General features: G+C 49.5%; 6 protein-coding genes across 8 annotated transcripts; 3 read left to right on the forward strand and 3 right to left on the reverse strand.

Moving 5' to 3' along the window:
• The first annotated feature begins 8,978 nt into the window (after positions 1–8,978).
• Derl3 (derlin 3) lies at positions 8,979–11,626 on the forward strand. Of its 2 annotated transcripts, none has more exons than XM_038342952.1 (7): positions 8,979–9,094; positions 9,209–9,274; positions 9,360–9,433; positions 9,580–9,673; positions 10,051–10,246; positions 10,653–10,743; positions 10,846–11,626. In XM_038342952.1, exons 1-7 carry the CDS (start codon positions 9,002–9,004, stop codon positions 10,916–10,918), a joined length of 687 nt encoding a protein of 228 aa, XP_038198880.1. In that variant the 5' UTR covers positions 8,979–9,001; the 3' UTR covers positions 10,919–11,626. The 2 variants fall into 2 exon arrangements, with proteins under 2 accessions (XP_038198880.1, XP_038198881.1); XM_038342953.1 differs by having other exon boundaries at positions 9,212–9,274.
• An 867-nt stretch (positions 11,627–12,493) lies between these two features.
• Positions 12,494–38,039, reverse strand: Smarcb1 (SWI/SNF related, matrix associated, actin dependent regulator of chromatin, subfamily b, member 1). Of its 2 annotated transcripts, none has more exons than XM_038343026.1 (9): positions 37,743–38,039; positions 34,037–34,148; positions 32,270–32,399; positions 27,529–27,666; positions 25,614–25,741; positions 22,022–22,188; positions 20,512–20,702; positions 13,130–13,261; positions 12,494–12,810 (listed from the first exon to the last, which is right to left on the reverse strand). In XM_038343026.1, the coding sequence occupies exons 1-9, from the start codon at positions 37,833–37,835 to the stop codon at positions 12,771–12,773; spliced, it is 1,131 nt and encodes a 376-aa protein (XP_038198954.1). In that variant the 5' UTR covers positions 37,836–38,039; the 3' UTR covers positions 12,494–12,770. The 2 variants fall into 2 exon arrangements, with proteins under 2 accessions (XP_038198954.1, XP_038198953.1); XM_038343025.1 differs by having other exon boundaries at positions 34,010–34,148.
• A 1,758-nt stretch (positions 38,040–39,797) lies between these two features.
• Positions 39,798–48,051, reverse strand: Mmp11 (matrix metallopeptidase 11). Its single transcript, XM_038343093.1, has 8 exons — positions 47,929–48,051; positions 43,918–44,147; positions 42,852–42,995; positions 42,628–42,761; positions 42,264–42,505; positions 41,931–42,147; positions 40,921–41,178; positions 39,798–40,656 (listed from the first exon to the last, which is right to left on the reverse strand). The coding sequence occupies exons 1-8, from the start codon at positions 48,049–48,051 to the stop codon at positions 40,523–40,525; spliced, it is 1,482 nt and encodes a 493-aa protein (XP_038199021.1). The 3' UTR covers positions 39,798–40,522.
• Positions 48,052–51,672: 3,621 nt separating this feature from the next.
• Positions 51,673–53,473, forward strand: Chchd10 (coiled-coil-helix-coiled-coil-helix domain containing 10). The gene is made up of 4 exons (XM_038343071.1): positions 51,673–51,832; positions 52,035–52,242; positions 53,054–53,201; positions 53,298–53,473. Exons 1-4 carry the CDS (start codon positions 51,792–51,794, stop codon positions 53,315–53,317), a joined length of 417 nt encoding a protein of 138 aa, XP_038198999.1. The 5' UTR covers positions 51,673–51,791; the 3' UTR covers positions 53,318–53,473.
• Positions 53,474–54,422: 949 nt separating this feature from the next.
• C9H22orf15 (chromosome 9 C22orf15 homolog) lies at positions 54,423–55,385 on the reverse strand. Its single transcript, XM_038343839.2, has 4 exons — positions 55,310–55,385; positions 55,094–55,219; positions 54,818–54,892; positions 54,423–54,562 (listed from the first exon to the last, which is right to left on the reverse strand). Exons 1-4 carry the CDS (start codon positions 55,383–55,385, stop codon positions 54,423–54,425), a joined length of 417 nt encoding a protein of 138 aa, XP_038199767.2.
• A 3,239-nt stretch (positions 55,386–58,624) lies between these two features.
• On the forward strand, positions 58,625–61,153 carry Vpreb3 (V-set pre-B cell surrogate light chain 3). The gene is made up of 2 exons (XM_038343474.1): positions 58,625–59,986; positions 60,714–61,153. The coding sequence occupies exons 1-2, from the start codon at positions 59,935–59,937 to the stop codon at positions 61,022–61,024; spliced, it is 363 nt and encodes a 120-aa protein (XP_038199402.1). The 5' UTR covers positions 58,625–59,934; the 3' UTR covers positions 61,025–61,153.
• Positions 61,154–68,029: the final 6,876 nt, after the last annotated feature.

The following is a 68,029-nucleotide window of genomic DNA, read 5'->3' on the forward strand; positions in this document are numbered from 1 at the left end:
GCACAGACACTCTTGACAGACTACACATTCTGAGAAGCCGGACTTAAGTTTATTTGTGTGTGTGTGTGTGTGTGTGTGTGTGTGTGTGTGTGTGTGTGTGTGTGTGTGTGCGCGCGCGCGCGCGCGCGCGTGCGTGCCTGTGTGTATGTGCGTGCGTGTGCGTGTGCGTGTGCGCACCACAGTATGTTTGTGGAAGTCAGAACAACTTCTGGGAGTTGATTTCCCCTTCTGGCAGGTGGGTTATAGGGATTAAACTCAGGGCATCAGGCTTGGTAGCAAGTACTTTTACCTGCTGAGCCACCTCAGGTGCCCACATTAATTTTTTAAAAAGGATATGTCTTTGTTTTTTTATTAATTACTTTTAATTTTTTTCTTTCTTTTCTTTTTTTCTTTTTCTCTTTTGGTTTTTCGAGACAGGGTTTCTCTGTATAACAGCCCTAGCTGTCCTGTAACTTTCTCTGTAGACCAGGCTGGCCTCGAATTTACAGGGATTAAAGGCGTGTGCTACCACTACCCAGCTATAAATTTTTTACTTTCATTTTATGTGCATTGATGTTTTGCCATGGGTGTTGGGTCCCCTGGAACTGCAGTTACAGACAGTTGTGAGCTGCCATGTGGGTGTTAGGAATTGAACTGGGTCCCCTGGATGAGCAGTCAGTGCTCCTAACCACTGAGCCATCTCTTCAGCCTCTGTCTTTGTTCTTTTTTTTTAATTTATCTTGTCTTAAAATTCCTAGTCCAAGTTCAGAAAAAAAATTTAAAGATTATTTTTATTTCCTGCAAATAGTGTTTTTCCTGTGTCAGTGTGCACCACACTCATGCCTTCAGAGTCAAGAAGAGGGCAGAGGCTGTCCTGGAACTGGAGCTGCAGGTGGCTGTGAACTCCTCTGTGAGCCCTGGAATCAGGGGCCCTGTGTCCTGAGAGAACAGCAAGGGGTCCTGACCACTAAACCATCTCTCTAGCCATTCAGAAGCATTTTAAAACTTAATATGTAAAGTAACTTGTTCTTGCTCATTATACATCATAAGATTCCTGAAAAACATCCCTAGCCCAGCACCTAGAATCCAGCGAGGCCTCTTTGGGCTCTGGAATTTGGCCAGTTAAAAAACAAACAGTTAGTTGGTGGTGGTGCACACCTTTGGTCCCAGCACTTGGGAGGCAGAGGTAGAGGTGGGTGGATCTTCTGAATTTGTGGCCAGCCTGGTCTACAGTGAGAGTTCCAGAACAACCAGGGGTACACTGAGGAAACCCTGCCTTGAAAACAAGACAAAACAAACAACTAACCCTCCAAAGTATATTAAACACAAAACACACACACACACACACACACACACACACACACAAGATAATGACTACTAATGACTTAGTCATTGGAAACTGACTTGTTTTGAACAATTTGGATAAGAAAAGTCAGCCCAAACTGTTTGGGTTGCCTAACAGGAATTGCTGGAGTAGTTCCTTCAAGGCAGGCCCAAGTCTGAGTTTGCCATAGGGCTTCTCAGAGTCTTCCAAGCCCCATGGTAACACGTCCATCATCTGGAATTTGAGTCTGTCAAGGTACTCCTATAAATCAGAGTTTATATAATTGATTGCCGTGGTTAGGTGCTATATTGTGATGTATTCAGCCACATATCTAAGTATAGATGGTCATTAGGATAAACTATGCTGTGACAGAAAAATATGCTGTTATAATAAATTGGCCGCTATATCTATGAACTTGCCATATTTTGACATTGCTAATATTGATAGCAACATAGTAATACAGTTGGTTGGAGTCCCTTAATTCTTCCTTTTTCTTAGAAGGAAGTTCTGTTGCTCTCAGCCCCAGGCATCTGAATCTAAAATAGAAATACCCTGGGCTGAGCATGGTAGCCCACACCTGCACTCCCAGCACCTGGAAGACAAAAGGCAAGAAAACTGTCATAAGCTCAGGGTGGCCTGATCTACACAGTGAGCTATAGACAGGGATATATTGTGACACTAGAATACAACTGCTTCAAAGGGGGATGGGGCAGCGAGACAACTCAGTGGGTAAAGACACTTGGTGAGCAAGCCTGACAACCACCCAAAGTCAAGTCCCAGAACCCTGGCAAAAGTGAAAGGAAAGAACCAATTCCACAAAGTTATCCTTTGACCGCACCTACGAGCCATAGCAGGTGCATACACACATACAGACACAAACATACAGCACACATTAGTAATAACAATCAATTGATTAAATAGGTTGTTAAGATTACCCAGTGGGCTGTCATGCAAGCCTAATGACCTGGGTTCGGTCCCCAGAACCGCTACTGGGAGGACAGAACTGATTCTAGAGGGTTGTCCTCTGACATCTGCACCACGGCACAGGCACTCGCTGTGTGTGTGCTGGGATTCCAGGCAGGTGCCACCATGCCTGGGTTCTTAGACACTTTTAAATTTCAGCTTAAGTAGGCTCCCCACATCACCTCTTTAGTTCAGCTGAGTGTGTCTTGATGATCGTGTGTTCATAACATTTCTAAACAAAAAGAGGCAGAGGTGGCAGTGAGCAGGAGGGGACTTAGGTGATGGGTGAGCAGCAGATGAAAATCTCTGAATGCTAGCGAACAAATGTCCCAATCCAACTGCTCTGATGGGAACGCTCCAAGAGTCTTCACAAACTAGTGTCCTTAGAAAGGGATTTCTAGCAACCAGCTCCACACAGACCAATGGCCAGAGGCCAGACCAAACAGGAGATCCAGGCCCCAGAAAGTTTGCCAACCTGAGGAAGCAAAATGGTTAGCTGGGCACAAAGGCCTGTACTGGTACATGGCAATGATTTGGGTGGTTCCTCTAGTGAAAGCGGATGTTCTTAGGGTCCCACACTGAGCACCAAAGCTGCCAAAGCATACCTCTCACCCCAAGGGGAGCATGGGATTATTCTGTCAACTATAAATGAGCATGGTTTGGGGACATAGATTCAGTTTTCACTGAGTATGTTCTAACAAGAAACTGTTCCGGGACAGCCAGAACTCCAGAACTACACAGAGAAACCCTGTCTCGAAAAAACAAAAACCCACCAAATGAACAATCAAAAACAAAAAGAGGAGGAGGAAGAGAAGCAGCTGTTTCTTGAACACTTGTAGTGGCAAAACAGAGTCAAGATAGTCATTAAATGTATTTCTGGGGGAGGCGATAGGCGGTCATTCTCTAACGCTATACTCCAAGCATAGCAACCATTATCGTCACAGCAGCGAGGTTACTTGCAAAGACCCCAAGACTGAGCCTGTGAACATTTTGTCAAAGGAGAAGACGGAGAGGGTCACTAGACCCTCGGCTGAGACTCCAGCCACTTGTATGCCTCTTGTCCCAGCTGTATGTAATTTTGCCCCAGCGGCATGTGGTCTTGGGAGGTGCCATTGTACATAGAACATGGAAGGTTAGCTGAAGGGGAACCCCATCTCTGCAGCTGTGGAGAAGTGATCATTCACACTGAAGTGAGACTTCCCAGTAGTCTGGCTGCTTTGGGGTCACCATACACCAGGAAGTAGCCCTTCCCCCGTGCTCTGTAATGGGGACTCCTCTTATTTGGGCCTGCCATTGGTGCCTATCTGGGAGAAAGAGACATTTATCCACATGTCTCTGGAAAAGTTTGTGCAACATGATTGGGGTTCAGGGTTCTGAGGCTGTCCCCACTTCAGCCTTCTCTGTTTTCCCCCACTCCAGGCAATGCAAGGGACCACCTTTAAGCACAGCAGGCCAGCCACAGGGCTGACTGCGGCAATACCAATGGGGCTCCTGCAGCTCTTGTCCGTGCTGTCTCCATCCTGACCTTAGTTTCCTCACCTGGAAAAGAGGGACATTATGAACTGACTGGCCCCGGGCACAGATGATATAGATGCCTATGTGTGCCAGTACCAAGCCTTCCTTCTGTGAACACCATGTTCTTCTCGTGCTGCGTTCTTCTCAAGCCAGGGACCCATGGGTGTTAGACAGCTGCTAGTTAGTTCAGTCCAGGCTGGAGATAGGGGTGGCCAAGACCTGGGGCTGCTCCGAACCCAAAGTCAAACTTCCTCTCATCCCTGGAGTTGGCAAGTGTTCACTCAAGTTCTGGATCTTATTTTCAACTTAATGGCTTAAGACAAAAAAGAAAGAAAGAAAGAAAATAAACTCAACCCTATGACTGAGGGTCACCTCTTGGCTGTTCTTTGATATTTGAGGACTAAGCAATGGGGCTGATTGCAGAGGGGGAGATTTGAAACCAGAATAATTAGGAGGAGAAATGTGGCTGGGCTGTGGTGGCACATGTCTTTAATCCTAACACTTGGGAGGTAGAAGCAGGTGAATCTCTGCAAGTTCCAGGCCAACCTGAAACTACATAGTGAGTTCCAGATAGTCAGGAGTACACAGAGAGAGCCTCTCAAAATAAAAGAGAATAAAAAACCAAAACAAACAAACAAACAAACAAACAAAAAACAAAAGAAAGAAAAAAGAGAAAACTGTCTGAAGCGACACTAGCCCACTGGAGCACGTGACTCTGGCCGGCCTTGCCCTTCTCCCCCATTCCCTCTGCTTTACTAACAACCCTTAGTTACATTCCTCAAGCCAGCCCCCAAGGTCTATTCCCTTATTTGGCCACTTCCTCCTTCTGAGGTCCAGCTGACAAAAGTATTGAAGCCCAGCATCGAAAGCCCTTAATTCAATTTGGCTCACCTAATTAACACACCCAACTAAAATGAAGCACCTCATCCCTGCAACTTCATAAACTGCCATTCTCCTATGCCCGTGTCTGTCTCTCTATCCAGACGCAGTCCCTTGTCCTGTGGGACAAACGCCCCTGTCCCCTTTTCCTTGTTCCCTTCCCCTTCTCCCTGTTCTCTCTGTCTCTTGTCCTGTCTTTGTCTCTTATTCCCTGCTCTCTGTTCCTCTGGGGCAAATAAATCTCCTGTGTGCTGAGAACTTGGTCAATGTCCACTGTGGGCTGTTCTAAAACTGCGGCCAAGTTTACATTTGGAGGTGAGGTGGGTATAGTGTCGTGGGATGGCAGTTACACCAGTGTCTGAGGTCCTGAAGCCTGCAGTCTCTTAGCAGACTCTCCCAAAAAGAGGAGAGAAGGGAAATGGCCAATCCTCTGAGGCTGGGGGGCACCCCGTCTGTCACATGTGTGGGGTTGAGGCAGGATAGAAAGATAGAGAAAAATTAAAGGGACATTGAAAAAAGAAAGGAGCCCCTTGGGCTGGAATCTGACAAAAGCTTTTCACAGCTGACACTCAAGAATTATTGAATAAATAATGTTTACTATGAGAGTGGTCATGGACATAAGAGACAATATTTTTAGAAAAAAATTTATTCACTGGGCAGTGGTGGTGTATGCCTTTAGTCCCAACACACAGGAGGCAGAGGCAGGTAGATCTCTGAGTTCGAGGCCAGCCTGGTCTACAGAGCAAATTCCAGGACAGAGAAACCCTGTCTGAAAAAAAAATTTATTCATGTATTTATGTATCTGAGTGCTCTGTCTTCATGCACACCAGAAGAAGGAATCTGGTCCCCTTACAGATGGTTGTGGTTGCTGAGAACTGAACTCAGGACCTTTGGAATAGCAGTCAAATACTCTTAACCACTGAGCCATGTCTCCAGCCCCAATAATATTACTTTTTTTTTCAAATATTTATTTATTTATTATGTATACAATATTCTGTCTGTGTGTATGCCTGCAGGCCAGAAGAGGACACCAGACCCCATTATAGATGGTTGTGAGCCACCATGTGGTTGCTGAGAATTGAACTCAGGACCTTTGGAAGAGCAGGCAGTGCTCTTAACCTCTGAGCCATCTCTCCAGCCCCCCCAATAATATTACTTTTATATAGAGATTTTATGTTTCAAATAAGGATGTTAAAATCGCAGCAACTTCACGATTCACTGGTGTATAGGCCTTCCTCACCTCTCTTCCTGTGAACCCACAATTTTTTAAGCATCTCATTGGAAACCCCATCCACAGAAAAGACATGTCATAACCCCCTTGAGCAGTCCTTGTGACCCGTGGTGTTTTTGGTCTTTAGTCTCAAGTAACCCTGACTGGGCTCACAGTCACACACAGCTGAGGATGACCTTGACCTCCCGACCATGGGCCTCCACGTGACCCATCCATCCTATAATCTCAATTGGGAAAAGGAGGCAAGAGAGAGGAAGGAGTCTCCTAGCAACCGTTGGAAATGCAGCTTGAGAGCCGCTGAAATCTATATCCTATCCGACTACAGCTAAGACGCCGAAGCATGGCTCTCTTGCGAAGCCTGTGCCTAGGCTTGGGCATGCCTTCTCATCCTTCTCCTCAGCCCCTTTCTATCAGCTCCTGTACTGAAGCTGCACCCGTGTCTAAGAGTCTACCAGGCTGACTGATTAGCACAGCTATGGTTGTGTTGATCTGGGGTATTGCAGACCTGCAGCCAAGTTATCTTGGGCTATCTTTAGCCCATCTCTGCGTTTGACGTAACAATATTGTACGATAGACCATTTTTGTGGGGTAATAGCCTCAGGTTATGAGGGACTGAGTCAGGCAGTACCAGGCAATAGCCACTAGCCATAAAGAATAGTTTAGCACTGGCCGATGAATCTGCTCCACCCATGGAAACAATAATGCCTGGGTATAGAAAACAACACACCCTGCTTCCAGTCAAACTCCAAAAATTAGCTGTACTGCCTGGAAGCTGCCCACGTATGTATACACACCTGTCCCACAGCGCCTCTAAGTGTGTTCAGCCTTCATCCTGCGGAAGGACTAAGGCTCCTCAATGTTCCAATAAAGCAGTCTCAGCCTGTTGAGAACCAGGCGGATGCCTGCTTCTCTGCCTCATTTTTCTTATGTCTAGTATCAAGACCTGGGACCCTTTTAGGACCCTCTGGGCAGAGAGCCCTCCTTCTCCCTTCCTTGGGGTCATTCCTACAGCAGCATGCATCCCTACGTAAGGCTCACTATAGAAGCTCACTATATAGGCTAAACAGCCACCAGGTCACCTGACACCTTTGGTCTTTTGTGGCCTCTGCCTCCAGCAGTAGTGCCTTCACTTAATGCTTGCTGGCTTCCAGCCACACTGGTAGGAGAGAGCATATCCTAAAGAGAGATACTTATACCCGTTATAGGCATAGATCAGGGTCTGGAGGATACCTACTGCAATTTCCATGTCTTTTCCATGAGGGTGGTTGATTGACCACACAAACTTTTGTGTGACGTGTGACATGTCCTGATCCCATCTAGCCACGTGTGGGTGGGGTTAGTCAGGGCTGCGATGGAGGCTCACCTACAGGCAGGTCCTGTACACTCAAATCCTGAGAAAAGGTGGCCCTCTGATGGACAGGAGGGACCTCTGGGAGTGGGGACATTGCCATCACCTCCCTGGCTCTTCACAGGACCTCCAGGGTAAGTGGCCATGTGGGACATGTCTGTCATTTTAGCTACTTAGGAGTCAGGGATTGAGTTTGAATCTAGGAGTTTTGAGGGTAGCCCAGGCAAATAGTGCCCAGCACTGCTCATGTCTCTAGGTTCCTAGGACTTGGGGTTTCTAGAGCTTGTCCTCAACAGTGACCCTCCAGGTAGAGTTTACCGAATAGACCAGAGGTGTTCTCTTCAAGCAGACCAACAAGGCAGGCCTGGAACCCGCCTCTGCCTCCTGAGTGCTGGATTAAAGGCATGTGACACCATGCCTGGCAAAAGTATCTCTTTAAGTTCTTCTGGATGGACTTACTAAGGGAGATATAGTAATTCTGTGCTTTGTTTTATTTAAATAAAATGAAATAATTATTATTTTGGTTTTCTGAGGTAGGATTTTGTCATGTAGCTCCAGTGTCATGACCTAGAACTCACTAGTCTGACTCTAGTTTCTCAGTGCTGAGATTTTAGGCCCATTTGATAATTTTATATTCATCTATTTAGAGATAGGGTTTCACTATGCGACTCTGGCTTGCTTAGAACTCTCTATGTTGACAAGACTGGTCTTAACCACAGAGATCTGCCTGCCTCTGCCTTTGGGGTGCTGGGAATGAAGTGTCACATCTAGTGACAGGTTTACTTTAAATACTTTAGTACTAACTTCACTGTTTCCCACAGTGGCTATTGGAATATAAATCCCACAAAACCCACAGGAAGATCTTTTCATACCTTGACAGCCTTATTAATGTTTTGTTTGTTTGTTTGTGTAACCTTCTTCTGAGCACAAGGATCTTTTAGAAGTGACAATTAAATGTCACTTTCTTATCTAGGCTTCCTGGGTCATCTTATTTACCATGGAGGTCCATCTGGTGTTATTTTCCGAGGTACTGTTCTAGACAGCGCTAGGTTGCTATAGTACTGAGCCGGCTGGACCATGATGGACAGTGTCTTTGTTGCCTACAGGAGCTCCAGCGTTTATCAACATATCCAACACACAGTAGGTCCTCACTAAATGGTTGATTCATGACGTTTTTCTCTCCTACCAAAATTTCAAGTCGCTGTCCCTTCTGCTTTTTGACTCCAGCCTGGCTCAGAACCCTGGGCTATGTCCTCCTTACTGCACACTCAGGAAGATCACGACAGGAGTCCGCACACCTTAGCTGGGCTCGACTTGTTAGGGTCCTGTGGGTGAAATGGGCCTGGGTTCTCAGAAGCTAAAGGGGGCGTCACCAGCCAGATGGAGGTAGGCCTGCGGTGGCCCAGCATCTCCCGCAGCCCCTAGCAGGACTCTTTGAGCCTCTTTTCATAGACCCGCCCCCGTGGCGATCTCGTGGGTCCTTGCTATTGGTCCATCTTTAGATGCTGTCAAGCGACCATTTCTGATTGGCCGCAAAACCTCCCACGCTTCCACCGCAGCCACAACAACCGCCATGTGCTCTACCGTGGGACTTCCTCATTGGCCAGCAGCCTCGCTGCACCTGGCCTTCCCGCTTCCTTTTCCCATTGGCTGCCCAGGCCGAGGCTCGGCCCTGCCGACGCCGATTGGCCACCGGGGGGCAAGGCGGGGCTAGGGCGGGTTAAGAGTGCGGCGTCGCCGGCGCGCGCGCCTGGGATTTTCGATGGCCGGGCAGGGGCTGGCGGCGGGCTTCTTGCAGGTGCCCGCGGTGACGCGCGCCTACACCACGGCCTGCGTCCTGACCACCGCCGCAGTGGTGAGCGGGCCGACCGGGAGGGCGTGGCGGCGCCACGGTTACAGGCCCTGGCCGGCCCGAGGGGGTTAGGGAGGTCGCCGGTTTCCGGCGTCTTACACGCTCCCCGTCCCACAGCAGCTGGAACTCCTCAGCCCCTTCCAGCTCTACTTCAACCCGCACCTGGTGTTCCGGAAGTTCCAGGTGAGGTGGCTCCCGACCCTGGCACCTGTCAGCCAGGCCCTGGCCCTCCAGCTCTGCGCCTCACCGCCACCCCACCTCTTCGCAGGTCTGGAGGCTCATCACGACATTCCTATTCTTCGGGCCCCTGGGATTCGGCTTCTTCTTCAACATGCTCTTCGTGTATCCTGGGCCATGGGGGTGGGGTGGTGAGATCGGGTTTGGGGGGTAGGGGTGGGAGGGGACGACAACGACCAGACGGTGTGCTGGACTAGGAGAGGGGAAACTGAGGCCCAGTCAACGTGGCACTTCCTATACCAGTGTTGCAGGTTCCGCTACTGCCGCATGCTGGAGGAGGGTTCCTTCCGCGGTCGCAAGGCCGACTTCGTCTTCATGTTTCTCTTTGGTGGTGTTCTTATGACTGTATCCTTCCCGTAGTTTCAGTATTATTGGGCCTCTGTCTAGCCTGTCGTGTCCCTAGGGTCTGACATGAAGTGCTCAGGCCGGGAGGGACAAACATTCAGGACCTAGCAACCATGTAGCCTAGATGCCCCAGCTAGACCTTCAGTGTCCCTGCAGAGCACAACAGGGACTAGGACAGACTGGTAGAATACCGAGGCTCTGAAACATCAAGAGCCAGAAGAAACCTGCAGAAGCCTGATGGAGATGGGTACCTAGAGCCACAGACAGGAAGTTCTGCTCGACATGGAATAGACCAGGGATATGAGGGAACCCCTTTAAAAAGCCAGCGAAGCACTGTGGGCAGCAGACCACCCCAGGTTGCCTTGACATTGGCTCAGCTGCTGGGATTCCTGGGCAGCCTCTTTTTCCTGGGACAGGCCCTCATGGCCATGCTGGTGTATGTATGGAGCCGGCGCAGCCCTCAGGTGAGGGTCAACTTCTTCGGCTTACTCAACTTCCAGGCGCCATTCCTGCCTTGGGCCCTCATGGGCTTCTCCATGCTGCTGGGCAACTCCGTCCTCACAGACCTGCTAGGTGAGCCTGCCCACCCTTCCCACTCACCTCAAGTCAGCTGCTCCCCATACACACATCCCGTCCCCCCGCACCTGACCTCTCTTGTGCACCTCCCAATTTCCTCTTCCTGTCCTAACTCCTGTTCTGTTCTTAATGCCCCTCAAACAGTCCAGCTGGCCCACAGGATTTGCATCTGTGGTTGACCTGCAGACCTAGAGTTGGTCCTGTCTGGGGTAGTTACAGTTGCTGCTTCCTAGCTTCTATTACCCCAGTGTTCTTAGGCCCCTAGTCCCTCCCCAGGTACCATCCATTTTGGGGCCCCTTCATACCTTTCAAAGCCAGTTCTGATCCTGCCCTGAACTAGCAGATAACAGGGCTATACTGGGCTGTGAAAGATGGCTTCTGCCAGCCTTTGGCTCTCTTGTAGGGATTGTTGTGGGCCACATCTACTACTTCCTAGAAGATGTCTTTCCCAACCAGCCTGGAGGCAAGAGACTGCTGCTGACCCCCGGCTTTCTGTGAGTGCCCGACAGCTGCTTTCCCTTTCACAGGTGGCAATCTACCTACCCATGGGGAACTTGTGTTTACTGCAGCTCAGTGTGGTTGTCCCCTCCCCACAGGAAGCTACTACTAGACGACCCTCAAGAGGACCCCAATTACCTGCCCCTTCCGGAAGAGCAACCAGAGCCCTAACTGCAGCCCCTGGAGCAGTAAACCCACTTGGCAGCGTGAAGCTTCTAGCAGGGCTCTACCTTCTACAGCCAAGCAACCCATCTAGGCTGGCCCCACCAACAGGCTTGGGAGATCAGCCAGCAACACCCTACACTCCTCTGTGTCACCTATCTCTCTGCTCAACTGTAGGTGGCAGGGCATGGGGCCCAGAGAGGGTGAAGACTGTCTGCAGATGCCCAGCTGAGCTCTGGACTAACTACAGACCCACAGTTCCCATCCTCATGCTGCCAGTGCCCTGATGGAGCAGCAGGAACAAGTCTTAAACATCCAGGATCATGCCCAGTCTCCAGGTATCCTGCCTGGGGTGTCTGTGGGCTGATGTCCATTCTCCTAGCCTCTCTGTCCTCATTTAAAGCAAGGAAGTCTTCACGTTCTTCTCCGGCTGGTAACCCAGCAGAGAACAAGTTTGGTCCTTTGCCACTCTAGTGAGCCCGGGACCTGGAGCTCCATTGTAGCAGCACCCTGTGTAGAGCAGAGGTAGTTCTGAGATGTTCTGTTTACTGAAGGCCTGCGAGTCCTTCTTACCCCCACCTCCTCTCAACTGAGGATGTCGATGTGGCCAGTTTTCCTTGTGCTCCACTGGGGCTTACTCCTGGATGCCCAAGAGCATAGGAATTCCCCAAACCATTGCTTGTTATTTCTATGGTAACAAAAAATGTTTTCTATCAAGTCTGACTCAAGTTTGTAGTGAAATCTGGTGGGGCCGAAGTTGTGTTGCTGTGTGGGGTGTAGGTGCTTAAAGCAGGCAGGGTCTAGGGTGTGGGGAGAGGGGTAGAACACTCCCTAGGAGCACCTGCTGAGAGGGTAGTAGCAGACTGTAGCTGTCTTCAATCACAACCTGTGTGCCCAGTTTGCCAAGTAGAGCCTGGCTTACTGGAGACCCATATGTCACCTTAATGGATCCTATGACCATTCTATATACCATACCACAAACCATGGACAAAGGGAATGAGTAGCTTACCAAAAGCACAGCTTGGGGTAAGGGTAGAGGGCTATACCTCTTCTCCACATACTGCCAACTCCGAAGGATGGCACACGGCTGCTGGCTATTTCCCTACTCCTCACAACAGGTGGGAAAGGAGAAGCTGGTCCAGGCCACAATGGAGATGGGTTGCTAGAACTCTGATACAGAAGACTTCCTGTTTGTGTACTAGTGATGTCATGCCCAGGCACTGCCCACGCATGACCAAGTCCTCTAGAAGGGACTCTAGAGCAGTAAGGTCTCCCTATCTGGTAGTAGCCTGTCTGGATGCACCAGGACCAAGGCCAGCAAAGGCACCTGACACATTCCTGTCAACCTCTACAAAGACTTGCTGAGCACAGAGTATCACAGGGAAGCTGGAAGGCCCAAGAAGGAACTGACTGGGCTCTGCTTTGGGGTCCTTACGGCTGGCTGTGGACACCCAGTGATCTCCATTCATTACCTGAGAATCTGAGGGCGAGAAGGGAAGAACTGGCACATCAACCTTGGCCATACACCACTCCCACCCGCACAGGTTCTGCTTCACATTTTTATGCTATCAACACCAAAGAAACTGAATTTGTTACTTTTTATTTAAAAAGTGTTGCTAGCCCTGTCTGAGGCTCCTATACAAAAACAAAACACAACCCAAAAGAGGCTGCTTCCTGACTAGACTTTGGGGGACAGTGCTGGAGCATAGCAAATGGAATGTGTACTGAAGGAAGGCACCTGGGAGGCCCTACCCCATTCCTCAGGATGGTACCAGCTGTCCCTTTGCCTCTCTCCTTACCACAGAGGAAGGAAAGGCAGTCTTTTGAGATGTTCCGTGGAAGTTGAGCATGAATGATGACTTCACCAGGCTGGGGCAGTGTTGGCCAGACGCCTCATTCGCCTGAAGGAGAAGAACAGGTGGTCAGCTGGGGCTGGTCACAGCTCTGGGTGGCCACCCTCCTAGGTTTGTTATTTTTCTAGAGTAGCTAGGTATGGGGCCCATCTAGCAGGAATAGTCTCCAGCCTTTTCTTGACCTTACCAGTCTGCTGCACAGGCCCTGGTTATCTCTATAGAAACGCTGAGACCTGCTAAGGGATGCTGTTCTCTTCAAGGAAATGCACCCTGGGGCCTGATACCCATAGAAACTTACTCTGAAAACTAGGTTCCTGGGGAGATAATCCCTGCCTCTGCCTGGGAAGACAGGTGCCTGTGGGTGTACCTTGTGTTCCGGTCTTGATCCCGGATCTTCTTCTCCATCTCTGCATCCGTCAATGTCTCCAGTAGGGGGCACCACTGGTCAGCATCTCCAGTATTTCGGATGGCAATCTCGACTGTGGGAAGTGGGTTCTCACTGAGGGAAGGGAAACAGATAACAAGGGCACGTTAACAGAAGCTTAGAAGTCCCCCAGAAACCACTGCTTTCTGCCCTGCCACCCCTTAGCAGATAGCCAGGGCACAGCAGGAAGGTCTACTTCCTTGTCCTAGCTCTTCCCCACAGCAGTGCTGATGGGCAGCTGAGGGATGACTTTTGTCACTGAGCCTCAAGCATGATGCCAGGACGTGTCCAACAGAAACAGTAATATCTACAGCCTAGACAGCCTCCCTTCAAAGCCGATTCTCCTCGTAAGAACTGGGGAGCTGCTGGCCTAGAGGTGATTTCTTTGGACAAAATAGTGTCTCGGGTACAGATGACTGATAAAGACTATAGCCAGACCTATCTACCCAACACTGTCCAGGGCCAGTACCCACCAAGACCCACTGATCAGGGAAATACCAGGAACACCAAAGGGAAGGGTACGGTAGAGTTGTAAAAGGACTTCTCCAGAGACCCTGACCTCCTCACAGAAGGCCACTGGGCTGGCCTGCTCTCAACTGTTCTTTATACATCTATCACTTGGCTTACTTCATGGGGTTCACACTAAGCCCCGAAGAAGCCAGCCTAATTGCTTTGAGACAGGCATCTGGTTGGCAGAGAACTGAGCCTAGAAATGCTATCTTCAGGCTTAGAGCCCTTTAAAGACCACCTGGACTCCACCCTAAAGTGGGAGGGGTCATCTGTTTAAGCCTCTTGCCAAATGAGCACAATGGTGGTAACAAAACGGGATGAAGGCTGCTAGGGCACAAGTACTGGGGGATGGGGGTGGCTATGCTGTTCTGCACCTTGGTTTCCAAGCCGGTAAGAGGAAGCTAAGGAGGTACCCAATGTGTCACAGCAAGGCTCTAAGCAGGTCCCCTCCTCTTCCCCATCACACTGGCCTCCCTCAGCAGGTGTGCCCACGTGCTGTCCTGCAGCACCTTCTAGCTCTGGAAAAGGAGACGACAGAGCCCAAGTCATACTGGGCAGATGAAAATGGGATAAACAGCTGACTGGGCTGTTTTGGTCTGTCTAAAATATGGGAGCCTCAACATTAAAGCAGCCAACATTCATTGCAGAGGCCTCTTCCGAGCCAGACGGGTCCTTACATGGCCTCTCTTGGGCTTCACAAAAGCAAACCAGACCTGACAGCAGACTGGCGGTGCTTCATCACTGCCCCAGCCCGCGCAGGCCAAACCTGGCGGCTGAGCACACCCTAGCCGAGTCAGAAAAGCTGGGCCAGGGCCAATTCTTGGCATAAAGGTTTCAGGGACCTTTAGCCTGGATCAAGACCAGAATATGGGGAAAGCTGGCTTCTTGGCAGACACGGGTCTGACTTACTACCGAAGCTCAGGTGACATCTATACTCACAGGCCCCACAGAACCTGGAAGCCCAAACTCCTGCTGGTGACTTAAGAGGCCAGGGACCAGTTAGCCCCCACCCTGTGGTCCCAGGGCCAGCCTCTTCTCAGCAGCTTCATTTGGAAATCCAGGAACAGTCCAGGCAGACTCATCCTCATCTCCAGATCAGCTCCCTTGGGAGAGCAGATTTGAAAGGCGCCAAACCCAAGCAGAAGGAAGAAAAACATGTTTTTCTCTGAATTTAAAGAAGAGCTGGCAAACAGGCCCAGAGTCCTTTTGTTTACCTCCTTGATTCTGGCACACCATGGATTTGTTAAAACTAGAACTACTAGAGCTGACCATAGAGGGATGGGCACAGAGCCAACACTAGCTGCCTCTGCTCTGTGGAACATGCAAGCAGAGCTGCTGCCCCGAGTCCCAAGTCTGTGAGCTGGCATTCATTATTCCAAGGGGATTCCTACTCATGAACTCTGAGTCCAGGAAGGAGCCTGGTCACTCTCCAGCCACACTAATCCCATGCAAGGGCTGCCAGAAAGCAATGGTGAGAGGAAAGACTGATGCTAGTGGAGGGTACGTAGTTTATTTCTGATGTAAGGTGGTGGTGGTTGGTTTTTTAAGACGGTCTCTCTGTGTAGTCCTGGCTGTCCTAGAACTCAATGTATAGACCAGCCTGACCTCAAACTCAGAGAGCTGCCTGCTTCTACCTCTCAAATGCTGGGATTAAAGGTGTGCGCCACCATGCCAGACCTAGATGTAGGACTTTGTTTTCTGTGATGTACAGGCAAGCTGAGAAGTTGTTACCATCTCCTCTCTATAAAGAAGAGAACAGAGACATAAGAAAGAAATGACCTGCCTAAGGCCACTTAACTGGGGGGAAAGGAGACCAATTCTACATTTACCCTTAGGTTTACAAGCCACAGCTGCCATGCCCCGTAGGGCATGATTAGAGACCTACATTGGTTCCCCACCCCCGCCCCCAGACAAGGTTTCTCTGTGGCTTTGGAGACTGTCCTGGAACTTGCTTTATTTATTTATTTATTTATTTATTTATTTATTTATTTATTTATTTATTTATCTATCTATCCATCCATCCATCCATCCATCCATCCATTCATTTTGTATGCAATATTCTGTCTGAATGTCTGCCTGCAGGCCAGAAGAGGGCACCAGACCCCATAACGGATGGTTATAAACCACCATGTGGTTGCTGGGAATTGAACTCAGGACCTTTGGAAGAGCAGCCAATGCTCTTAACCTCTGAACCATCTCTCCAGCCCCTGGAACTTGCTCTTGTTGATCAGGCTGGCCTCGAACTCACAGAGATCCACCTGCCTCTGCATTGCTGGGATTAAAGGCATGCGCCACCACCACCCGGCTAGGCAATGCTGTCTTAAAAGTGACACAAACACACAAATGTGTACTGGCATACATATATATATGATTGTATGTGTGTGTGTAGCAACCAACTAAAAAAACCAGATGAACTGGACTGTTATTTTATTTCATCAAAATAACAACTTTTGTGCTGCAAAGGACACTATCAATAAAGTGAAAAGGCAACTCAGAAGATGGGAGAAATATTTACAAATCATACCTACTAAGAAATGTGTGCCCAGACTATACAGAAACTCTTTCAAGTCAGTAAGAAGAGCCAGTTAAAATACGGGCTAGTGAGAAGGCTCAGTGTGACAACCTGAGTTCCTGCATGGTGGAAAGAAAGAAAACTGACTCCTAAATTGTCCTCTGACCTCACACATGTGCATATATGCCCCCACCCAAATAAACTGGGGTGAAGTAGATGGCCTGAACAAGACATTTTCAAAGAGCTACACACATACACACAAAGGACCAATCAACAAAAAAATACTCACTAGGAAACACAACTCTAGCCTATAATCATCTAACACTCACCAGGATAGCTACAGTCAGCATGGCAAAACAAGCCCTGGTCAGCGTGCAGAGGCTGTACCCACACTGCTGGTGGTTCTGTAGGATGCTGCAGTCACCATAAAAACAACTCGGCAGCTCCTCAGATGCCAGATGTGACAACAGATCATACAATCCAGGCTCGTAGAAGGCTGGGTCAGAAGCACTGTCATGAATTATATACTAGAGGCTACCCTGGGCTACAAAGTAAGATCCTGTCTCAATAAAACAGCAAAACAAAAGTTAACCAGCTACCGTTTAATACAAAATACTGCTACTGGGTGGAGAGCCAGGAGAACTGACAAGAGTGGTTAAACACAAACACAAAATGTCCTTAGCATTATTTATCATAGCCAAAAGGTAGAAACAACCCACAGCAGAATGGATACATTGAATGTATATATTTAACCAATGGAATATTATTCAGCTATAAGACTGGAGTTCTGATAACACAGATGACCCCTGAACACATTATTCTATGAAACTAGTCATCATAAGGCTATATAGTGCCTGCCAGCTGGGCTTTGTGGCCAGACCCTGGCTCCACAGAATGAAACCAACCAAATCAAACACTCATATAAGGCCAGGCATGATGACTCAGACCTATAATTCTATCATTTGGAAGAAAGGTAAAATATAAAGATCAGAAGTTCAAGACCTGCCTGAGCTACAGAATGAGTTCACAGCCAGCAACTCAGTGTGAGCTACCTCAAAATCAAAAAGTAAAAAGACACCAGACCTTTATCTTAGGACTTAGAAGGCAGAAACAGGTAGATCTCTGAGTTCGAGACCACCCTAGTCTACAAGCACGTTCCAGGACAGCCTTAGGTTCAATCTCTAGTAATCCAAAAATTAAATTTTAAAAGTAAATCAAGTGGTGTGGTGTGAACTGTCTCTCAGTGGGTTGTCATAAAAACAAAACCCAGGGGCTGGAGAGATGGCTCAGCGGTTAAGAGCACTGACTGCTCTTCCAGAGGTCCTGAGTTCAATTCCCAGCAACCACATGGTGGCTCACAACCATCTGCAATGAGATCTGGTGCCCTCTTCAGGCCTGCAGGCATACATGGAGTCAGAACAGTGTATATATAAAAAATAAATAAAATCTTTAAAAAAAAAAAAACCCAGGCTGGGCTGGCTGGCGGGGTTCTACTAGGACACCTACCCACTATGGCACACATCTAACAAGCGTGCACACCTAACCAGTCCGAGCGGGTTCCAACAGTTCCCCCACCTAACTGCTGATGCTGTACCAGCAGAGAAGCATGTTTCTCTGTCCCTCATTTAGGCTCAGCTGCCACGCCCTCTGACTGAGCACACAATCCTGGCAGGGCTACGGGCAGACACAGTGACTTGGAAAGGGTCATCCGAACATCTGTTCTGCTCCTGCTGCAGCCAGAGCTCACCAAGTCAGCTTCACCTTGGGCCCTGTGCTCACCCCCAGTCACTGGGTACGTGAGGAGCCAAAGCACATTAGCAGCCACACATATCTTTTTCCTGTGCCAGACAGAATGCTGTTCGCTGGCCCCTGGCTTTGGAGCATAGGGACTGGCTCAGGAGAAATTATTGGTAATTTTGCCGTAGGCATTTCTCCTAAGAGCAGCAAGCTCTCTGGTGCCTAACCTAGCTCTATTCCTCATCAAACCCATTTCCCCATATCTGTTGTAGTCTCTCTTTAAAAAAAATTTTTGGCTGCTTTATTAAAATTTCGAGTATACCTTCATTTATGTATGTGTACCACGTGCACACACAGACCAGAAGAGGGCGCCAGATCCCCTGAAACAAGTTACAGATGGTTGAGTCACCCTGAGGGAGCGGGCAATCACCCTGGTCCTCTTAACCACTGAGCCGTCCCTACAGTCCTTGTCATAGCCCTTCTGTCCTCATTCTTGATCTGAGATGTTTGTGTTTCTTTAATTCAGTTCTGCACTCTAGGAGCCTGGAGCCCCTTACCAGTCTGTCACTCCCCCTCCCCATGCTTCTTGTTCCTGCCCTGGTTTTATCAGGTCTTCTAATGATTGTGCTCACACATATGCCCCGTGACCAGCAGCTCTCTCCTACTCTGTGGACACAACCAAAGACCAGGGACCATGGGATGGGTATGGAAGGGGATGGGACATGGATATGCAGAGAATGGCAGACTGGCTGGAAGGAATTTATGTGCTTCCAAAATGAAGTGACAGAGGTTTAGAACTTAAGACTTGTTTTAAGGGGTCATGGAACTCAATGCTTGTCCCATTCTGTACACGGCAGAAACCAGGCCGCCAGGGCTCCTACAAGGAGGCCCTGCAAGTACAGTAGGGACAACAATCATTTTCTTGTGGTAAGTGGTTAAGAAATGCCTGGTTCCACGTAGGCACAGGGCGAGGTGATGCTGTGCTCAGAATGCAGGAAGCATCAGGAGTTCCAGCTGCTCCTGTCCTCTGGATTTTTATACTCTGATTCTCAGCTAGATCTCTTGCAGTGTGGGTAGCATCCCAGCTGCTCAGATGGTACAAGACACAGGACAGGTGTTGAGGATCATCAGGCCCGCTTGGCTGGGAAGATAAAGCAGCCCTTTCTATTTTTTAAAAAATTTATTTTATATATATACATATATACATACACATACACACACACACACATACATATATATAGTATTCTGGGCACCAGATCTCATTATAGATGGGTGTGAGCTATCATGTGGTTGCTGGGAATTGAACTCAGGACCTCTGGAACAGCAGTCAGTTCTCTTAACCTCTGAGCCATCTCTCCAGCCCCAAGCAGCCCTTTCTAATCCTGAAAACAACGCTTGGGACATATTCCAGGCATCCAGGCAAGTCCCAGTGGAAGGGACATTCATTTGCTCAAATATCTACCATGGTGGCCCTACATTTTTATCTCCAAGGATTTGAAATCTGAACTCAGAACTAAGGACCACAGCAGTGTCAGGCCCTTCCTGTCCTCACCTGAGAACTCACACAATGATCCCTGAGTCCTTATATAGCACTACTCATGACTTCCACGGGGCTTGCTGGGGGCACAGGAGAACTGCAGGTGGCCAGGAATTTATCAAGCGGAAGCCACCTGGGGTCTGATAATGTAAATGCTGTTAAGTGTTGGCAACAGAAGGAAATGATGTCAGCAGGAGCCATCATGAGCAAAAAGTTGCATCTCTCAAGCCCTGACCATAGCACTTGGCTGCCACAAAGCACTGTGAAGGCCAACACCTGCTGCTGCTGGAAGCAGCCAGTGGCCAGCTGTATGCAGTTTCAAACTAGGTTTCCACTCACTACTGATTGTGGACGGGGGCCTCTGTGTCAGTGTTACACCGAGGACCTGTACAGTGTTACCAAGCATCACAGGACCTCAGATTTACTCCAGGGAACAAAATGCCTTACACTGGCTCTGAGGCCTGCTGGCCTTGGCTTCATACAGGGTAAGTGGACATGTTGGCGGCACCCATGAGTAGGCTTCCTGGAGGAATGGTGAGGCATGGGACAGACAGCAAGACTAGAAAACAAAGCTGACGGCCAGTGAGCTACTGGAGGAGCGACAGCTTAGCACCTCAAGGGCTCATGCCCTTCCCTCTCCAAACACTTTTATTAGTTTATGTGTTTGGGCATACTGCATGCACATCTGCATACCTCTTATGTGTTTGGGTGTATTGCCTGCATGCAAGCCTGTATACCCCTTATTCCTGCTGCTCAGAGAGCGGTGGATCCCTGTGGAGCTGAAGCTACCTTTCTCCAGCCCCTTTTCTCCTGCTCATGGACACAAAGCCTCAAAGAAGCTGATTCTTGGGATATCTGGCAAACCTAGCTGAGTCCAAAAGCTATTAACAAACTCCCTGAATTGCCATGTCTTTGCCAAAAGCCCTTTGTTTTTGCTTTTGCTAAGCATTCCAATTCCCAGTGAAGTCTTCTTCCAATGTAGGCAAGAAAGTAGACAAAAATGTGAGAGCAGAAGGGAGGTGACCTTACCTGAAGGCGTAGGTCTTCTGGTGCCAGCTCAGCTGTCCGCGGATGCTGTATGCAATGGTGGTGACAAACTCCCCGCCCAAACCCAGCTCCGAACACAGCTTCAGGGCAAACTTCTCTGGGGAGTTCTCCTTCTCTGACATGTCCCATTCAAACTGGTCCACCAGGGAGATGTTTCCCACATGAATGTTCAGCTGTGGCCAGAACCAATAAGCACAAGTGAGGGCAACCCAGGAATGCGTGAGGAGGAGGGGATAAGCCATTCTCAATTGCCAGGTTGCAGTGAATTCTGCCCATAACTCAGGAACTAAGAGCCAAGGCTGCCTCACATACCTCCCAGGTTGTCACTAGACACTGAGGTTCTGGCACCTGATCCCACCTTAGCCTGACTTCCCATGTCCATTGTATCTCATGCTGACCAAGCGCCTTCTTTGTCCTTTACATCTGTGGCAATCAATCTTTATGCAGCTATGCAGGCCACATAGGACTCAGATTATATGCCACTCTTCAGGTATTATCCCTGAGTCTGTTTTAAGTCATTGTCTGTACCCTGCTGTCACTGATTACAATCATGTTGCCAAGTAGCCCACAGGTACACCTGCCCTATCTACTCCTAACCCCTTAGAGAGATGCGCTTATTCCCAGACACCAGCTCCAGAGCTGTCCTCTGACCTCCGTTCATTGCGGAACACACTAATAACAGTGAAAAAAATTCAGCACAGCAAGACACAAGCATCACAACACACAAACTGATAATAAAGCTAAAAATGCTGGGTGGTGGTGGCGCACACCTTTAATCCCAGCTCTCAGAAGGCAGAGACAGGTGGATCTCTGTGAGTTCGAGGCCAACCTGGTGTACAGAGCTAGTTTCAGGACAGCCAGGGCTACACAGATAAAAACAACAAAAAAAAGTAATAATAAAACAAAATAAAGTTAAAAAAATTCAACACAGTAAGATATTTTGCACCCATTAGAATAACATTATTTAAAAAGGAAGTAAGGGAGGAATGATGAAAGGAAGGAGGGAGGGAGCGAATAACGACTTTTGGTAACTACAGGGAGATACTGCAACTTTGTGCACTGCTGGTGGGAATGTAAGCTGGGACAGCTGTTGTGCAAGTCTGGCAGGTCCTCAAACTATTAAAGAACGGCTGAGTGACCTGGCAATGTCACCTTGTGAGCATAAAACCAAAGAGCTGAAAGCAGGAATACAGACAGGTATATTTCTGGCCCAGCACAAGAATATCACATTGATGTTGCACACGTCACTGTGGGTTTTCCTACCCTGCCACCAGCTGCTTTCACCTTCTAACTCTGGGACCAGCTCAGCGCCTGGCAAACATAGCAGCACTGGCTGCCCTACCTACAATGTCACACTTTCCTTGAAAACTCAGCCCTCCCTCTCCTGAAGACACAGTCAGGTTGTCCCTGAAAGATGCTTTCCCCAGAAACCACATCCCACCAAGGAACCCTGACCGACTTCCAGCAACGGCTGGGTCCACTTTGCACCTACCTTGATGATGACGCGCTGGTCAGATTGGTCCTCCAGGATGCTGTCTGTGGGGTAGGACTCAATCTGCTGCCTAATGGCGGAGGCGATAGCTGGCACAAAAGTCAGCGGGTTCAAATCCAGGTCATCACAGAGGATTTCTGAAAACATCTCAGGGGTCATTAGCTTCTCTGAAATCAGAAAATGCAAACATGCCAACCTATTTTTAGTGCTTCAATTTATGGTGCTCACACCTATTCTGGCTTCTCCAATCTCTTCCTTCTTTGTCAACCTCCTTTGTCAACCTCCCCTCAGGTAGACACCAGCTCCAGAGCTGTCCTCTGACCTCCATTCATTGCGGCACACACACACTAATAACAGTGAAAAAAATTCAGCACAGCAAGACACAAGCATCACAACACACAAACTGATAATAAAGCTAAAAATGCTGGGTGGTGGTGGTGCACACCTTTAATCCCAGCACTCAGAAGGCAGAGACAGGATAACTGGGCAACTGAACCTGGCCTTCCCAGATACTCAAAAGTGGCAGAGGAGGAAGCATCCTTTCCCTCCTAGCCCACATAGTGCAGACATCTGCCCCTGGGGAATCTTCCCGTGGCTCACAGCCTATGAAAGCAGAGTGTGCTCTCAGAACCAAACCTGGGCAGTCCAATCCAGGACATGTCCATCAACACGAGGATCCCTCTACTGTTCTTTTGCAGCCACACCTCCTTGCCTCCTCCTCCTCATCCGTGATATCTGCTTCTATGACATGAGCACCTGAAGCACTGGAACCAGACCTTATGTAATTTTGGGAGTAACTCTTTTCTAGTGGGAAACATTCTTCAGAGAAGCTAACCATGTGGTGAAAATCTTTAACCCCAGCAGATGGGCAGCAGACACAGATGGATTGCTATGATTTCGAGGCTAGCCTGGTCTACATAGTAAGTTCCAAGCCGGCCTGGGCTACATTCTGTCTCAGAAACAAAAACAACAAAAAAGTAACCAACCAACCGATCAACAAGAAAATCTTCAGAGATCCACACAGGCTGTTTATTTTCACATCAGCATTCTTCGGGAGGGGGGAGGTCACATTTTATTTAAGTATTTATCCACTGAAGGGCATCTAGGCTCCTAGTTTCTGGCTCTGACGCACAAAGCTGCTGCACATTCACATTAGGTTTCTGTGTAAACTCCTCTGGGACACATGTCCTCCACTGCAGCTGCTCACTCACCCAGCAGTCACATGTTTAGGTTTTGCAGTTTCTCAGCGCAGGCTAGCGCTCACATCTCCACGAGTGTGAGGGTCTCACTTCTTCCACTTCCTCACTACCGCTGTTGCTAGTTTTAATTGCTCTTCTTGAATGGCTGATAAAGCAGAACACCTTCCAGACTTTATTCCCACCTGTCTATCTCCATGGCTTCTGTCCCCATTCTAGAGTACTTTTTCAGATTTATTCTTATGTGTGTGGTCATTTTGTCTGCATACCTGTCTGTATACCACTTACTGTCTGCTGCCTGTAGAGACCAGAAGGCACTGGATTCCCTTGAAATGGAGTTAGAGACCATTGTGAGCTTGAACCTGGGTCCTCTAGAAGAGCAGCCAGCGCTCTTAACTTCTGAGCCACCTCTCTAACCCGCGCCCTTATTTTAATTAAATTGTTTGCTTTTCTTGAGTTTTTACAATTTGTTCTTTCACAATTTCATATAAATACTGTAAAGTACCTTGATCATATTTCATTCCCTGCTCTTTTTCTTTTAGAGACAGGGTTTCCTAGCTGGCCTGTAACTTGCTCTGTAGACCCTGAGCTCAGAGATCAGACTGCTTCTGCCATCTGGGTGCTGGGATTAGAGGCATGCACCTCCACATCTGGATTAGAGGCGTGCACCTCCACATCTGGATTAGAGGCATGCACCTCCACATCTGGCTGTCTTTTCACCCTTCTGACAGGGTTTTTTGAAGAGCCAAGTTTTGAAATGTCCAAGTTTTGGTATTTTCTGCTCTAGACTGTGCTGCTGGTGTCGAGGGATTCTGTGTCTAGCTCTAAATATCGAAGACTTTCTCTTACACTTTCTCCAACAAGTTTTATGGTTTTGTGTTTTATATACATTAAGTCTGTGATTCTAGAGTTTAGTATTAGGTTTAAGATTAGGTCAAAGTTTATTAACTCTGTATATTGAAGTGCTCCAGCATCTTTTGTCAAAGGACCATCTTCCCTCCCGGTCAACTGCATCTGCATCTCTTTTGTCTCAGAAAGGGGGGAGGGGAGAAGCAAGAGAGCACATATGTGGCCTTGCGACATTAGAGACAAAACAGAGGTAAGCTGTGGGGAGGCACTGGGCTGGGTCTGAGCACTGGAACGACACATGCTTGCCATGCCAACCCCGTAGAGCAGTGGCTCTCAACCGTCCTAATGCTGCAGCCCTTTAATGCAGCTCTTTATGTTGTAGTGACTCCCAACCAAAAAACTACCTTCGTAGATACTTCATAACTGTAATTTTGCTACTGTTATGAACTGTAATGTCAGTATCTGATATGCAGGACATCTGATACACAACCACTACTCCAGAGCTAACCGTCTCACAGGAGGAAGGTAGAGGAGGGAGAACCTGAAATTCACACACTATTGTCACCGCTAGTGCTTATGCTTCATTTTTGTTTGTTAGAACCTAGGCTGATCGTGACTGTGTGATCCTCTTGCTTTACTTCCCAAGTCCCAGGATCACAGGAACATGACACAGTACCTGATTTTAGAAAAGCATTTTGTTTTTTTAATTTTTTGAGACAGGGTTTCTCTGTAGCTATGTCTTAGAACTCACTAAGTAGACCAGGTTGGCCTCAAAATCAGAGATCTGCCTGCCTCTGCCTCCCAGTGCAGAGAGTAAGGATATGGGTCACTACCTCAAACATAAAACAATGTTTCTCCATGGCTTTTTCAAGTACCCTAAGTGTTGTTGATCCCCTCCTCCTCCCTCCATCTCTGTTTTTTCCATGCTGATATTTTTTTTCTATCTACATTTTATGTTGCTGACCAGATCAAGCCAGTCACTAAAGTCATCACGACCACACATTATTTATTTATTGACAGCTGGAAGCATAAAGTAGCGCCTATTTCTTGATAACTGGAAGCTTAAGGTAGAGCAGCCAGGCGAGGCCTTTTCTGAGGAGTGAGTGTCCACTCTTGTGTCGGTCTCACTGCTGCAAAGGCAGACGGTCACTAAGTGGCCCTCATGCTCCTCTAACTAACTTCACTTCTACTCTCTGCCATGAGCTGAAGCAGTGTGAGGCCTTGGCAGAAGAGAACCTTACTTAGCAGCTGAACCTTCAACACACCAGCAGCTTTCAGGCACACACACCAGAGTGAACTGTTTATATTTACTTATAAATTGCCCAGGCTCGGGTATCCCGTTATAGCAAAAAAAGCCAACGAAGGTACATACCCAGTCCACAAGGAATGGTTCATAGTGGCAGACCCAGAATGAACCCAGAGTTTGCAGCCTTAAGGACCAGGCCACAAAGCTTCAAATGTCAAGTCGAGACTCTGCCTGGCAGGCAGCTGATTGGAAAGTGGGCCATTTTCATATAAGGCCCAGGCAAAGCCGACTATCCACCTACCATTCATGTTCCAGGTAAAGGCATCACGTAGCTTCTGCCCATCGATCTCCATGTCCAACCGGATGGGCACCAGCACCTCAGGCTGAGATGCATTCTCATGGATCACAGCTGGATCATGGTCATCAAAGCTGCAAGGAAAAACCACAGCTGGCAGTAAGGGCTCCTGTAGTGGCATCTCATTTGTATTTTAATAAATAAACCTTGCCTGAGGATCAGAAAAGCCAAACAGCCACACTGGCCAGCCATACAGATCAGGCAGCAATGACACACACTTTTTTTTTTTTTTTTTTTTGCCTCTGCCTCCCGAGTGCTGGGATTAAAGGTGTGCACCACCAATGCCTAGCTGACACACACCTATAATCCCAGTAGCCACCTGAGTTTGCCATAGATACCAGGTGGTAGTGGTACACGCCCTTAAGAGACAGCTCTTAGTCTCAGTCTCATTCTGAGATTCCTGGAGGCAGGATCGCCATTTTGGACTGAGGTAGAAGAAAGAGCCAGTGGCTGATTCCTTTGCTTTTCTGACCGTCAGGTGAACCCCAATTTCTGTCTCTGAGTTTTTATTAATGGTGCATCAGGCTCTAGGGTTCCCTACACCTAGGTCACCATGGACAGTTTCTAGTCTCCCTTGGCACCGTGGTTACTGTGAGTGGTTGAAGGGAAAAGGCCATTCCTTAGAGGCATCTGCCATCCAACACAAAGGCAGCACAGAGGACATTATCAGGGTCCCGAGGCGAGTCCAACAGGACTGCAGATGAGTAAAGCAACAAGCTCAAACATAGTCTCTGGGTAAGGTCTGCAACAAGGCGGGGCAGTGAGCTTCATGACTGCATCGGGAAGAGCCAGGAAGCTGCTGCCCTAGAAAGAAGAAAACCTAGACATGCTAGCAGGACCTAGTAGCTCATGACTGTAATCCTGATGTGGGAGTCCCTCTGTGTACTGTGATTACCATTAACGAATAAAGAAACTGCCTTGGCCTGTTGATAGGGCAGAACTTGGGTAGGTGGGGAAAATTTAACGGAATGCTGGGAGGAAGAAGGCAGAGTCAGAGAGACGTCATGGAGCCACCAGAGTCAGACATGTCGAATCTTTGCTGGTAAGCCACTGCCACGTGGCGATATACAGATTAATAGAAACGGGTTAAATTAATATAAGAGATAGCCAATAAGGATCTAGAGCTAATGGGCCAAGCAGTATTTTAATTCATACAATTCCTGTGTGATTATTTTGGTTCTGGGCGGCTGGGACAAACAAGTGGTCTCTTCCTACATAATCCCAGCACTTGGGAAGCTGAGGCAGAATTGTCAGGAGTCTGAGGTCATTGTGGGATACAGAGTTAGACCCTGTCTCAAAACAACAAAAACTACCCCTTTCTCTTTAAGATTCAGCAAACATCTCAGAAAAGGGGTGGTAAAACACTAAGGCCATACGTCAAAGCTTAACGACCCTCTGATGGGAGCAATGCCCTGTGTACACCTTAATTTTGGCCTATGAACCTCTTTCAGACTCCTGACTTCTAGAACTGGAAGAGAATAAATCTGTACTGCTGGAAGTCACTACAGTGCTTTGTGTCAGCAGCCAAAGAGACTGACAGAGTGGGAGTCAGGTGGACAACACCTGAAACACCTGAGACTTGCTGTGGGCATTAGATGAACCACACAGTCCCAGGACTGTGTCCCCAAGAACTACACTGAGGTGCTAGGAAAGGGGCAAAACGTGAGAGAACAGAGCAGGGAGCCATGGAGGATGGGAAAGCCAAGGTGATGTCTTGGAAGTGAGAGAACAGCATCCGAGGCAGGGTAGCATTTGTGAGGACACAGGTCACTGACCAGCGCCTCTCTGGAAGGGAGACTAAAGTACAAGGAGGACGAAGGGGAGCTCTGTGCAGAACCCAAGCACTGCAGCACTCACTCACCACAAGGGAAAGGTTCTCTTCTTGTCCCGACCCATGCGGTTCCTGTTGATGGTGGTGGAACACGGCACGGCGTCCAGATGGTGGGAGCTGTTGGGCAGGGTGGGTACCCACTGGCTGTTCCTCTTGGCCTTTTGTTCCCTGGAGAGACACACAGAGATTAACCCCTTCCGACCAGGAGTCAGGTTCTGCTCCCCTGGACTCTACTCATGCTCAGTGGGCACTACTGTGCTCCTGGCAGGCTCCAAGCTCCTATGGAGGACATCTGGGCATTTCTTACACTGTGGGACTCCTCTTGGCACCTAGCGGTACCTATGTGAGAAGAAGGGGGCAAAAGTATTAGATACAGGGCAGGGCATAGTAGTGCAGCCTTTAATCCCAGCACTCAGGAGGGAGAGGCAGGTGGATCTCTTTTGAGTTCCAGGACAGCCAGAGTTAGATAATAAGACCCAGTCTCAAAACTAGACAAATAAGCTGAACAGTGGTAGTGCAGTCCTTTAATCCCAGCACTTGGGAGGCAGAGGCAGAGGCAGACAGATCTCTCTGAGTTCGAGGCCAGCCTGGTCTACAGAATGAGTTCCAGGACAGGCTCCAAAACTACAGAGAAACCTTATCTTGAAAAAACAAAAAGAAGAAAAAAAAAAATAAGGCAGACAAACCAACAAAGAGAGGTTATCAGACAGCCAGGCACACGCTGGCCCTAACCATGGCCACGATGCACTGCACCACATGCTAGACACGGCTTGCACAGAAACACATCCCTAATTAGGGAAAGGAGAATAAGACAAACTTTCCACAATGCCCTGGAAAGGGAGTCAGATGCTGAATCAGGGTTCAACAGCAAAGGAGACTTGATATGACTGGGTCAAACTTACTATTCTAATTCCCTCCCCGCCCCAGCCTCAAAAGATGGCAATGCTGTCGAGACAAAGCTGGGGGCAGCAGGAGTAAGATACTGTGTCCTAGTGAAGGGCTCCAATTAGAGCTTCTCTTGAGTTCTTTGCCCAGCTGCTGGCTAAGAGACCCTAAATGCCCAAGAGGGAATAATGTGATTGATTTCTTAGGCGATGTCTTGATATGTTGCCTTGGCTGGCCCTGACTTCCTGAGTTCAAATTAAGCCTTCTGAGGAGCTGGGACTATAAATCCGGCTAGTTTAGATTTTAGATGTGCTGGCCATTCTAAAATGCACTGACAAGGCTTCTAGTCTCTAAACTCATAGAACTATAGCAGTAAGGAAAATAGATTGATAAATATATTCTAGGAAATAGCACTGGAGATAGTCAACTAACCCATGCAACATGAAAAACTCTCTTTTTCCAAACTCCAAGTTATTCTTACTATTGGGAAAATTCCCAAAGCTATTTCACACTGAGGATTAGATCCACTGGGAGTTAGACAATGGAGGACCCTGGGGTTCCACACTGCTTATTTGTCTCCCCTAGGAAAACCATGACTAGTAGACGGGAATCACGGTGCTGCCCACACGTTAGTTAGCTTTGACTGTCTACCTGACACAACCTAGAAGCACAGGGGGAGTTGCAATGAGGAACCTGTCCAGGCTGGTCTGTGGGCATTTTGTAGGGAATGGTCTTGATTGTTAGCTGACGTGGGAAGACCCCAGTCCATTGTGGGTAGCACCACTCCCTGGGCTTGGCATCCTGAACTGTCTGAAGAATGAAGAAGTTCGCTGAGCTGGGTGTGGTGGTACATACCTTTAATCCTAGCCCTCGGGAGGCAGAGGGAGATAAAGCCAGGGCTACAGATTGAAACCCTGCCTCAATAAATAAATAAATAAATAAATAAGTAAATAAATAAATAAATAAATATTTTAAAAAGTAATAATAAAAAAGAAGAAAGAAAGGATAAAAACCAAGTTAGTGATGCCAGCAGGCAGGCTGGATACGTGTTTCTCTTTGCCCTTGACTATGGCAGTGAAGTGACTGGCTGTCTGAGGTTCTCCCTGACTGTACCTCAATGGTGAACTATACCTGAATTGTAGGCCAAATAAACTCTCTGTCCTTCTTCTGAGTTGTCTTCTGTCCCGGTATTTTACCACAGCAGCAACAATGAACTAGAGCCCTCATCTTCAGAGCCCACCACTGTACTCACAGCTCCTGCAGGAATTGTCCACTAGAGTTCAAAGTGAGGCCAACAGCACTTTCTAAGAGAGGTCAGGACTTTGTCTTTGGGGGCACAGTATTTAACTGTAACCTTTATTCAGAAGAAGAAAAACACCAGGGCCACTTAACACCTTTAATGCAAAGGTCAAGGGCTGGGGAAGGGAATGAAGCACAGTGCCGGGTTTGGCCAGTTTGGAAGTCTGCAGCACTGCAAGCCTGGCTCCGACCTTAACGTCTGCTTTCACCTTTGAGACCTGGACCACAGCCCGGCATTGGGCACCAGTTTGCACAGGGCTCAAGAGCTGGGATAGCAAGACCAGTTTCCATCTCAGCCTCTGTGGACAAATGGTTCATGAGAGTGTGAAATTTTAAGTAGCAAATTCCTAAGTCCCACTCAGATAAGTGAGCCCTCTGGAGAGGGCTGGCCATCTCTGCACCTTCCAGACAATTCCAGTGCAGCTAGGCTTGTTCTCTGGAAACTGCGGGTCTTCACTATGTACATCTTCTGTGCTGACGCCACCCCTTACCCTCAACTCCTGCCCTATCTCTACTTGCTCTCACTAAAGAACGTCCCAAGAATCCTAAGAGGGACAAACCATCCAGTGACAGGGCAGGTAGGTTGCCAGGCCCAGTGTCAGGCTGACTGAGCAGTGCAGCTGCTTACTTCAAACTCTGGACACCCCATCCCTGTTGTTTTGGCTTCCAGGGAGTCTACTCCCTCAGCTGGTCCTCATATGACACAATCAAGAAACTGTTTACAGTTTCCAGCTGACATGTGCAAACATAAAAGTGTCATCCAGATGTACATAATTTCCCTCTGTGACTTCCTGGGAAGGCCTTATGTTCTTACCACAGCCCCTGGGAACACAAGAATCTGCTGAGCACACGTCTACAGCGCCCACCAGCCTGGATGCATGCCACCCTCTCTGGGGGTTCAGGGGGACCAGAAAAGCAATCTAACAAGAAAGATCAAGAAAAATCCGGATGGAAATGATTTTCCACAGCCACATCACTCTAAACAAACCTTCCTCCCTTACTACTCTCTGGGTTTTGGCCATTAACCTTCATTTCTTTCCTCTCTCCATTTTTTGATAAGGTTTCACTATGTAGCCCAGGCAGGCCTTTTATTCGCGATCCTCCCGCCTTCACTCAGAGCTCTGGGATTATGGGTGTGGCCCCACTGATTAGCTGGGTTTGTTTTAAGCTTTGAATTTTTTTAAATGTTTATTTATTTATTATGTATACAATATTCTGTCTGTGTGTATGCCTGCAGGCCAGAAGAGGGCACCAGACCCCATTACAGATGGATGTGAGCCACCATGTGGTTGCTGGGAATTGAACTCAGGACCTTTGGAAGAGCAAGCAGTGCTCTTAACCACTGAGCCATCTCTCCAGCCCCCTAAGCTTTGAATTTTTAAAATGACACGAGTGACTGGGGATGTTTTAGCAAAGAGGCCCCAGGCTCCATTCTCTACTCCACCCCCAAGAGAACAAGATCACAGCAGGCAAGCATTCTTCCCGTGTTTGTATACGTGCCTCTTGTATTTCTAGTTATCTGTACACTACGGTCTGGAGTGTGGCTCAGGGGCGGATACAGCTCAAGGAGTCCTGGGTTCAACCTCGAGCACCACTGTCCCCCTCACCAAACCCATCAAGTTTTCAGTTCACTTTTAAGTCTAGATGAGTAGACACTACATACAACACAGTAAATTTTTAATTACTTGTCATTCTGTTGCCACAATTACTTTCATAAAAGTTCTGCTATAGGCTGGGAAGATGGCTCAGTGAGTACAGGCACTTGCGCTGCAAGTACACTGATCTGAACACACGTAAACATGGAGGGAACAGACTTTACAAAGCTGTCCCCCGACCTCCACATTCATGCCATGCCACACATGTGTGATTTCTCCAGCCCTACTTTAAAAAATTATTCTTAAGAAATAACTGTTAAAGCTGGGCGGCGGTGGTGCACGCCTTCAATCCTAGCACTGGTGAGGGAGAGGCAGATGGTCTCTGAGTTCAAGGCCAGTCTGGTATGTGGAGTGAATTCTAGGACAGCGAAAGCTACACAGAGAAACCCGACTCCAAAAAAAAAACAAAACAAAAAAAAAAAAAAAAAAAAAAAAAGAAATGTGTAAACCTGGGAGTACAGCTCAGTTGGTAGAGTGCCTGCCTACTCTGCACAAAGCCCTGGGCCCCAGTCCCAGCACTATAATAATCAGAGTATCCAGGAGGTGGAGGCATACTTAGATACACAGGAAGTTTAAGACCATCCTGGGCTACATGACACCCTGTCTCAGAAAGAAAACATCCTTTCAAAGTTCTGCCTGTGTGTATTCCAATCTACTGTTTCTTTCGGGAATTATCTGAGTCACTTTTTTGGGGGGGAGCAAATGAGTCCCAATTTGAGACTATTCCAAAATTCAAGACTTGGCCTATGTTTCTTAGGAATTCCAAAGATGCAGAGGAAAGAAAGTCAGAGACCTAGGTCAGGCCGCTGTAAGCGCGGTGGGTGAAGAGCTGCTGCTTCAGTTCAGTCTCACTTGAACTGCCCTTCAGCATCAGAAACCCCGCCTACCACATGTCCCTAGAGCACGGAGATCAGGGAGGTCAGGAAGCATACCTGAGGTAGGTGGGGGGCTCCGTGCTGATGGACACAGCCTTGTACTTCTCGTCGTTGCCGTCCAGAATCTCTTCTACCTCTGAGGCTTTCAGCAGCGTCACGCTGGTGGCAAGGGTGGTGTATCCATGATCTGTGAGCAAAGAGACCCCACTGTGGTCATCCCGCAGCAGTGGAGACAAGCAGCCAACCAACTAGAAACAGCACATGAGGTCCTCACATGCAGGAGGTGGGAAAAGCAAGGTGTCAAAACTCACTACTGCTGAGTGCTAGCCTCTTCCAAAAGGGCAATCTGGACTGAGGCTTTACCTAGACATCTCCGTGGAGAAAGCCTCTGGTGGGGTGGATTTGGACCAATTTGCCTCTAAGAGCACTAGCTCAGGGGCAGAGATGTTTGGGGTAGCTGCGGCTTAGTTAGTGGCTGCCAGGAAGGCTTCAGAATAACACCCCAGTGGGAAGAGGTCTGACACCACCATGATCCAACACAAAGCAAGGTAGGAGACAGAATGAAAGATGAATCCTTTTCTTTTAAAACAAGAGCCCAGAGAGTTGGAAAGAACTGTTTCACACCAAGGAAAAGTTACCATCCCTCAGTCAGGCCAGATGTGCTGTCTGGAAAACAAGACAGAACTTCATACCGTGTGACCCCAGCTCTTCTAGGAACCTTTGTCAAAAGCTGTTACTTATCTGCAGGACTTCCTTAGTTTCGCTGAAGACTCATTCGGTTATAGGGAAGGAAGACACATGGCAGAAAGACCACTAAGACTGCATGGGAACTCAAGGAAGGGCAGGCAAAGCTAGACAGATAGAGACTGTACTCCACTTGTGGCAGAGGGGACACAAAGGAAACTCTTTTAGGTAACAGTGGATATTTTTTACTAGTGGATAAAAGGCAGCTCTGGCTCCTGCATTAAAAGAATCCCCAATATACCACAACAGACAAAACTACATTAGCACCTACAGACAAGACAGACTACAAAGAGCTAGTGAGCACGCATGCATGCATGTGCACACGCACCCAGGCCCAGGGCAGCTCTCTACAGGGTGCCTCTGCTAAGCGGGAAGCAGTTTTGCCACCTGCCAAATAGCACATTGCACCCATACCCAAAGGTTCCTGCTGGAGGCCCCGTAATGTACGAAGAGCATCTTCACTCTGCAGAGTTGCCACAGCCCAGAGCTTGCACTAGTTTCACTAGCACGGGTGGCTCACTAGCAAGCCCCAGGCACAGGGCAGGCCACATGGAATGGGTACATGCACATGAGCTTAGCACATGGTTGCCAAGATGACAGATTACAGGATAAATGTGCTCTGGGAGGGAAGCGGTGAAAGCCCCAGAGGAAAGTGAGGGCTGGGGCCACCGTCCGCTACTAGGGCTGCAGGAAGGATGACTACGGCAACACAATCTCAGCAATGGTAGCGAATCACAGCATTCCTAAAACGTTTTGAGACCAACATGTCTTCACAGCACCTGCTACTGCTATTGCCCTGGCCCCGGCCCCTTACACACCCACTGGCCCTGCCAGGAACACACAACAGTGGAGCACCAAAGACTCCCTGAGCCACTCTCACCTGGATCACGTGTGCACTGGCGGGGCGGCCTGCCCCTACCGGGAGCATTGGTAGGATGCTCCTTAGCGAACTAAGGTCAGGCTGCGATGAAGACACTGGAGTGAAAACGTTTTATCTTCATGACATAAGCGAGTGGTTTTGAAACAGGTTTACAAACCCTCGTGAAGACGCACCCTTAGTGTTAGGTTTTGTTTTTTTACCATGTGACGATGCAACTATTTTCTTCCTCTCTTCCACAGTGGCTAGTCGCCTCCACAGTGAGGGGTATCTCTTGTACAGAGAACCTCGGAACATACGGAGGTAGTTTCCCACCTATGGGTAAAGCAAGAAGGCTCATTATGAGGGTCAGAGCACCCACGGCCATGCCAAAGGGCCCAGGCATGGAGGGTTTGCTGGATCAAGCAAGAGTTACAAGGCCTGCAGACGCCAGCCCGTCAGCAGTCATAAACGCGTTCTGCTGACATCAAGGGTTCAAGAGCAGTGCACATCTGGCTGGAATCTGTGTAACCTAACATCAGAACCGAGTTCCATGAGGCCTGACCAGATGTCTAATTGGGAGAATCCCAGACCTCAGTAAGAAGCTTGTGATTTTGATCTGGACTAAAGATTTTTTTGGCACTTTTCTGAAATCTAAGACTCCAGTGACCTCCTTTCATCTTAAGACGCAGACTTTGATATTTTTACAAGGCAATAAACACCAAAATGTCTTTAATTTTAGACAGATGCAAGATAATTCGTCCTGCTGCCTGTGTTGCTTTGTTTAGTAACAAAACTCAACCAGGGACATCAAAGAATTTCCTAGAGTCTAACAAGCACTATATTAGTAATCCCTGGACTATCATATGAATTACTTCTTCCCCCAAGCAGGAGTTTCGGTTTGTTTGTAGCAATACTGTAAGGACTGCCTTCACGAAAAGCGAGTCCAGTAATTGTTATAAGGACCCATGGTCTGACTTTTCATAAATGATGCCTGCAGAGTCACACTGCGGGGACAACCAGGGGATACGGTGCAAGGTTCAGGCTGGCTCTTTCTGCAAATTTGGGCCTCTTTACTCCCCTGCCAAATGTTTAACAACTCTTGATTTTTTTTTTTTCTGAGATAAGATTCTCAGTATGTAGCCTTTGCTGGTCTGGAACTAGCTGTGTAGACCAGGCTGGCCTTGAACTCATTGACACAGGCCTGCCTCTGCTTCCTAAATGCTGGGATTAAAGGTGTGTACCACCATGCCAGGCCTTCCAGTCTGAATTCTGTTCTAGAGGGGATCACTTCTACCATTTTTTTTCATGTTCTCTACGTATTATAGTGTATGTTTATTAAGAAGTCATTACTTTTCTTCCAGGAGAGATTGAGACTAGCCAGAGCTGCTGAGCCCCAGCGCCAAACAGTCTATACACAGAACACCAAAGACTCCTTATTGCTATCTGGTTTGTGGCTCATTACCATCCAAAGGTAAAAGTACGGTTTTCATTAATTTTTAAAAAGAAGTCGGTAATGTTTTCCCCTGGCTACTGTGAGGGTCTTGCAGGGGGTCTGTACCACAAAGCCTTCCTAAGGTCCCTTCAGAGCTTAGGACACAAAGGCTAGACAGCTTGGTTTTTCCTACGTCAGTCTTTGCCCTCTCGGGAATACAAAGCAAAGACTCTGGATGTGGGCATTCATTTCTTTAAAGTTCTGTGACTTGTGTGGCACATGGGAGAGTGGTAGTGACAGTCACATACTGCAGATGCCCTCCCACCGCTCCATAGACGTCAGAGACGCTGCTGGTGCTGCCGAGCCTGGCCCATCTGTCTGAACACTGCAGTCATTTTTCTAAAAGGAAGGGACCAAGGGCCATCATCTAGACAATAATGCCACAGGGGCCACAGAAAGCACTCTACGATCCAAAGTAAGTCCCAAACCAAAGCCAGGCCTCAGAGAGCCAAAACCCTATCCGTTCCGGTCTCAGGGTAATTATTCTCATTCAACTGGAAAGGCCAAGAGTAAACAGGCTGAAAAAAGGTTGTGGTTAGCTCTCTAAAACCAAAACATGCTATGATGATGACCTCAAATAGCCATGTATTTATACATGAGAAAAATGGAACCGGCCAGGAAGAGAGTTCAGTGGAAGAGCATGTGTTTAGCACCAGGCTCTAGGTTCAATTCCAAGCATAAGAAAAAAGAGAGAGGTTGAGGAAGGGAAAGGGAGAGAGGGAAAAAGAGCAGGTTGTCACTTAGCCTCCCGAGGTGTTTTCCCATCTGACCAGCTGTCTTCTCCATCAGATGAGAATTTTCTTTTCAAACCTAGCACCTCCCACTTAGAGGTAAGGCTAGGTTTACCCTTTCACATATTAGGACAGGTAAACCTGTCTTTCGATAAGCTGTTCTGTATAGAATGCTGGAACAACTGCCTTACATACCCTGCAACTGAGCAAATGCTTACTGGCTAGCCGGGACCATTCCAGCTGTGGGAGATGGACGTCTCCAGCACAGCCCTGTGGGACTGCAGCACTGAAATGACGGTGCGACCATGTCACCGCAGTCCCCAATGGAAAGTCCTGATGCTCCTGACGACACCGGTCCCATTACCTGATACAGCTACGTCAAGAACCATGAGGGGTCCTGAAAGCCTCGGCCTGCTGTGGGGTTTTATTCATCATGCAACACTAAGCTGTCAAAAAAAAACCCAAAAACCTAGCAAGCAACCAAAATCCAACCACACGACCAATGAAATGGCCTATATGACACTGAAAACGGCCGTCAGAAGGGAACTGCTGGCATCTGAAATGGCTTTGTCCAGCTCTCCAGGGTGGAGAGCACTTACTCCTCACTCGCCTTATCCGTCCACTACTGACGTCAGCACATCAGCTATGCCCATATCTTTTGAGGCAGGATCTCGCTATGTAGGTCAGGCTGGACTCACATACCCTCTGCTTCTACCCCGAGTGCTGCGATTAAAGGTGCGCCCCACTGCCTGGCCATCCAGATCTTTTTTCTTTCTTTTTTTTTTTTTTTTTTTTTGAAAAAGAAGAACCTAAGTTGGGTGTCGTACACATGCTATTACTGATCCCAGAACTTGGAAGTCAGAGGCCAGGCGGATTTTTCGGAGTTCAAGGCTATCCAGGGTTACACAGTGAGGCACTGCCTCTAAAGGGAAGGAGGAGGACACATAAACTAATTGGTGATTGTCCTTAGATGGAAGAAGGATAGTTTGAGACATCCATTAAAAAAAAAAAAAAAAAAAAACTTTGACTGGTCCGAAAGGTCAGTTGTAGGGTTTTCCTAAGAAAACTTGTCCGTCTGATTCAACAGAGGCTGTCTCTTCTAGTTAGATTAGCGACCCTTCAGATTTCTCCCCTATAAAAACTCAAAATCACCTCACAGACAACCAAAGCGTGGTGCTTCTGGCCTCAGGACCTCGTCCGCCCAAAAGCAAACGTCTTTCTCCAACCACTTTCTACAGAAAATAAAGACCATAACGCTTCCGCGGCCCACCTCAAAGGCAAGAAAACGAAGAGGTGGGGAGGCCTTCCTAAGCCCAATGCTTACAACTGGACATTTTAAGACCACGGCAGCGGGGTGCACGAGAGCTGCCAAAGGGTTCAAGGGCAGTACGGCACCTCTCCACCTTCAAGTGCCCAGGGGCTTCCCGAGCATCCTTTTCGCATCTGCCTGGAATGTAAACGGCTGGGAGCCCCAAGCTAGGGCAGATGCTTGGGTATGAAAGATGTTACGTGCTTTGTAAAGTAAACCCAAAAGAGTCCAGCAGGCTCAGGGCCCGGCCACGCCTACCAAGCCACGCCCCAGCCGCGAGCACGCGCCCGCCTCCGCGATGAATGGAGGCGCGCACACGGGGAGCACAGGCCCGCTCCGGGCTCGAGCCGGCAGGCCGCTGCCTTGCGGGAAGCCGAGAACGCGCCGCGGGCTACCTCGGAGCCGATCATGTAGAACTCGCCGTCATCCTCCAGCTGGAACTTGACGGGCTTCTGCCCGAAGGTCTTGCTCAACGCCATCATCATCATGGCGGCGGGGGAAACCGGTAGCCGGGATCGAGCTGGAAAGAATCCGGTGGGCTGGGGCGGGGCCGAGGTGCGCTGGACCGAAGGGGACGGAGGCCCGGAGGTGAAGAACGGGCCGGGCGGGCGCTCGTGCGACTACTGGGCTCCTTAGCCGCCTCAGCAACGACGAGCAGGCCACCTTCCGTGCGCATGCGCACGGTGTTGACGTTAACGTGCGCGCTGCCGCCCGCGCAATACAAGGCCGAGCGCGTTCCCGCGGGCCCTTAAAGGAACACGAGCTCTTTTCGTACCTCCCACGGCTGGTGTGGAGGAAAACTTCTCAGCGATATAAATAGCTTCTGAGGCCCTGACTCAGGCGGTGGCTTTCCTAGTCTCACGGCCGGGGCTGGAACTCCGCCCGAGGGTAAAGAAAAGAAATGAAACGATACACAGAGAGAAGGACCGTACCATCTCAAAGCCTGAGGGAGTGTGGGTGGGCATGGCGACCCCAGGCTGGCACCCGAAAGTGCTCTAGGAACAGCTGTCTGTGCTATAGCCCCAAATAGGGATGGGAAGAATGACAGTACTGGATGGAGGTTGGTTCTGTTCAAAGATGCACGTTCTGTGCCCGGTGAACGGAAAGGGCTGCTTGCATTCTTCCCTTAGCTCTGCAAGCTTGGTGCCCGCAAGCCCAGCCCTGCTCCTTGCCTCTGCCCCTTGGGCATTAAGAGCCCTGAGGGAAGACAATGCCGCGGGAAGATGTCCAAGCAATCCACCATCTGTTAAACAGAGCAGTGACTCAAAAATGTTTGAGTAATGTTGATTGTAGCACTATTACAAGAGCTAAGTTATAGCCCAGCCTAGGCAGCTATTCAGCAGTAGAATGGATAAAGAAAATGTGGTAGAGGCCAGGCTTGGTGGCACAGGCCTTTAGTCCCAGCACTTGGGAGGCAAAGGCAGGGGAATTTCTGTGAGTTAGAGGCAAACCTGGTCTACATCGTGAGCTCAAGGACAGCCAGGGTTATGCAGAGAAACTCTGTCTCAGAAAACAAAAACATAGAAAAAGAAAGTGAAATGTGGTGTGTACACGATGAAATGTTTTTTTCAGCCACCACACGAAATTATATTGCAGAAAAAATGGATGCAACCGGAGATAATCGTATTAAACAAGTCTCAGAAAGACAAATGTTTTCTCTCATTTGTGGTGTCGAGATCTGATAGAGATACATAAACTATGGATGCACAGAACATGAACGTAAAAGTGGCGCTGTGTAGGTGAGCAAAGGGACTGACTTTAACCTGAGTGGGAGGAGAGATAAGGGAAGGTCAGGCGCACTGGAAATACATCTATGAAAGTTGAAAAACAAACAGTGCCCAGTTAGAGACCCTGGTGGCCATCTAATGAGACTGCAGCTGTGCCAGAAGCCATTATGAAGGAGATGCTAAAGAGCTGGGAAGGGCCGTGGAATCCATGAGTTTTGTTCACTGTTCTCACAGCCATGGGAACCAGAGTTTTAAGTTGAAAGGAAGGTGTGAGCATGGTGGCTCACACCTTTAATCCTAACACTCCAGAACTCCAGAGTCATAGGCAGGCAGATCTCTGAGTTCTAGGACAGCCACGGATCTATGAGACCATTCACACCCCACACCCCCACCTCCACCCCCACCAAAGGAATGGGTAGTTAAGCATGATCAGATAAAATGACCACTGCTTTGGACAATAAAGGAAAGAGACAAAGGAGGATACAGGTAGTCAGTTTAACTGACAGGTAGTCAGTTAAAAAGCCACTGCAGGTACCCCTCTTCCTCTGCAGGAATGGAGTAGAACCCTAAACATTGGGCCTAACCCCAGGAAACCATCTAGGGTGTGAAGGCTTTTTAACTCCATCTCCCAAATCCTGACTGCAATTGCAAAGAGAAACCAAACAGACACTTAGAAAACACTCATGTTTAATGGCAGTCTCCGCTTTTTTAAAAAAGGCTTTATACACTGTATACACATTTACATGGCTTTGGAAGGTACCTGTGCTAGGAAGAGCCCCTCCCCCAGGAAGAAATGGCCCCAGGGAAGACTGTGAGGTATGTGGGGGCCTCTGAGGTTCATTGTCTCCTGGAGGAAGCAGCTGCCTCCCTGGCTGGCTGGCTGGCTGGCTGGCTGGCTGTGTACCTTTTGGCCAGGAAACACATCTCTGACTCACCTACCAGAAGATAATCAGTCCAGCATCTCCCCAGAGCTGACTTATCAGAAAAGATACTGCCCTGAGGCCCAGCTGCTTGGCTGGGAAAGAATGGTACCCTGGGCATCTAGTCAGTACCACCACTACCCACAGGAAACCTCATTACAAAAACAGAATGCTACTGTGGTCCCTGCATTCATGTGGAAATTCTGCTTTGAGGGGCAGAGATGGAGGCCTTGGGCAGCCCAGCTGACTATAATCTGCCTAAGTGGGATATTGTTGGCCCAAGACCGACCTTATTTTTAAATCATGCCAAAGCCTTTGCCCAGTCTGAGACAATTGCTAACAGGTGACCATGACCAGCATGGCCATCCCTGCAAATGTTCCCATACCCCAACCCACTCCCCTGAGGAGACATAGGCTCTGACTGTCCCAAGCCTGAAGCCCAGAGCCACAAAGATGGAGGCTGTGGGTCTCTTTAATGACATAGGTGGCCTGGCAGGGTCACTATCCCTGAGTGCATCCAAGGTGTTGTCAGCGGAAAGTATTGGCAGGCTCTGCACAGTCAAAGAAGTCAGGACCTATAAGGCGAGGAAAGCCCTCCAGAACCTTCACCTTCACAGGGTCAAACTTCCAGTAGAGATGGCCACGCAGGAAGTAGGCATACCCTGAAGAGAGAAGGCAGTCAGGCTGGGTAAGCGGACACTGGGCTCAGCACCTACTAGCATAGCTTCAGAGGGGCAAACAGAGGAACGGGCAGTGAAGCTATGCTAGTAAGCGCTGTTATGGCCAGACGTGGTGGCGTCCGCTCTCTATCCCAGCATTTGGAGGTAGAGGCGGGCAGATTTCTATGGGTTCAAGTCAAGACTGCTGAGTAGGAGTGTGAGGACCACTACACTGGCTTCCCTCCAGCTACCTCACCCCCAACTCACCCTCAGCATCCTGAAAGGCAGCGTCAATCTCAGAAGGTACCCCTCGCCAGTCAGTGGCACGTCGGGGCACAGGATTGTCTACACGTTGGGTTCTGGGGTGGAAACGCCAATAGTCTCCACCTCGGAAGAAGTAGATCTTGTTCTTCTCGGGACCCCAGACCAGGGCAGCATGGACCAGGGACCCCTGCAGGCCCAGCTCGGAGAGTGGTGCAGGGCCTAGGAATGGCTTCTCACCATCGTATACCCAGTACTGAGCACCTGCCAGAGAGAAGATGCTGCCAGGAGCTGCCAAGCCACCACTGCCATGCCCAACCAATGTAGATCTGCTTGGCCACCACCGGGGACTCTCCCAGCCTGTTTCTTTTGTTTGCAAAACACTGCTGGCTAACAGTGCCTTCCCAGCCACCCACCGACAGTACCCTACAAGGGATGTGAGAATCAGCTGGGATGAGCTGGGTTGAGAAGAAAGATAAGCTTGGGTTCAATAAGCCCAAGTTAAGGTTATTCTGGTCAACAGAGGGCTGCCCACTGAGGATGTCTGCTGACCACTCTGCGTCCCAGCCCACCTGTAACAGGCCCCTTGGCAGCCTTGGAATGCCTGTACAGGGTTCCCACGCCTCACTTGTTTATGAAGTCCTGCCACCTGGAAGGTTCTAGGTTGTCATATTTGCCAGATGAGAGTTGAAATCACAGGCTCCAGGGTCACTATGCCTAGATCCTGCTCTGCCTTTTCCAAGCTTCCCACCTTACCTGAGTCATTCTGCCTCTGAGCCTAAGTCCTCATTTCTAAAGCCCCACCCCGCATGGTGGCTTTAGGGGTTGAATACATCAGCATACAGCTGCAGCAAGCAAGACCTTCGGTGCTACTCAGATCTGCCACCTCTGGGAGACTCTCCGCTGTGCCCAAGAAGTGAGCCCCACTCTCCCTTGGCTTTAATTCTGCAGGGCACTGTCTCCCTACCCACTGTGTCCCTGAGTCCTCTTGTCACTGACTTCCAAGTCCCACTCACCTTGGAAGAACCAAATATGACCCTGGGCATCCTCAAAAGCTGCATCCACGGGGTTGGGCAATCCTTGCCAGTGCCGAGAGGCCAGAGCAGGATACCCAGGCTGCAGTTGCCCACTGCGCAGCCTCCACACAAAGCCTGCTTTGAAGAAGAAGAGCTCGCCTCGGATGGTGGAAACTGCATCAAAGGAAGTCTCACAGACATCCGGTGGGGTTTCCGGCTACGGGGGGGATAGAGGAGCCAGAAAAGAGCACATACTGGAGCCATAAGGCCAGCCGGGGTGCGAAGGGAACAGGGCCAGTCTTACCTCCATCTTCCCACCCACCTCAATCTTACCTCCAGCAGTGCAATCTCGTTGGTATCTACCCCAACCTGGGAGCCCAAGGCTGGGGCGTGGGAGGTTGGGGCCGGCTGACGCCGGCCATAGAGGTGCTGGATGCCCCTTCGGTCATCTGGGCTGAGGCTCAGTGGGTATCGGAAGGTGTAGAAAGGGGACATGAGGGCCTTAGCTGCTGTGGTGTGTTGCAGCCCCAGAACATGGCCAAATTCATGAGCTGCCACTTGTAGCAGGTCTGTGCCTGGAAAGGGGGTGGTGAGTTAGCAACCTCCACCTCCAGCTGCCAGTTGCCAAATTATTCTCTAGACCCCAGCTTAAGGGCTCCCTAGTTCCTCATCTGGAAGATGGGTCTCCAGCACATACCCTGGTTGTCCCCAATAGTCCAAGTTTCATCATAGTCAAAGTGAACATCTCCTTCTCGGTGGGTCTTGGGGAAGAAAGCATGGGCCAGGATGCCCCCAGGCCCATCAAATGGCAAGTTGTCCCCATGCCAGTACCTGGGGGTGGCGGTGGGGGTAGGGAAGAACAGTTAGAGACTGTGGACAACGGGATGTGTTCCCAGAAAGGTCCCAGGCCACAGGTTTCACCTGGTGAAGTCAATCATGATGTCAGCGCGTCCCTCATGCACCTCGGTGAAAGTGAGCGGTGTCACCTCACTCCATACCTGGAGGGCCTCTGCCACCGTCTGCCGTACCTGCTCCCTTACAAGCTGCCATGGGAACCGGAGGATCCTGGGGGGAGGTGGAGGGGCCTGGGCATGGGGCAAGGAAGCCCCTGAGGACTGAGGAGTCAAGCTTCCCCTAGAGCTGAGTGTGGTGACCCATGCCTTTCTTCCCAGCACTGGAGAAGCTGAGGCAGGAGGATTTCTGTGAGTCTGAGGCTATTTGGGCTATTAGGTGAGAGCCTGTCTCACCACCTCCCCATAAGAAAGAAGTGTTGCCTCTGGATGATCAGTGGGTGTGTGCACTCAGAGCTTCATCCAGGAGTGCCCTGGGTCTCAGGTTTAGGGAACCGTTTCTAGACGTGGGTTCGCCTTTATATGGGGTTGTATATATTTTGATATACTACACACTGAGTGGAAAGATACATGGCCAGGGGTCCCAAGACTTCAGAGTACAACTCACTGTGAGGAGCCTTGTACTGGAACTTGGTTCCCCCACCAGGGAATTCTGCACCCCTATCCCAGTTCCAATGCCATATGACCCTAGACCACTGTCTCTCAGGCTAAGTCTCGGCTTCCTCACCATCTGCCGAAGGATCTCCTAGGTCACCAACAAGCAGTCCATTACTTGTGTCCACCTTCAAAAGACCCGAGTTGTAATTGGTAGATTTGAACAATCTAACAGGGTTGTGGCTCTGTCCCATTCACTACTGGTCCCAGACTTGAGCCTGCTAAAGCCTGTCTGAAAGTCTAAAATCTTCCCCCAGGCAGGCACTGAGGTTCTTCTAGGCCCTGGCCTGGCTTACCTAACAATAGCATCATATTCTGCACGTGTCTAGACCAAGGTTTCAGGTTATCGGTTCATGAATGGCTGGGGGAGGAGGGTCAGTGGGCATGAAGGTCTGTGAGCTGTGTGAATGTGGCCTTGGGCATCTCGGGATGAAGGTGTAAGGATAACATGCAGTCCTGTTCCCCTGCCCTCTGGTCCCTACCTATAGGTGAGGTCTGTCTTCTCCCAGCGCCCTCCTGACAGCACGAAGCGCTTCTGTCGGTTTCGGGCATTCAGCACATCAGGTGGGTCAGGCACACCACATCGTGGAAGTCTGGAGCCACCAGCAGGACTAGGGGCCCAATGGGAGGATGGGGCAGATGTCAAGCTATTAGGCAGAGCTGCCTGTGGGAGCTGTGGCCCTCTCTTCCCGGGGCGGTGACGGTAGCTATCCTGGGCAAGAAAAACGACGCAAGAATCAAGTCAGCTCGGATTCCCCAGGGCCTAAGGTTTGACTGAGATGTGGTTCTTCAGCGCAGCATGCTTAGCCTACTGAATTGCTGGGCAAATGGAGGAGCCGGAAGGTGTGCTGGCACAGGGCTGGGTCCACTGCCCTTAGGTTGAGCCTCTGATTTCCTGATACTTGTTCCAAGGCATCGAGCTTTCTCCTCTTCCTCCTGCCCTGCTGGAGGGGCCCTGGCCTGTCTGTCACCAGCTCCTGATGACCAGGTTAAGGAGGTGTAGATGGGAACACATTGAAGCTAGGGGAACATGAGCCCTGAAGCCCTAACTGCATTCTCCAAACACACCCCGGAAGCTCCTGAGGATGCTCCTATGACCCTCCCCCAGCATGGAGGGGCTACAGCCTGCAGTGTTGCCCTGGAATGGCTTACCTAACAAATGGGACAAGAATCCCAGTAAATGCGTCTTGGAGAACACAAGGCGAGGCACGCTGGGCACTTAGCGAGACCTTGGGCACCAGGTCACTGAGGTCAGATTGCCCTTTTGATGGTATACTTAGGGGTGCTGGCAATTGAATTCAGGGTTGACTGTGCTCTACTACTGAGAGACACCCCATCCATGTGAGGTTCCAGTTCTAGTAGAGGCACTTTTGCTCACACCCTGCCAGATCTGCGATCTCCTGCCCCTTTGATGCAGGGAGGGTAGGGACCAGTTCCTACCCTGTCAGTGTCTCGGCAACCGTGACCAGAGCTGCGTTTTCCCACATTTCCCCCATATTCTCCCCCCCCCCCCCCCCGGGCGAGATGACAATTCTCTTCTTTGGGAAAGTAATGAAGCATCTGCTGCCTCCCGGGTAATTTGCACAGGTAATCACTGAAACTCCACCTGGGTACTCCAAAGTGTCACAGTGAAGATGTGGGCCTGGTTTTTCTATATGACGAGCCACAAGGGCCTATCCAACCTGGCAAGGGGGAGAGATAGATTCTCCTATGCAGCTCTTTTTTAAAATTTTATTTATTATGTATATAGTGTTCTGGGCACCAGATCTCATTATAGATGGGTGTGAACCATTGTGTGGTTGCTGGGAATTGAACTCAGGACCTCTAGGACAGCAGCAGTCAGTTCTCTTAACCTCTGATCCATCTCTCCAGCCTCTGAGCCATCTCTCCAGCCCCCTATGCAGCTCTTACAGACAGTCTAGTGACCCTCTCAAAGAATGGCAGGGTGTTGTCATTCCCCAGGAGCCCCTCCCAGCTCAAAGTCTAGCCTGTCAGCCTGGTGTCTTTTCTTTGCCACCCAGTAAGGCTGGCACAGCAGCCATGAGAGGACAAAAGGTAAAGGACACAACCCTTCCCATCTCCACCACTTCCTTCCCTGAGAGACACCAAAGTCATGGCCAGAAGCTGTGAGCTTCTGAATTCTATCACTGGTGACCCGGACACTGTCTTTGCTGAGCTTCAACGTCTCCATCTTTCAGACGGCAGTAATGCCAGAAGGAGCTGAGAGGCACCCTGTAAACCCAGCAGCTGCATCTTACCCGGAGAGGTCCTTCCCAGACTCTACCCCTTTAGGCCCTGTACTCCCACACTGGGGAATCTCTTCTTCCCAAATTCTCAGTCCTCTCAGGACTCCTGGGATCCAAAGAGCTAGACTGGTAAGCTCAGAGAACCCCTGGCCTCACCTATAGCTCTGGAGAGTTTTGGGGGGAGCAGTCATTATTCTAATTTTATCCTAAATACCCAATATCCCAGAGCATGGAACAGAGTCCAGAGAAGTTAAAGACTTAGCCCAGGATCACACAGCAAGCCAGACGAGAGCTGGGCTCAGACCTGGGGCTGATGCTTCTCAGAACTCACCGGCTCGCCACCAGCTTGGCTCCTCTCCAGGACTCACATTCCTAAGAAGCACTTCTGTTTCTAGTGCAGTCCCTCTTTCTCAGTTAGCAGCCTTCCTTTGGCCTGCCCTGTGGAGGGGCCTAACTCACTCTGCCTCACCCTCCTCCGGCCTGGCAATCCACAGCCTCAGACATACTCAAGGGACTCTTGGCTGACCCGGTCTCCTGACACAGCTCAGACACCCAAGGTCAGTCCTGGGAGTACCGCCCAATCCAGTCCATGGGAGGAACCTAGTGGAAGGACCCCAGACTAGGAAGCCACTGGGGAAGACCAGGATGGTGGTGTTCCTTCCTGAACCTCAGTTTGCTTTTGAATTAATGGGGATGGTGCTGGTCTGTAGGAGGCAACCTTGTGAGGCAGTCACTTGGTTAGGCTGTGCTGAGGCAGGGGAGCATCAGAGAAGGCAAGGAAATAGCCCAAGTCACACACCCAACTGGTACAGACTTCATCCTTGAGCTTCTAATTACCCCCTCCCCACCCCTCCCCCACTGGCTCCAGAAGGGAAGGCAGTTTCCCTGGCCACTAGGTTGTGGGGCTTTCAACAACTCAGAAAGCTGGGGGCTGGGCTGAATAAATATTTACAGAATTCTTTTGACCCTGCTGATGGACGTCTAGGGATAAAAACACTAGAGGTGACCCTCTCTGTGAGTCTCTAGAGTGACAGTTCCTCAGCTGAGACCCTATCCCGTGCAAGCATCAGAGTGGCTACAGCTAACAGCTAACAACTGTCTCTCCAGTGTGCCTGGCCTTGCCTCGTTTTATCCTAAATGCCCAACAGTAGACATTGGTGCTCCCTACTGCTTTGTCCCCTTTATAGATCAAGGGGTCAGGGGGAGGGCATTCACGCAAGGTTTCATGGTTCAGAAATCTCTCCAATTCCCAAATGCATGAATCCAATCCAAGGCAGTGGTGGGGGTAGAGGTTCGGGGGTCAGGGGTGTTAGCGACTTTGCTCCAAGTTCTAGGGCAGGGAAATTCATACTCTGCCTAAAGGGCTCCTGATCCACGATCTCCTTCCATACCCAACCCCCTTTCCAAATCCTTTTCCTCCCAAGGCCAGTGTGGCTGGACCAAGGGACAGTCCCAGGACACCTGCCTGTCTCTCATACCTTTCTCCCAACATTCTTTGAGCTGGCTGGCAGCAGGGTACTGTAGGTCCCTGCTGAAGCCCCAGCCCAGCTACTGTGACAGGTGCCTCAAAGACCACCCTGGAGGAAGGATGTAACCACTGGGAATCCCTCTTCTCCTTTTGCCTTTCTCTGCACCCCTTTTCTTTCTCCGTGTTTTTTGTTCCGAGTGTCTACGGCACTCAGTTTCAGTGCCCCCTCTTATTCTGATTGCCACCTGAAGCTCATACACACTGTCTCTCTCAGGTGCATTCTTTGTTGGCCCCAAGTCTCCCAAACTTGCCTCCTGCAGGTTGGGGCACCTCTCTCAACTTGGGCCCCATTTTCTCCTTGCCTAGCTCTTCCTTTATTCTTCATCCACTGTACATACCTTGCAGGGGTGCTCACCGGAGACTGCCACTCCCAGACCTCCCCCCTAGACTTGCTTGGCTTCCTTCCTGTGATGAACAAGGGACCCTGGTACCCACTCCCTTTGCTGCCTCTACCAACACACACTCCTGCATCCCTGGCTGGGGCTGGAGAAGCAGGTCCCCAAGCTGAGTCCAGCTCACAGTCTCACTTAACCAGTCTCATAGCCTCTACCTGCACACCGCCAGCAACGGGAAGCTCATTATCAAAGCCAGAGAGACCCAAAAGGCATTTCGGGGACCGATTGTGCTAGGGTAGCCAGGACGCTCTATGGGTCAAGCTCAACCAGTGGGCCCAGCCCGCGTGCCCAGCCCTCCCTCGGGGAGGAGCGGCGGGCACTCACCGGTGGCCTGGGCCGGGCCATCAGCGGCGGCGGCAGGAGGAGCAGCAGCAACAGCAGCAGCAGAGGCAGCTGGAGCAGGAGGGCGCGCGAGATCGCGCGGAGGAGACAGGCGGCCCGTGCCATCCGCCCCGGGGCTGCTGGGCCTGCTGGGCCGCGCCGGGCCGCCGCCCCTTATAGTGTTCGCCCCGCCCCCGCCGGCGCCGGGACCGCACCCCCCCACCGCTCCGCCTTCCCCTGCCTTTTGTTCTAAACTCAACCGGCCAGCCGTCCCGGCCTAGGTTTGGGAGGAGTGCCTTGAGGGGCTGGACCCCTTAGACCTGGTGAGAGCTGGTGAGATATTATTCCTCCTGCTCTCCAACCCCACTTTCGGAAGTCTCATCCTCTGCCAGGTCTCCATGCTGGCTTGACCTCTGTCTGACTTTTTTAGCCTGTGACAGGTGGTCAAATCCCCCATCCCCACAGTCCTAACCAATCCACTAGGAAGGTGGCACAATAGCTCCTGCGGGGAACCGGCTATTGAAATACGACCTCTGGAGAAACTAAGCCATGTGGCAGAAGTTGGCTAGCCCCTCACCTTAAAACAAACCAGAGGTGAGCACCCGGGCGGTGGTGGCACACGCCTTTAATCCCAGCACTCGGGAGGCAGAGGCATGTGGATCTCTGTGAGTTTAAGGCCAGCCTGGACTACAAGAGCTAGCTCCAGGACAGCTAAAACTGTTATGCAGAGAAACCCTGTCTCAGAAAACAAAAACAAAAACAAAACAGAGACAGGGTCTAGAAAGAAAGATCAGTGATTAAGAGCAACAAGCATTCTTGCAGAGAACCGGGGTCCCATTCCTAACCCCACCCGGTGGCTATCCTAGAATCTGATGGCTTCTTCGGATCTCCAAGGATCCTAGGCACACACTGATGCACGCACAACAATAGCAGACCAGAGACAATTGCTGAGGATCTTGGCGGGAGATCCTGTACTAGCAGACAAATGGGTCAGATGCCTGGGAGGAGGGAAGCGTAAGAGGATGTCTGAGTGGGGCACTGGAGGCCCAGGTTGTTCCCTGGCTCAGGCCCTGGCCAATGGGCTTTTCCTGACCAGTCAGGTCAGCCATCTGAGACATGAAGGACAGAATCAAAGGTGAGAGTGGGGTTCACATGCTGGAAAGGTTCATCCACTGTCACCTCTGCAGGGGGTGCCCAACTGGGCAGGCAGACTTTCCTTTGGGCCACCAGCTAGCTCACAACCTACAACACTGAGGCTTATTATTAATTATGAAAGTTCGGCCTACAGCTTAGGCTTGTTCCTAGCTCTATCCCATAACTTAAATGAACCCATTTATATTAATCTATGTTCTGTCCTGTGGAGTTTCCTCTCTTACATCTTGCATCTCCTGTTTCCTTTCTGGATCTCCTCTGTGCCTAGATTTCTCCTCCTCCTCCTCCTTTCTCTCCCCTGAAATCTCCGCTGTATCTCCTGCCTAGCTATTGGCCATTCAACTTTTTATTACACCAATCGCAGCAAATACATCTTCACACAGTGTACAAACCCTCATGATGACAAGGGGCCTCTTCTGGCAAACTTTCAAAGCTAAGATTCAGGCAGGCAGAAGCCTGAGATGCTGCAAAGTGGGGACCAGAAAGCACTGCATTTTACTTGGTCTTCTGCAATCTATAAAAAGCCTCACCTTTTAATGGCTGGCATTTCTTTCATTTTTCCCTCCTCTTTTCCTGTCTGTCCCCACTTTTTCTCTTTTTCCTTCTTCCCTCCCTCTCTCCTCCCTCCCTCCCTTCCTTCCTGTCTTTCTTTCATGACAGATTCTCCTATGCATACATGAAGCCCAGGCAGGCCTCCAGTTTAAGATTCTGCTCTTAGCTTATCTGAATACTGGGATTGCAAGCACATATCGTCCCGTCTAGACTTTCAAGGTCTGGCTCAGCCTCATTGTAGCAATATTGGTCAAGAAATCACGAAATGGTCAGGCTGTGGTTGCTCATGCCTTGAATCCCAACACTTGGGAGATAGAGACAGATGGATCTCAGTGAATTCGAGGCCAGCCTGATCTACAGAGCTAGTTCCAGGACACCCAGGGCTACACAGAAAAAGCTTGTCTTGAAAAACAAAACAACAAAAGAAAGAAAGAAATCATGATATGGATGAGGTATTCATACATTTTCGGATACATATGAAAGCATAGCACTTTAAAAGCAAACTGGTGCTGGAGAGATGGCTCAGAGGTTAAGAGCACTGGCTGCTTTTTCAGAGGTCCTGAGTTCAATTCCCAGCAACCACACAGTGGCTTATAACCATCTATAATGAGATCTGCTGCCCTCTTCTGGTGTGTGTATAAATAATAAAGAAATCTTAAAAACAAACAAACCCGTTCTCTGGATGTGGTGACACACACCTTTAATCCCAACACTTGGGAGACAGAAGCAGGTGGATCTCTGTAAATTTGAGACCAGCATGGTCTACAATAGGGAGTTCCACAACAGTCAGGCTATATACAGGGATCCTGTCTCAACAACAACAACAACAAAAAAAAACCCCAACCCAAACCCTAAAACATTCATTCGTGCAGCACATAAACAGCCTTCAGTGTTGCCAGGGATGCATGGCCGTGTTTTGAGGGACCTGCAGCATACCAGCCAGAGGTTAAAGCATTACCACCCCTGCTGCAGGGTCTGGAAGGGTATATGGGTGCATATATCCAGGTGGGCTGGCCACAGACGCCTGCAGAAGTTGAACCTGGAAAGATGTTACCATTTGCCAACTGGGTACCAGGGAAGCAGAGACCAGACCTGTAAGACAGTGGTCGCGAGCAAAGCCGGGCATTTCTCTGAGGAAAGGGTGTCTCATCCTTTACCTGCTCGCCTCTCTGGGAAATCTACCCTGCAGGTGGGTGGTGACTCCATTTCAGAAGAGAACTGAAGTCCTGGTGGAAGAGGGCTGGCTACAGAGGCTGCTAAAAGAAACACGGTTTGTGCGACATGTTAGTGGTACGCACCTGTAATCCCAGCACTCGGGAGGCAGAGGCAGGAGGATCTCCGTGCGTTCGAGGCCAGCCTGGTCTACAAAGCGAATTCCAGGACAACCAGGACTGTTATATAGAGAAATCCTGTCTCGGAAAACCAAAAAAAGTAATAATAATATAAAAAAGTCAACGGTGCTAAAACTGATAAGGCCTAGGTTTGTCTGGCAAACATCTCTAAGAACTCAGGTCATCTCTGGGACAGCTTGACTATTTCAAAAGCACTCCCAGTTTCTGGAGATGTATCCCAGGATGCCAGGAGTCCAAGGGACTGTGGGGTTCAGGGTCCTGGGCGCACCTGGGATACTCATAACTCAAGGATTCCAGGGTGCAGCCAGAGTCGAAGAAGGATCGAGAATCCTAGCTAGGATTCTGATAACACACCACTGATTCTAGACCTCTGGCGATCCTGGGAGGGCTGCTGTCAGCGAGTAAGGGAGTAAAGCCGGGCCTGGAACCTCCATTCCGTGTTCCGCTTATGGTCTGTGTGTCTCTTTTTCCCTCCGGGCTCGAGACATACTCCTTGGGTTCTGCGATGGTTCTAGCAGAAAGGCCCATTGCTCGCTGCACCAGCTTAAGCCTTGGGGCTTACAACTTGGACGGGTGTCTCCAGGACCCTCATAGCTCCGCCCCGCAATAGGATGGCTCAGGGACCCTAACCCAGGAGGTTTCTAGAAGAAGGAGGTTTTCCCCACCCACTTATGGGCGTGTCCTTCAGGCCCCGCCTCAGATCCCTCCCGTTTCACCTGACTCCTCGGACGCTGAAGCGTTAGTTCCCGCACTGAGCCGTTGCTTCGGTCCACGCTTATTTCTCTGCTCCTCCTTGGTCCTACCACTGTCATGCCTCGGGGAAGTCGCAGCACGGCTGCCAGACCGGCCAGGTGTGAGGGGGACAGGCACCCCGTGGGGATGGGTGAGGGAAGCGTGGGGACTCTCCCAAGGGCGTCCGCAGAATGACCTTGGAGGCTGCTGCGCCATGTTGGCACGGGGGAGGACCGGGGGCGCAGAAACACGAGTCTAAGACGAGGGAGCAGAGGGGCTTGTTCCCAGAGCATTAACCTTGCCTCCCCTTGCTTCCTGCAGCCGCCCAGCCCACCCTCCTGCGCACCCACCACCCTCAGCGGCCGCCCCGGCACCTGCCGCTTCAGGCCAGCCGGGCCTTATGGCTCAGATGGCATCCACCGCTGCTGGCGTAGCTGTGGGATCGGCTGTAGGGCATGTCATGGGAAATGCCCTGACCAGCGCCTTCAGTGGGGGAAGCTCGGAGCCTGCTCAGCCTGCCGTCCAGCAGGTGAGCGAGAGAACGCAAGAGAAATAGAGACAGTATTCGCTCAAGGATACAAAGGGAACCGCTTAAATGCCCAGCGAGGGGTGACCCAGTGCGTTCAGAGTTGCATCGGGCCCAGAAAGAGGATCCTAACCCTCATACTTGTTAAGCGTACTGTCCCTAGCTGGAAAGCTCTCCCCAGCCGACGTTTGAGGGCAAAATGTCTGACTGCCAGAGACCTTGAAAGATGGAGACATCGCAAGCTCAGAGGAGCCCAAAGATTTGTCCAAGGACACCCCAACACTAGTGGAGCAGGGAGACAGGCAGTGTTTCCCAAGCCCTTGTTCTCTCTAAAGCCAAACCTGCCATCATGGCATCTGTTCCCTGGTGACCTGTGCCCCACTAGGGTTCTGCCACTCCCCACCGGTCTTGAGCCAAACCTGGATGATAGTTAGCAGTGAGACCTGAGTCATAGGATTCAGTGTGGCTGAGCCAGGAAGGTGCTGTGTCTTGGAGTAGGAAATACACTCTGTGTACACGCGTAGTGTATAGCTTCTTCTAGAACCTTTTCTTCCCCCTCCTACATTTGCCCAGCATATCCACTTTGAGGCAGAATCAGACAGGATTTTCTTTCTGCCCCTGGTTCATCCTCTGTCATGGATGCAGCTGAGCCTGGACTGGGGCAATCTAGTCTCGGGTCACTTGGCTTGCCTTGAACCGTGCTTGGGGAACCAGGGCTATGGATGTGGGGAGAGGCAGGAAGCCTCTAACTTTGGTACTTCATTCTGGGTACCAACCTTGAGCTGACAGCGTTACCTCTCATACTCTGCCCTAGGCCCCTGCCCGTCCTGCCTCTTACCCCCTACAGATGGGGCCCTGCTCCTATGAGATCAAGCAGTTCCTGGATTGCTCCACCACTCAGAGTGACCTAACCCTGTGCGAGGGCTTCAGCGAGGCCCTGAAGCAGTGCAAATACAATCACGGTGAGCAGCTGGGGCGGCACGGGTGGGGTTGGGAAGGGCAGACCCTCAGGGGCCCCGCTGATCACCAGTTTGTGCTGTGGTTCCTTCCTTCCACAGGTCTGAGCTCCCTGCCCTGAGGAGGCCATGGGCCTGTTCTTACTTACCCTAACCCCTCACCGACAGCCTGACCAAGATGAGATTGTACCTGGGACTGGGAGTAAGGAGGGTAATTCTCACTCTACAGATTAACAAAAGACATACATGCTCAATTAAAGAGTTTACTTTAGACCACAGCCTACTGTGTGCCCACTGACTGCCCTGTCTGGTGGGAGATGGGATCAGCGGAGATAGGTAACTGAATGTCTCATGAGTGTGCAGTGCCTCATCTTTGTGTGTGTGTGTGTGTGTAGGGAGAGAGAGAATGAATAGCTCTCTCCTGCTGTGTAACCCTGGGCTGTCCTTGAACCTCTGAGGTAGGGTGAGAGGAACCCTGTTATAATCTGCACTGTGGATAGCCAAGGACAGATTGGGGCTTTCTAAGTGGGGTAGAGGGGCAAGGCATTTGCAGCCGACCCAAGGGCCTTACTCCCCTGGGACCCGAAACCTCAAGAGAAGCCTGCTGTCACTGCCCCACAGGAACATCTGCCCCCTCAGTCTTCTTGTTTTTGTCCTTGGATCCTTTTCTCTGAGCTCAAATGTGGGGCAGGGAGGTGTGGGGGGGGGGGTGCTCCACACATCCTGTCTGTGACCTTTCCCTTCTTGCTGATGCAACTTCTTAGTAACGCCAGATTCTGAAAGAGGAGTCCTGCCGGACGGCTGTCTGTTTGCAGTTGATCATAATGCAGAGGTCAGGACCAGTCCCCTTGGATCCAAGTCCAGCTGGGCCACTTGGCTGTGGTGCGCCAGGTCATAGGACCTGGCTGGAACGGAAGTAGGCCCTTCAGACCCCTGCACAGACTACTTCGTCACTCACTGGGTTCAGTCAGCCGCAATGCATTGAGCACCTAAGGTGTGTGCCAGGCTGGAGAAATGTGGACCTGCATCCTAAACACAGAGCAATTCTGCCTTTAGGATGCTTATATTCCAGCAGTGTAGTGGGGCTTACTTATCCCTATGAGGTGTACTGGATGTGTATATGTGTGAAGGCTGTACCCCTCAGCACACATGTCTCTCAGGAAGGGCTCCCCATTTTGGAACTTCTTGGGTTTCCATAACTCTTTCTGTACCTGGCTATGGCTCCTGCTAGCGGTTTCTTGATGGGAGGGAGGTCACCCTCCGAGACCTTGAAGGGGGACCTTGTTCCCGGTGGCCACACCGAATGCCTGTGCGTCTTCTCTGACTGTGGCTTGTGCCTGGCAAGCCGGAGAGCCAGCACAGCTCCTCTGGAAGACCCAGGAAATCCTGTTGCTGGGAGTTGGGTAGATGCGCCCCCACCCCATTTATCTTTTTTTTTTTTTTTTTTTTTTTTTGGTTTTTCGAGACAGGGTTTCTCTGTAGCTTTGGAGCCTGTCCTGGAACTAGCTCTTGTAGACCAGGCTGGTCTCGAACTCACAAAGATCCGCCTGCCTCTGCCTCCCGAGTGCTGGGATTAAAGGCGTGCGCCACCGCCGCCCGGCCCCATTTATCTTGATACTCACCTGCTAACTCTGGGTATTGGTCATCTAGGTTGTCCAGTAGAGACTCATAGTGGGTGGGAGCCCCATCTTTCCCTCCTGCAGAGTATAGAGAGAACCAAGGGCTCTAGACTGTCTTGGTGGTTCCCATAGAAACCTGGCCTAGGCACTGGATAAGGATGGTTAGGCATAGGACCCAGTCAAGGCTGAGACTGAACAGGATCTTAGCTGGTCTGTGGCCCGCTGTCCCTCCCATATAGTCTAGCATAGCTGCAAAGGAGAGTCTTGGGCTCTACTTACTAATGATCTGTACCAGGACATAGGTCCCTTGCTCCTGCAGCAGGGAACAGGCCATGGAAGGGGCCTGGACCATCCCCTCTTCCAACCTCACCAGGTGCCCATCTTCAGCCAGGAGAGCAATGGTTACTGGGCAGAAATGGGAATAAGCTAGGCAGGCTGCACCCGGGCATGGGACCCTGAGGTACCCTTCCCCCCAGGCCCTCCAGGTCTTTTCACCTTCTGGGGGCACCTGAGCCTTCTGTTTCAGATGCACAATGAAGGTCACCAGGCTGCACCAGGAGTTCATTAGCATGCGACAGTTAGCTGAGGGAGGAGCATAGTGGAGTGGGTAGGATGTCAGGGCCTCCCCCAATGGGAATGTTCACTCCCATGCCTAGAGGTAACACTGGGATTAGGGGCTAGTACTGTGCTTCAGGCCTATTACCCTAAGCAAACATTCGAACTGCACTGGAGAGCCTTCCATCCATCTCTGGCTGTGTAGAGGACTGGAGACCACAACTGAAGTCCTGCCAGACTCCGGCCCTGCCCCTTGACCTGGCATTGCTTTGCCTCCTCATAGGAACAGCTTCCTCAAATTCCCATGCCCCCTCCCAGCCTGTACCTCCCCTTCCTGGGTCTCTAGGATAGAGGGACAGATGGACGAACAACTCTGAGTATGGCCCTTGTTCTGGACAGGGGATCCTGCTTACCTCCAAACATCACAGTGATAAACATGGTTTCCAGAAAGGAGACAGGGAGATTGTGGGTCTCTGAATCCCCTCCTCCTGCTGCTTCTCTCCTCAGCTCCCACCTAGAAACTGCATGTGAGAACTGCTAAGTAGGTGGGCTTGGCTTCTGGCTCAGGTCTGGCCCATACTCACCCACTTGCTCAGCTAGTCGGAGACCACTTTCTTCTTCTGCTTTCTGGGTGCCAGGAGCTTCTTCAGCTCCCAGTGGTCTCCATGGCAGTGGGAGCTGCCAAGACATCTAGGCAGGAAATGCTTTATCCCCAGTATCCTGGTAACTGGACCTACCGGGGCGGGCCTTCAGGTGGAGCTCCTGTGGGGCCCATAGAGGAGGTTCGGAACTGAGGTCCCTAGGATGCCTGGATACTGTTTCAGAGCCCACGTGCTCTACCAGGGAGAGAGAGTGTACAGGCTGCAGGGATGTGAGCACCCTCCCTCACCAAATACCTCTTCTGGTGTGGCTTTCCTTTCCCCTCTCCCAGCCTTCTGATCCATTCTTCCTTCCTTCCTTCCTTCCTTCCTTCCTTCCTTCCTTCCTTCCTTCCTTCCTTACTTCCTTCCTTCCTCTCTCCCTCCCTTCCTTCCTTTCTGGTTTTTTCTAAACAGGGTTTCTCTACGTAACAGTCCTGGCTGTTCTGGAACTCACTCTGTAGAGCAGGTTGGCCTCAAACTCAGAGATCCGCCTTCCTTTGCCTCCCGAGTGCTGGGATTAAAGGCGTGCGCCACCAGCGCCCTGGGCCCTTCCAATTATTTTTTCCTGTTCTCATTTCCTTTTGTCCTCTCCTGCTAGTCACATTCATGGAGATAGAATTTACTTTCCCCTTTGGAATGCTTTCAAGTTAGAAAAATCTATTTATAATTATTCATTTTGTGTATGTGCTTTTGTATGCATGCATGTACCGCAGTACATATGTGTGGAGGTCAGAGGGCAACTTGTTGTAGCTGGTTCTCTCCTTCCACCTTGGGGGTCCCAGGGATTGAACTCAGGTTGTCAGACTAGGTGACAAGCTTCTTCTCTTACTAAGCCATCTTGTTCGTACTGTTTTAACAAATCTCCAGTTACCGCAACTGGGATACAGAATGTTTTCATCGTCCCTTCCCATAGGTGATTCTTTGAAATTGTGAGAATAAAAATAGCCCTTAACTGCCAGGTGGTGGTGGCGCACGCCTTTAATCCCAGCACCTGGAAGGCAGAGGCAGGTGGATCTCTGTGAGTTTGAGGCCAGCCTGGTCCACAGAGAGTTCCAGCACAGCTGGGGCTACACAGAGAAACTCCGTCTCAAAAAACCAAGAAGAGGCCGGGCGGTGGTGGCGCACGCCTTTAATCCCAGCACTCGGGAGGCAGAGGCAGGCAGATCTCTGTGAGTTCGAGACCAGCCTGGTCTACAAGAGCTAGTTCCAGGACAGGCTCCAAAGCCACAGAGAAACCTTGTCTCGAAAAACCAAAAAAAAAAAAGAAAAAAAAACAAGGAGAGAGAGAGAGAAAGAAGAAAAAATAGTCCTTAACCTCCATCATCCTGCTTCAAATAACTAAAGTTTGATGACTTCAGTTGGGAATTTTATGCACGCATGTCTAATGACAAGAACTAACCACAAAATACCGCCACAACCACAGCTTTGCACAAAGGCCACCACAACCTTACACAGGAAGACTCCTGCAAGGCCGTCCACCCAGCAACTGTGTGTTTAGTCTTGGACCCGGGCCACCCTTGTTATGGATCCTTGTAGCCAAGGATTATTGTTTCAAAATACCTTATGTAATCCATTTCACCTTTAAATACTTCCTCTTGCTTCCAGCCTGCCCGAATGGCTCCTATATCCCTCCCGCAGTGTTACCTTAGTTCCCCAAGTCTTTAGTATTTATCGGATACTCGGATACTCAGCGCTGGTCCCTGGCATCCTCGGCCATTTCCTACGCATCTTTTCCAGGGTGTCTCATAAGTGGGCTCAGAGCTTGCGGCCTGTGGTGTCTTCACTCAACATGATCTAGGCTGTTGGTATAGATAGCTGTTTTTCCTCTCTTTTATTTATTTATTTATTTATTTACTTCTTACTTACTTACTTATTCATTTGTTTATTTTGTTTCTTCTTGCTGAGGAGTGTTGAGTCATTATTTGTGGGTCCAGGAGTTGACTCACTTGCTCACCTGCTGTTGTTTTGGAAGTTGGGGAGATCATGAATAAGACTGCGGTAAACTTTTGTCTGTGGGGCCTTGTGGGAGCAGTTTTCCTTTCTTTCATGGATACCACAGGAAGAACTGCAGGGCCACGTGGTGAATGTCTTTAGCTTTGTAAGAACGTGCTGGTGTCTTTTCCAGTGTGTGCTAGCTTTGCGTTGTCTCACTTTCTGTCTCCTTTGGGTCTGGGCCTCCTAGATCTAGAGCAGCCAGAGGCACGGGCTTGTTACTCCTCACTACTGGTTGGTGTCCCTGCCCCTCCCTCCCCCACACACATGCTTGCTCTGTATCCAGGGATTCACGAATGCACCGCTGAGCTGTAATCCCCAGTTCTCTGAGCAACCCTGGCTTTCACGCGCAGTCTCATGTCTGCCGGTCTCACTCTCCCCCTCCTTGTGTCTCGTCTGTTCTACATTCTCACACTTAGTGTTTGTTTTGTCTTCCATCTCTGCGGTTATCCTTTAATTGATTTTTAAAAATTTTTTAAACTATTTATCTATTTATCTATTTATTTATGTGCATTGGTGTCAGATCCCCTAGAACTGGATCTTCAGACAGTTGTGAGCTGCCATGTGGGTGCTGGGAATTGAACCCAGGTCCTCTGGAAGAGCAGTCAGTGCTCTTAACCACTGAGCCATCTCTCCAGCCCCCCTTTAATTGATTAAAAAAAAAATCTGTTCCTCGTTCCATCTTTTTCATTCTCCCACATGGCTTCCCCTGTCTCTCTGTTTCTATGGTCTCTCTCTGAGCCTCCCCCAGACTCCTCCAAGCATAGTGTTGGAAGGGTACCCCCATAGTTAGGCTGTCTGTGCTGCCTTCTGCCGGCACATCTCGGGATGGGTAGGTTGGAAGAAATCCGGGTCCTCCGTCTAGCTCACCACGGACCCCGCTTCGCCCCTAGAGAAACCCTTTGCTTTGTTAACCTCGCTCTTTGCGTTCGTGAAAGGGCAGTGCACAGGGTGTGTGTGTGTGTGTGTGTGTGTGTGTGTGTGTGTGCTTGCTGTGACTCTGTGCTTACTGAGGCTCTCACAGGGCTTTTTGGCCGGGACTGCTGTTTGAGACAGGGTGCTCTATGTCGCCCAGATGGTCTTGATTCATGATGTCACAAAGTTAATATGCCTTCCCGGTGCAAAATCACGACAGAAAACTTTTAATAATAGTGCCTGGCTGGTTCCGGCTAATATACAGAAGGGAACCAGCCTTGAGCAGAGATCCCTTTCTGCTTCTCTAGTTTCATGACCGCGAGTTACACTTCGAGCAATTAAACATCTTTTACGAAGACAGAAATCCTAAGGTTTGGTTGTTTGGACAAATGGGTAGAGTTCCAATGTACAGTTCTTGCCAGAGCTAGCATGAGACAGACCACAACTGCATTTCCTGGGGAGCTGTTAGCTAGGATCCTTCTGCCAGCCAGGGCATTCTAGAGCAGTGGTCCTCCTATGCTGCGACCCTTTAATACAGTTCCTCATGTGGTGACCTCCAACCATAAAATTATTTTCATTGCTACTCCATTGGTGTAATTTTGCTACTGTTATGAATCCTAATGTAAATACCTGTGTTTTCTGATAGTCTTAGTTAACCTCTGTGGAAGGGCCTCCTACCCCCCCACACAAAGGGGTCGGGACCCACAGGTTTACAGGTTGAGAACCCCTATTCTAGTGGGTAGACAATGTTAATGACTAGAAAGGAGTATGGGGGTACTCTCTGGGGAATTCCAGCTTCTTGGCCCTGGACCTGAAGGCTTCTGAACTTCTGATCTCCCTCTGGCTGTGTTTCTGGACATGTGGGAGACAGGGCCTGACATTGTGCGACACACCCTCTTCAATCAGTGGGCTGATTTGCATGCTCTATTGTGGTCTAGAGGCTTCCCCATCCCTGTGCCATAAGTACCCACAGCACACACAGCAGGGCAACTCTGGTACAGTCTTGTGCCTCTGGCCATGGCCTGCCCTGGTTGCCTGCCTTTCCTTCTGATTGGTGCCTTCTTGGCAGGTAAGCCTCCTTTGGGGGAGAGGTGAGGGTTGGCACTCGCTCACAAAAGCCCACGCAAAGAAGCAGATTAGTAGCGCCAGTGGGGTGGATCCTAGGAGAGGCAGAGAGGTGGAGTGGAGGCCAGGCTCCGGGCAGCTCTGTCTAGGACCAGGGGCAGGACACGTTCCTGTGTGGACCTTGATTTCCCCATCTGTGGGTCTCCTTACACTGATCCTTTGAAGAGACGATAACTGGTCACCTTTGCTTCTCACAGGGTATGTTAACATGGACAGTCCCCTACTCTCCTCTGTGGCCAGAAACTTGAAACTAAAGATGATGGTTATGCATCCTGGGAGGTTCCTGGGGACAATTAGCCCGTGGCCAGGGTTTGGGAGAGCTAGTAGATTGAGGGCCATAGGTCCTCAAAGAAGGGGGGTCCAGAAGGTTCCAGTCCCATGATCACATACAAGGCTCTTAGCTGAACATGGATTCTTGGAGACATGATGATAATGCTAATTTAGGGGTCACTTACTCCAAAGCCCCCCATTCTCAGAGGAAAACGGAGCTGTAGAGAGAGCACACTAAGCCTCAGGGAACCAGGCCTCCCTGCCCCATCCAGGGTCAATCCTCTGGCACTGGGCTATGAAATTTTTGGGAGTGAGAGTTTCCTTGGGGTCTGACAAAATATTCACAGCAAGGCAGGAAGGAAGGGGCCCAGGCTAGCCCTCAGTGGGTTTGTATCTTTCAGTCTTCCAGCCAACTCTGACCTATCCTGACGCAGTACTGGTCTTCCCAGGCCAAGTGGTTCAGCTCAGCTGCACAATCAATTCTCAGCATGCCACCATTGGGGACTTTGGTGTGTCTTGGTACCAGCAGCGCCCAGGCGGTGCTCCCCAGCTGCTCTACTACCACTCAGAAGAGGAGCACTATCGGCCTGATGACATTCCCGACAGGTTCTCCGCTACTGCTGACGTGGCCCACAATGTCTGTGTGCTGACCATCAGCCCCGTGCAGCCAGAGGACGAAGCAGACTACTTTTGTTCCATTGCCTATAAATAACTTTGATCCCTAGGGCTGGGGTATCAGATGAATGGCTTCTGTTTGTCCCCCAACTTCTGCCCCTGACCTCGGACCTCTCTTTTTCCTTTAAGTCTTGCTTTCTTTCTCCTGCAATATGAGTTAATAACACTCAACATGACAAAGTAACAGATCAGAGGACATGGGAGTTGGGACTCTGGTGACTGCTGTCAAGAGGAAACACCTGAGACCCCGAGGGAACTTGGCCCAGCCCTGTCCCTATCCCCAGGGGCTTAGCCTGATGGCTGACCTCCCCGTGACCTCATGAACTGAAGGTAGAGAAAAAGGAACTAACCTTTACTGCCCCCTCCCCCCCAGCTCCACAGGGCTGATTGTGGTTCAACGCTCATTGTTCTTGGGTGGCTGGTCCCCCAAGGAGTTGATGCTGATGGCTTGGAGGAGGGACAGCCCCTGCCTCTTCCCCTGAAGTCTTTGGACAGATCTCTACTGAGCCCTGATGGTCAGGGTCGGGTGTTCTCTGAAGGGCCCTGAGGGCCAGGGATGGGGACATTGAAAGCAGCTAACAGATTATGCAGTTTCCGTCTCCCTCAGAGACAGTGTGTTCTACTGCTTTCCCTGGAGAAGATTTCCCACAGATGGGTAACCACACCTGAGCAGTTATGCGTCAAGGGGTGGCACAATTAACAGTAGGGCCAACTGTGCTCTCAGAAGCTGAACTAAGTGAGATTGGAGCCTTCAGAAAGATTCCTGAGCCCTGGTAGCACATGGCTTTCATCCCAACACTTGGTGGATTTCTGTGATTTTAAGGCCAGCCTGGTTTACACAGGGAGTTCCAGACAGCCAAGGATAGATACATAGTGAGACCTTCTCTCCAACCAAAACAAAATTCCTGGGCTGGGGGTTCTAGATCAGCGATAGAATATTTGCCTAGCATAAAAATTGGCGCTAGAGCCGGGCGGTGGTGGCGCACGCCTTTAATCCCAGCACTTGGGAGGCAGAGGCAGGCGGATCTCTGTGAGTTCGAGACCAGCCTGGTCTACAAGAGCTAGTTCCAGGACAGGCTCCAAAGCCACAGAGAAACCCTGTCTCGAAAAACCAAAAAAAAAAAAAAAAAAAAAAAAAAAAAAAAAAAAAAAAAAATTGGCGCTAGGCTCAGTCCCTAGGATAGCAACAGCAAACACACATAAGACCCCCACACATACCCAGCTTCTTCCCTGTGTCCCAACCCCCGAAAAAAAAAAAGTGTGCGGTTATGGCACACACCTTAAATCCCAGCACTAGGGAGGCAGAGGCCAGCCTGGTCTACAGAGTGAGTTCCAAGACAGCCAGGGCTACACAGAGAAACCCTGTCTCAAAAACCAACAAACCAAACAAACAGGAAGTGCCTCATTTCTGGAAGTGAGCACCTAGATGCAGCACTTGGGGGATCCAGAGTTTACAATCTTGACTATCTTTGGTTCCTTGAACCTTTAATCCCCCTTCATCCCTAAGTAGCCTTAGGTGGGCAGCGCCCGAGAGTGGGGGTGGGGACGACGCGACAGGCAAGTCTAAGATTACCCTTGAAAGAAGGTGCAGCAGTTATTTAAGGTTCTAGATTCGCCTTTCCCAATCTCAGTATTTTTCTGTGCACTCTGTCCAATGCGGGTTCTACTCAACTCTTCCCCACCGCCAGAACGCGGGGACACCCCGCCAACCAGCAGCCTGGCTCAGCAGCAGAGCACAGAAGCTGAAAGCTCCGTGAAGCCTAGAGTGGTGCCGGAAGTGCTCACCGGCGCGAGAGGGCTGGGTAGACAGGGAGAAGGGGACGCCCGGGGGGGGGGGGGGGGGGGTGAGGGGGAACAGGTGAGGATGAGGACGAGGGTGGGAGAAGTAGAGGCGGAAGGGCGGGTGGGGGCTCCAGGCCCTCGGGCAGCCGCCGGGTGAAGCTTCACCCCAACCCAGATGCCCCACCCTTCGTCCCTTCCAGTCCGCCAAACCCACCTTCGCTCCGCCGGCCCAGGATGTGGGAGCCCCAGTTGACTTAAAGTTTATGAGGAGCTGTGTCGCCGCCTGGTTGGCAGAGCTGTGTCCACGCCATCCAGAAAACCCTGACCACACCGAGTCTTTGTCCTGTACCCAGGACCTGGTGGGCTATGGATTCCCGAGAGAGTTGGGAAGTTTTGAGGTACCAGATCTTTGGATTTTTCAGTCTGGTAACACTTAACACATTGTTGGGGACAGACAAAGCACCTTTGGATCATCTCAATTCTCCTTACTCATCTCCAAATTCCCTCATTAAGTGTGGTACTGCCGGGCCTCACTTTCCCAGTCAGCGTTATTAAAGGCTCATTCTGATCATCGGGACACTGGTATGTTTAACAACCAACTCAGAGCATTGGTGAGTCATGGGGAGCCCTAAACACTCGGGAGACTGAGACAGGAAGATTGCCACTGGTTCTCAAAAGGCAATTTTGGGCAGGGTGTGGTGGTGCTGTCCCAGGAATAGGTAGGCAGAGGCAGGAAGATCTTTGTGAATTCGAGAAATCCTGGTCTAAATAGCAAATTTCATACCAACCAAAGCTACATTGTGAGACCCTATCTCAAAATCCAAATAAATAAATTGATTAAAAATAAAAGGCAAGCTTGGGCTTTTTGTCCTTATTTATGAGTAGACAGTGACACCTAGTGGGGAAGCCAAGCAAATTCAGACTGTGTCCTAGAACAAGGGAAGAGGAACAGGAACCCACATCTCAGAGGGTGTTTCTCGCCTTAAATGTGCCCATCCTTTCTAGAGAAGACTCAATGTTTGGAGAAAGCCCACTGGTTTCCTTCTATGTTAGCAGGGAGTGATTTGGCTCATGGGTTAGAGTAAGACTCTATCTCAATAGAGCAATATTGCCCTTGGCAGTTTCCAGGATGAGAATTTCCATAAGGGAGCCTCGATTTGAAGCAGTGGCTGCAGCATTTCTCAGTGTACGTACCCTGAGACATCTGTTCTGTTTGCTAGTGGTCTACTTCTGGGATCTTTGAAGTTGATCCCATACTTCAAGGCCTTTCTTTGGAAGGCAGGCTCCCTCTGAGTTCACACAGAACCTTGCTTGTCTTTATATCTCAACCTACCCTAAGATAGCTGGGGGCCCTGAAAGAGCTTCAGAGGTGACTCTAGTAAAACTTGCTGGACCAACTACATGCTCAAGAATTGCATAGGCTGTGTAGATTGCTCGGGCTGCATGCACAGGCTGCACGCACAGACTGTTCAAGTTGTGTAGGCTGCTCAGGTTGCAGAGGCTGCTTGGGTTGCACAGGCTGCATTAATCTGAGTAGGCTGCACAGGTTGCTTAGGCTGCACTGACTGCATAAGCTGCTCAGGCTGCATGACCTGTGTGGGCTGCACAGGTTGCTCAGGCTGCACAGACTGTGTAGGCTGCTCAGGCTGCTCAGGCTGCACAGACTGTGTAGGCTGCTCAGGCTGCATAATCTGCATAGCTGCACAGGTTGCTCAGGCTGCACAGCCTGCAGAACAAAGAGTGAAGCTGGAAGTTTGGTTCTCTATCTTTTCAGATACAAAAGGGGAGGAAACCATCATGCCCGCCGTTCAGCTCTGCACTCCCCTTGTGACATCAGAGAGAGGAAAGGTTCTGATTTCAGGGGCAGCCTCACACAGATGAATGCAGACTGTCATCTTCACAAGGCCACACGGTTGCACTTTTCAAACACGACCATCCCTCATCTATTGTAGGATTTTCACAACCTCACAGAAAATGATGAGGCAGTGGGCAGTGTGAGCCATAGTGAGCCTCACCAGCGGTTTAGATAAAACTACTTTAGGGACCACAAAGGAAGCAGGGTACTGTGGACTGAACACCCAGCTCATTTAAATGGACCACTGAGTCCAAGATCACAGCCTTCTGCTGACCACACAGACCATTACTCTCTCAGACACTGGGTCACAAATCCAGGCACTCTAACCCGCTGACTATTAGCTAGCTAAACTGTAGGACATCTGCAAGTGGATCAACCTCAACAATTAGACTATAGATTGCTTTGGGTAAGAGTCATTTTCACAATATCAATCCTACCAATCCACGAGCAAGCGAGGCACTGCCACCTTCTCATATCTTCTTCAGTTCCTTTCTTCAATACTTTAACATTTGGTGGTGGAGGGTTGAGATAGGGCTTCTCTGTGTTTCCCTGGCTGTCCTGGAAGCCGCTCCGTAGCACAGGCTGGTCTCAAACTCACAGAGACCCGCCTGCCTCTGTCTCCTGAGTGCTGGGATTAAAGGCTCTTAACATTTTCATTGTACAGTTTTTTTTCATTTCCTTGGCTAGATTATTTCAAAAGATTTTGATCATATTGTGATGATATCTCTCCTGGGATGTTTGTTATTGATATATTGGAAAGTACTGATTTTTTTTTCTTTCTTCTTTTTTTGGTTTTTCGAGACAGGGTTTCTCTGCAGCTTTTTTAGAGCCTGTCCTGGAACTAGCTCTTGTAGACCAGGCTGGCCTCGAACTCACAGAGATCCGCCTGCCTCTGCCTCCCGAGTGCTGGGATTAAAGGCGTGCGCCACCACTGCCCGGCTGGAAAGTACGGATTTTTGTGTTAATTTTGTACTTTGCTGAACGTCGGATTCCTGGCAGGATATTATGTCCAGTACAGAATCACATCATCTGCAGATAGGATACTTTGACTCTTTTTCTTTCTGATTTGTATTCCCTTTTCTCTTTCTTTCGTCTCTTTAGTTCTAGCTAAGACTTCAAGCACTACATTGAACAGGGAATGGACACTCTTGACTTGTTCCTGATTTTAGTGGAAATGCTTTAATTTTTCCCCTCCATTTAACATGATTTTGCCTATGGCCTTGTCATATATTATCCTTACAATATTGAGATATATCCCACATACCCCCAAATTCTCCACAACTTTGATCACAATGTGATGTTGGGCTTTGTCAAAGGCATTTTTTTCATTGCTGAGGTATCGTATGTTTTCTGTCCTTGAGCCTATTTATACAATAGATTACATTTATTCTGTTACATATAATGAGCTGTCTCCAAATCTCTGGCATGAAGCCAACTTGGTCATAGTAGATGACCTTTTTATGTGATCTTCAATTCATTTTTCAAGATTCTACTGAGAATTTTTGTGTTGATGTTCATCAGAGCAATTATCAAATTCTTTTTTGGTTGAGTCTTGGTTTTGGTATAAGGATAATACAGATTTGTAAAAAGAATTTTAAAAATATTATTTTTTTCCTTTTCTTTTTATATTTGATTTTATTGAGACAGGTTCTCACTGTGTAGCTTAGGTTATTTGGGAATTCACTCCCATGTTGGCCATGTTGACCTCAAACTCACAGAGATCTGCCTGCCTCTGCCTCTGCCGCCCAGGTGCTGGGACTAAAAGGGTGAGCCATCACACCTGGCATGGCAGCTTTTCTTTTAATCTTATGGATAATTTGACAAGTATTGGTCTTAACTATTCTTTGAAGGTCTAGTAGAATTACATGCTGAATTCATTTGGCTCTTGACTTTTTTAATTGGGAGATTTTAGATTAATGTTTCTATCTCATTGGCTGTTATTGGTCTGTTTAATGACTTAACCTTGAGAACTTTTGTGGGTCATATACAAATTCATCCATTTCTTTTAGAATTTCCAGTATAGGGCTGGAGAGATGGCTCAAAGGTTAAGAACACTGCCTGCTCTCCCAAAGGTCTTGAGTTCAGTTCCCAGCACCGACATGGTGGCTCACAACCATCTGTAATGAGATCTGGTGCCCTCTTCTGGCCTTTACAAATACATGTAAGCAGAACACTGTATACATAACAAGTAAATAAACCTTTTTAAAAATTTCCAGTATAATGAAATGTAAAATTATAAAATATGTCCTTATGATTCTCTAAATTTCTTCTGTGTTTTAGAAAAGCTCTTCTTTTTGTTTCTAATTTTATTAATTTGGGTCTACCCTCTTTCTTTTGATTAATTTGACTAAAGGTCTGTTAATCTTTTCAAAGAAGTAAGTTTTTGTTTCATTAACTCAGTTTTTTGTTATCTTTTGTTTATTTGTTTGTTTTTTGACTTCTATATTTTAAAACTTCAGGCCCAATTTTGATTTACTATTTTGGAATAGTGTTTGTTCTTGTTTTCCAAGGCCTTCAGGTGCACCATTAAGTTGTTAATTTGCAATCTTGAAAATTTTTTGAAGTAGGCTCCGAGTGCCTCAAACTTTCCTTTAGATACTGTCTACAGTGTGCCTCACAGACTTTGGTATGCTGTGTTTTCATTTTCATTCCCTTCTAGGAAGCTTTAAATTCCCTTCCTGTTTTCTTCCATGAGCAAATTGTCATGTAATCATGTATTGTTTAGTTTCCATGTATCTGTGTACCTCCTATACATGCAGACAGAACATTGTATACATAATAAATAAATAAATTTTTAAAAATTTGTTAAAAAGATGCAAATAAGAAATCCTGCCCTAGAGGTCAGGAAGGAAAAGGCCTTTACAGTGACTGTGACTTTTCCCTTGGTGGAAAGTCATCCAGACACTGCAGAACACCAGGTCACGAATTTATCTTCATCGAGAGTGTCAGGTAGTTTTCTACCAAAGAAAGCAAAAGTGAAGCTTCCTGTGTAAGAGAGCCCAGGCATTCCAGAACACAACAGAACACAATAGTGACTGAGACCTGTGGCCAGAGAGCCCAGACATCCCGGAACACAGCAGAATGCAGTGTTGAGACCTTGCTGCACAAAATGATGACGTGACCATGTTGAGGATGTACATCTGGGTCAACAAAAGAAGGAGCTGCTCCTGACAGATCCCAGAGAGGGTAAGTTGGACCACCACACAGATGGGAACAATGACTTTAGGGTCTCCTGACACTGGGGCACCTGTCATCTTTCTTCTGGAACCAATGAGCTGGAGAGCCAGGAGCATGGTGATGGTTTGGCCAACACGTTGGAAGGAACCACAGAAAACAGAATTCTGAAAGAAGTATCCTGTAAGACATAGGTGACCACGTTGAGATGTCCAATGTACAGAAGGAGGA

The sequence above is a fragment of the Arvicola amphibius genome, chromosome 9 (assembly GCF_903992535.2).
Source record: "Arvicola amphibius chromosome 9, mArvAmp1.2, whole genome shotgun sequence".
NCBI classification, from domain to species: Eukaryota; Metazoa; Chordata; class Mammalia; order Rodentia; family Cricetidae; genus Arvicola; species Arvicola amphibius.

What these genes read in the sequence shown, in the direction of transcription:
- Mmp11 (XM_038343093.1), bottom strand. Translation starts at nt 48,051, where the DNA reads ATGGCACGGGCCGCCTGTCTCCTCCGCGCGATCTCGCGCGCCCTCCTG. An exon ending in AAGACAGACCTCACCTATAG is followed by an intron (nt 42,996 to 43,917) that starts GTAGGGACCAGA and finishes ACCTCCCCCCAG; the next exon opens with GATCCTCCGGTTCCCATGGC. An exon ending in TGCCTTTCAGGATGCTGAGG is followed by an intron (nt 40,657 to 40,920) that starts GTGAGTTGGGGG and finishes TTCTCTCTTCAG; the next exon opens with GGTATGCCTACTTCCTGCGT.
- Chchd10 (XM_038343071.1), top strand. Translation starts at nt 51,792, where the DNA reads ATGCCTCGGGGAAGTCGCAGCACGGCTGCCAGACCGGCCAG. An exon ending in ACGGCTGCCAGACCGGCCAG is followed by an intron (nt 51,833 to 52,034) that starts GTGTGAGGGGGA and finishes TGCTTCCTGCAG; the next exon opens with CCGCCCAGCCCACCCTCCTG. An exon ending in CTCAGCCTGCCGTCCAGCAG is followed by an intron (nt 52,243 to 53,053) that starts GTGAGCGAGAGA and finishes ACTCTGCCCTAG; the next exon opens with GCCCCTGCCCGTCCTGCCTC.
- Vpreb3 (XM_038343474.1), top strand. Translation starts at nt 59,935, where the DNA reads ATGGCCTGCCCTGGTTGCCTGCCTTTCCTTCTGATTGGTGCCTTCTTG. An exon ending in GATTGGTGCCTTCTTGGCAG is followed by an intron (nt 59,987 to 60,713) that starts GTAAGCCTCCTT and finishes TGTATCTTTCAG; the next exon opens with TCTTCCAGCCAACTCTGACC.
- Derl3 (XM_038342952.1), top strand. Translation starts at nt 9,002, where the DNA reads ATGGCCGGGCAGGGGCTGGCGGCGGGCTTCTTGCAGGTGCCCGCGGTG. An exon ending in TGGTGTTCCGGAAGTTCCAG is followed by an intron (nt 9,275 to 9,359) that starts GTGAGGTGGCTC and finishes ACCTCTTCGCAG; the next exon opens with GTCTGGAGGCTCATCACGAC. An exon ending in TTGGTGGTGTTCTTATGACT is followed by an intron (nt 9,674 to 10,050) that starts GTATCCTTCCCG and finishes ACATTGGCTCAG; the next exon opens with CTGCTGGGATTCCTGGGCAG.
- Smarcb1 (XM_038343025.1), bottom strand. Translation starts at nt 37,835, where the DNA reads ATGATGATGATGGCGTTGAGCAAGACCTTCGGGCAGAAGCCCGTCAAG. An exon ending in AACAAAACCTAACACTAAGG is followed by an intron (nt 32,400 to 34,009) that starts GTGCGTCTTCAC and finishes CTTTGCTCACAG; the next exon opens with ATCATGGATACACCACCCTT. An exon ending in AAGAGAACCTTTCCCTTGTG is followed by an intron (nt 25,742 to 27,528) that starts GTGAGTGAGTGC and finishes TTTTCCTTGCAG; the next exon opens with CTTTGATGACCATGATCCAG.
- C9H22orf15 (XM_038343839.2), bottom strand. Translation starts at nt 55,385, where the DNA reads ATGCTAATGAACTCCTGGTGCAGCCTGGTGACCTTCATTGTGCATCTG. An exon ending in GGCTCAGGTGCCCCCAGAAG is followed by an intron (nt 55,220 to 55,309) that starts GTGAAAAGACCT and finishes ATTTCTGCCCAG; the next exon opens with TAACCATTGCTCTCCTGGCT. An exon ending in TGTCCTGGTACAGATCATTA is followed by an intron (nt 54,893 to 55,093) that starts GTAAGTAGAGCC and finishes TATACTCTGCAG; the next exon opens with GAGGGAAAGATGGGGCTCCC.